Genomic DNA, 72,089 nt, shown 5'->3' with positions numbered 1-72,089 from the left:
AACTTGAAATTTTGCTGTTGGAAAATCTTTCAACTATCAAAGGTTTAAGACAATTGATACTACAAAATAGAACCAAAAGTTACTACAAACTAGTCATTCATTTAGCCAAAATGATACTACAAAAACAATTATCCTTTGATAGTGATGAGGCAAAGTTTCTCAAACAATGAAACCTAATAACGATAGCATGAGGTCAAATAAATTTGTCTCTCCCTATCCTTTTTCCCCTGCAGTTTAATCAAATGGTAAACAAAAATCTCCTATTATCCAGTACATGAAAATTTTCTCCAAAGAAGAAAACCAAATTTTACCTTTGTATGGTGTATTATTAATGTTAAAGCTAATTTTAATAAAATTTAATAAAACCTTAAAAACAAATCTATCTAATTTTAATCAGTTTGACCATAAGATAAAATTTCTGTTAAATCTTTTATAACTCTATTAAAGAGCAGATCAATGCTCCAAGAAAACCCTGTTATTTTTACACACAGGCCTAGATGTTGGCTTTACATCACTGTGCTTTTAATATTAATGTTTAATTTATATAAAAAAAACTCTGAACAAATTTTATCTCACAAAATTGGCCCTTAAAATTTCATGTGCCCACCTGTTTCATGATAGTCCCTGAGTCTAGAGAGATTGAATGGTTCAAACTTCTTGTTCTGTGTTTCACAAAAGCATTCATTCTGATTTTCACTTTCTCTGTGGTCTCAAGACACAGCTTAGACTGTTGTCAGTGCTCAAAATTTAGCAGAAGTGTGTGCCTTTTCAGATTCAAAGGCACTTTGTGCTGTTAAGTTCCAGGATTCAAAGCCCTATAACTTAACAGCACAAGGATGGGTTAATAAGATATTTATACCACAGAAAGTGCTATCATTTTCTCTATCGTGTCACAAATTAAAACACTGTGATTTGGTGTTTAGAGGCTACTGCCTGCTGCACTTGAAACCACTGTGTATTAAGTTAGTTAGATTACTTATTGCATGTCTAGTTGCTAGCATTCTAGTGACAAAACTGTGATCAAAAGCATCCAAACTTTTGTTTGGATAGTTCCTACTATCCAAACTTTTGTGATAGTTCCTGCTCCAAACTTATCAAAGTAAGATGACTAAGGTTTCTCTTCATCATTTAAAAAATTGTAAATGCAGTTATCAGTTTTGGAAATTCAGTGTGAGGAAAAATAATCTCCTTTCATTTAAATACTATACAACAAAACTGGCAGCCTTTCAGGTCACTCAATAAATGGGCTGGAGTAACACACCCAACTGAGGAATCTGTTACCTCCAAAATCCAAATAGGCCCACTCAGCTTTGTATCTTTTTTGGTTGTAGGAGGGGCCAAATACAGCAACTTATCCTTCACCTTAGAAATAATATCTTGACAGGCCCCACACTTCTGGACCCCTAGATATTTTACTGAGGTTGAAGGTCCCTGAAATTTAGTCAAATCTGTTTCCCATTCTCTTCCACGCAAATATCTCACCAATAAGTCCACTGTGCTAGCTACTTCTTGTGCACTGGACCCAATCAGCATAATGTCATCAATATAAGGTACCAGTGTGATATCTTGTGAAAGTGAAAAGCAATGAAGGTCTCTCCAAAGAAGATTATGACACAAAGTCAGAGAGTTTTTATACCTGTGAGGTAGGACAGTAAAGGTATATTGCTGGCCTTGCCAGCTGAAGGTAAATTGCTTCTGGTGGGACTTACAGACAGGCATGGAGAAAAACACATTTGTCAAGTCAATGGCTGCATAGCAGGTACCAGGAGATGGATTAATTTGCTCAAACAATGAAACCACATCTGGTACAGCAACTGCAATTGAAGTCAGCACTTGGTTAAGCTTATGATAATTCACTGTCATTCTCCAAGATCCATCTGTCTTCTGCACAAACCAAATGGGAGAGTTGAACAGGGATGTGGTGGGAATCACCACCCCTGCGTCTTCCAAGTCCTTGATGGTGGTACTTATCTCCACAATCCCTCTGGGGATGAAATATTGTTTTTGATTTACTATTTTTGTGAGGTAGAGGCAGCTCTAATGGCTTCCATTTGACCTTTCCCACTATAATAGCCCTCACCTTACCAGTCAGGGAGCCAATGTGGGGGTTCTGACAGCTGCTAAGTATGTCTATTCCAATTATGCATTCTGGCACTGGGGAAATGACCACAGGATGAGTCTGGGTATCTACTGGACCTACTGTAAGTCGAACCTGAGCTAAAACTCCATTAACTACCTGACATCCATAAGCCCTTACTTTAACTGAAGGACCACAATGATGTTTTGGGTCTCCTGGAATTTATGTTAGCTCAGAGCCAGTGTCCAGTAGTCCCTGAAATGTCTGATCATTTTCCTTTCCCCAGTGCACAGTTATCCTGGTAAAAGGCCAGAGGTCTCCTTGGGGAAAGATGGGAGAAACATTAACAGCATAAATTGTCGGTAGTGTAGTGGGGTCCTTCCTCAAGGGGACCTGGCTTCTCCTTCATTCAGGGGGTTCTGGGTCTGTAAACTGGCTCAAGTCTGGAAATTCATTGAGGGGCCATGAATCTTTTTTATAATTCAAGTCAGTCTTTTGTGTATTTGACCTAGATGTTTTCTGCTTATATAAGTTAACTACGAATGCAGTAGGCTTCCTATCAATTTCACTTCTAGGAACACCGTGATTAATTAGCCAATCCCAGAGCTCTACACGAGTAAGACTATTCTAATTGCTGCTTTGCCTCTGCTGTCCATTACGGTAGCTACACCCACCTTGCCTTTGATGGTTGAGTGCTGCCGCTTTGTCCCTGCAGCCTTGGCATCCAATTATTTCCATTGTGTTTAAATTTTTTAGTTGAGTTACTATTCTTCTCGTTGTTAGATCTGACATACAGAGAGGAATGATTACATGCCCTTTGGTGACGCAGGTGCTGCCCTCACAAATCTATTTTGCAAGGCATTGGTCAAGGGTACATCTTCTGGACCCTCCCTATTGGAATGAGTAGGTCTAAAGTGACTAATCCACCATCCCAATCTCCCTAAGCCTTTGGATCCCTTCCTCTACATTAAACCAAGGGAGAAAATCAGGCATTTTCAGCTCACTCACAGTGGGCTACCTTTAAATCCACATTTCAGCTAACCAAGCAAATAAACTATTAGAACCTTTTTCAACTCCTTGAGCTGTAAAATTAAATGCAGAATCCCTACTTAGTGGGCCCAAATCAAGAAATTCAGCCTGATTCAACTCTATGTTCCTTCTACCATTATCCCACACCCTCAATGTCTATTCCCATGCCTGTTCTCCAGATTTCTGTTTATATAAATTAGAAAACTCAAGCAATTCTTTTTGAGTGCAGTGCACCTCCTCATGGGTAACACTCTGAACCTCACCTTTAGGGGCTTACCGGGACTTTAGTCTAGTTATAGGTCTAGAAGCAAACAGGGGTGTTGGGGGTGGCTCCTGAGGAGAATCAACATTATCTGGTCTGGCCACTGGCTCAGGGGAGACCATCACCGCTGCTTCAGGCAGTTCAGGGTTTATCTCCTCAAAGTTGGAAACACTGATGACAGCATGGATGGGGTGGGGGCGGGGGTGGATGTTGCCACTACTGCGGATGGGTAAGCTGTTCCTTCTGGCAAAAAAGCTTCATGAAAGTTTACAAACTCGGTGTCCGCCGCTTCGTCAGTGTCCTCCCACACGTTCCCATTCCATGTTGCAGGGTCCCATTCTTTTTCAGTCAATGCCCTCAATTTAACAGTAGACACGTGGCAAGGTTTTGCATGCACCTTTTGCTGCAGGTCAGCCACTCGCATGATAAGAGCTTGTGTCTGTTTTTCCACAATTTCAGCTCTTTCTCTACAGGAGTTAAGACTCTCACTCAGGGTAATCTTAGCAGATTTGAGGCTAAGTATCGGCTTCTGAAGCCAGGAGTTAGAAATTCTGAGCTCATCATTTTCTTTCATCATTTTGTACACTGAATTTAGGAGCAATTAACCAGTTTCATTATGTTCTTTTGTTCTCCACATACGGTCAAAGATATTATGTATAGAGTCACTAAACTCTTTGCTTCTCATGAGCAGTGAATCAGGAGTGCCAAATGCATTTATTTTGCATAACTCTCTAAACAGTTCACATCAAGGACTATCAGTGTTCTCCATACTATGAGAAATACAGTCCTTAGTATTTTGGGGTCTAATCATCTTAAGCAGCCAACTCTAGGAACCCCAAAACCAATGAAAGAAGTCCATACTTAATATTCTGTTCCTCTAGAACCACTCCTGGTACCAAAATCTGTAATTAGGGTTCTCTAGAGGGACAGAGCTAATAGGTTATATATATATATACATATATGGGAGTTTATTAAGTATTAACTCACACAATCACAATCACAATCCCACAATACGCCAACTGCAAGCTGAGGAGCAAGGAAGGTCAGCCTGAGTCTCAAAACTGAATAACTTGGAGTCTGATGTTTGAGGGCAGGAAGGGTCCAGAACTGGAGAAAGATGTAGATTGGGAGGATAGGCCAGTCTAGTCTTTTCACGTTTTTCTGCCTGCTTTATATTCTAGCCACGCTGGCAGCTGATTAGAGGGTGCCCACCCGGATTAAGAGTTGGTGTGCCTTCCCGGCCTGCTGACTCAAATGTTAATTTCCTTTGGCAATACCCTCACAGACCCACCCAAGATCAATACTTTTCATCCTTCAATCCAATCAAGTTGACACTCAGTATTAACCATCACAAGTTTCAACTCTCTACTTGATGTTGATAAGCATCCTTGTCATCAAGAGTCTGATTTTTTTTTTTTTTTTTTTGAGATGGAGTCTCGCTCTGTCGCCCAGGCTGGAGTACAGTGGTGCGATCTCGGCTCACTGCAAGTTCCACCTCCTGGGTTCACGCCATTCTCCTGCCTCAGCCTCCCAAGTAGCTGGGACTACAGGTGCCCGCCACCACGTCCAGCTAATTTTTGTATTTTTAGTAGAGACGGGGTTTCACCATGTTGGCCAGGCTGGTCTCGAACTCCTGACCTCGTGATCCACCCGCCTCAGCCTCCCAAAGTGCTGGGATTACAGGCGTGAGCCACTGTGCCTGACCCAACAGTCTGATTTTTATGTCTATCATTTCAGACAATTTAGACTAGTTAATAAACATTGCTCTGGATCTAGTGGGCTTATTTGGAGGTAAGGGGACAACCTGTTTGTTTGTTTGTTTGTTTGTTTGTTTGTTTTTTGCCAGAGTTCTTGCATTGCTTTTTCTCATCGGGCAGGGTAGTATTGCCTTAATTGTGGTGTAAATTGAGTATACTCGGTTGGTTTCATTTCTGGAAGTTTTCACAGAGCTAAGACTCTACAGGGTCTTTGTTATTGAATTTTTGCTCTCGGTTTCACAGTGTGTGATAATTATTAGTAATTTTTGATGTTCTAGTTTTGGCAGCAATCCAGCGTATGGCTCTTGGGAGCAATGGGAAATAGATAAGCTCTTACCCAGCCATGATGTTTCATTGCGTATCTTTATATTTTCAGCTCTGTTATGTGGTGTAAGGGCTAGAGAGTTGACCCCTCACCAGGTTTCCTTGTGGGCCTTTGGAAAGCCGTCTCAAATCACAGGCACTGTGCTTGCAATTTTATTGTTGTTATGTTTTCAGGACACGGGACTTTCTTGGGGGAGAGGTGTGGTAGGAAAATAAGCCACACTCTTACCAGAATAGCCCTGTGGAGAGTGGCATGTAAAGATCTCATGCCAGGTCATAAATTTGTGCAACTCAGCATTCAGTTTTCTGGGAGTGTGTCAAGCACAGTGGGGGCGGGGAGGTGGGGAGCAGGGTGGAGTCTCCCTGTTGCCCAGGCTAGAGTGCAGTGGCACAATCTCGACTCACTGCAACCTCTGCCTCCCGGGCTCAAGCGATTCTCCAACCTCAGTCTCCCTGGCAGCTGGGCTTGCAGGCGCGTGCCACCATGCCCAGCTAATTTTTGTATTTTTAGTAGAGACAGGGTTTCCCCAGGCTGGCCAGGCTGGTCTCACACTCCTGACTTCACTTGATCCACCCGCCTTGGCCTCCCAAAGTGCTGGGATTATAGGCATGAACCACCGCGCCTGGCCCTAACTCAGCACGTTTGAGCTGCAGGCCACAGCCCTGGGGTGTCAGGACCTGCTTGCAACTTACTCCCCCATATGCTTGGAGTTAGATTCTAAATGCAGTGGGGAGATCCAAAGGGCTCCCAGGCTACCAGAATGCACTCGGGTGGAGAAAGCAACCAGGCTGAGCAGTGGAGTCTCTATTGCATACACACCCCAATGGGGCAGCAAGACAGAATTCCTGGGAGGGTCTAGTGAGAGGATGGGCCTAAAGGACAGATGTTCCCCAGTCCTGTGTGGAAACAGGCCCTGCTTTTTCCTAGGCAGTTTTAGCTGTGCCCAGGACCTCTCAGAGTAAGATGCGCAGCCCTGGGGTGTGGGAGCTTATGGCGAACCTCCGCCAGAGCTGACCCAAACTCAAACATCTCTGGCTTCTCACCTGCTGCAGCTCCACCTCAATATAATCTCTGGGGAGATCCGCTGTAAACTTGTCTATAGGGCTGTGGGTTCCCCTGCACTGAGTATCCCAGAGGTACAAAGTGAGGATGAGGAGCCCCCATTCCCTTCACTCATCCCTTCCCAGGCATCATTTGGGACTGGGAACAAGTCATAGCACTCAGACACCCCATGCGGGGTTCCCAACTTCCTTCTTCTTCAGCCTCAGCGTCCACACCTTTTCTCCATCCACATTTGACATTTTCAGTTCAAGATCTGTTCAAATTGTGTTGGTGTAATAAAAATTGTGGTCTCTCTCTGTGGGATTGGCACTTCCAAGCTGCATCTAGTTAGCTGTCTTTCCCGGATCCTCTAGAATTCGTGATACAAAAATAATTTGTATTAAGATATAGAATGTATGCAGGGAGGAAAAGAGGAGTGAATAACTATCAAGAAATTTCCAAGAGAATGCTAAAATTAAAATCAAAACAAAATACACAAAATTATGCTCATAATATCATTGAATTTGGTATATGTCATGTTAAATTTGGACTCCATTAATTTTTAAAATACTAAAACGTCTAAAATATAAGGCCCATTATTCTGATAGATAAGTTTTTTGGCAGTGATCATGAGAAGATATAAGTGAAATGATATTATAAGCCTACTTCTTCTCAGATATTTCCAAACTTATAAATGGTCAGAATCTAAATGTACTCACTTTAAACATCATATTCATATACAGATATTCCTTAATTTATGATGAGGTTATGTCCTAATAAACTCATCATAAGATGAAAATATCAGAGGTCAAACATGCATTTAATACCCTGATAAACCCATCATAAAATGAAAAAATTATAAATTGAACCATTATAAGTTTAGAACCATGTGTGAGTTAATCAGGGTTCTCAAGAGGGACAGAAACAATAATACATATATATTATAAAAGGAAGTTTATTAGGGAGAATTGGCTTACACAATAGGCTCTCTGCAAACTAGGGAAATAGGGAAGCTGGTAGTGGCTCAGTCCAAATCCAAAAGCTTCAAAACTAGGGAAGCTAACAGTGTATATCTCAGTCTGAGAGTCCCTGGGAGGCCACTGGTGCAAATTTTGGAGTTCAAAACCTGAAGAACGAGGAGTCTGATGTACAAGAGCAGGAGGAAAGAAAGCAAAGCATCCATCAAAGGCAAAGAGAGAGTTTGAGAAGACTCAGCATGCTCTTTATCCCATTTTCACCATCTGCTTTGTTCTATTTGCACTGGATGCTTCCCACCCACATTGAGGGTGTCTTCCTCTCCCAGGTGTCAGTCAATCTACTCTGGCAACACCCAGACACACCCGGAAAGATTACTTTGTCAACCATATAGGCATCCTTCAATCCAGTCAAGTTAACAACCAATAATAACCATCACAATCTGTGTATACTGATATTCTCAAATCTCAATATTTACATAAAAATTATAAATTCAATCATCCATGTGTCAAATGGATCTTGAAACATATGAATCATTGTGAAAATATTTTCTATAATGAATGTTTTTCAATGTGACATTGCCATTTTTTTCCATTGAGAACAAGAGTCTATTTTATCCTTTCCTAAAATAATGTGACATTTGCATTCCTCCCATTAAGAAGTGGTGTCTACTTATTCTTCTCCTTAAAACTGGGTTGCTCCTATGACTTACTTTGCCTGATGGATTGTTAGGGAAGTGATGTCGTGCCTATTCTGAGTCTATACTTCATAAGACCTTAACACTTCTGTTTTAAACATTTTGTGACTCTGAGACAAAAGGCTATAAAAATCTTAGGATAGTAGGCCACATGTAATGAGATGTCAAGACATCCCAATTATACCAGGTATCCCAGTTGAGTCTATAGACATATGAGGGAGGTCATCTTAAATCATCTGGCAATAGATAATCTGCCATCCGACTGTATCCATGAGAATGAGGCCAGGCAACTCTAGAAGAACCACTCAGTCAACATGTGAAACCTTGAGAAATAATAAGTGATTGTTGCATTAAAATACTAAGTTTTGGGGTACTTTGTTATTGAGTAATAGATAATTTATACTAATTGCCACCTAAGACTTCATGTAAGTCTAAGTCTGTAAAATAATATTTTTCTTAAATAAAATCTAAGATAATTGATCAGGTTGCTTTTATGGCCTGGCTATGAGAATATAACATATGCACTTAACTTGGTATAAAGAATAGCCATAAAAACATACTTTTTTTAGTATATTATTATTGACATGTATAATTTGGTCTAAATGTCCATTTAAGCTTCCTTCTAGTATGCTGAGGCTAGACAACTAATGACTCTATATCCAGACCCCTTTTACACTAAAGTTATAGAAGTAAATTTGATACTGACTGTTACGTGTTGCCTGAAAAATTTAGAAGAGGAAGATGAATCAGGGGACATTTACATACTGCTTTGGTGATTGCTGCTGGCAATCAAATTCTTGAAGTGTTAAATCTCTCTGTCTCTCTCTCTCTCTCTCTCCGTGTGTGTGTGTGTGTGTGTGTGTGTGTGTGTTCTGCCATCCAGTTTCTACTCAACAGCTCATGAGTGTTGAGAGACAGTTATGGTGGGTAGTGATAGCTGTTCACTTCCTGCATTAGTGCTGAATGAGTATTATAATGAAGTTAACCATTCTATAAAGAGCTTCTTGACTCCCCCACTTTCATGACACACATGAGTGTGTCAGAGGTAGCAGCTCCCTGAAAGACAGTTGGTGCTTTTGTTCTTGGCATTATTTTTTTGTAAAGCCCACTGTTGAATCTCCTGCAGAACGTTTGTAGGTACCTAGATTCCACATAGGAGATTAATTGGTATTTGTCTTTATGTGCATGGCTTCTTTCACTTAGGATCGTATCCTCTGTGTCCACCCGCATTGTTGCAAATGAAAGAATTTTCTTTTTAATGGCTAATAATATTCCACCCTGTATATACATCACATTTTTTTTTATCTATTAGTTTACTGATAGCAACTTGGGTTGATTTTATATTTTGGATATTGTGAATCATGTTGCAATAAACATGGGAGTGTAGGTGTTTCTTCAACATGTTAATTTCAATTCTTTTGGCTATATATCCAGTAGTGTGATTGCTGGATCATATGGTAATACTATTTTTTTGTTTTTTTGAAGAACATCTGTACTATTTTTCATAAAGGCTGTATAATTTGCATTCCTAAAAGCAGTGTACAGAGTTATCTTTCCTCTGATACTCACCAACACTGGTTATCTTTTACTTTTTTTTTATAATAGCCATTCTAACAGGTATGAAGTAATACCTCATTATGGTTTTAATTTTCTTTTCCTAATAACTAATGATATCAAGCAATTTCTCATATGTCTGTTAGCTGGATGTGGCTTCTCTTGATTGCTTATAGTAAAATGTGTGAAGAGAGGAATGATTGGATGAGATTTGTAATCAATAAGAAAGCATAGCTTAAAATATTTGGAAAATTTTCAACCTCTCCATGTTGTAAAAAATGAGAAATCATGTTTTGGAGAGACCCCCCCCAAGGCTATAACCAAGTTCCCGTTTTATAAGGTGACTAATGTGGATGAGTTGAAGCTGGGTGTTATTCAACAAGGCAATGGAAGAATGGCCTTGAAGGCATTTTCAAGATCACTGATTGCCATTTCCATCACAGTTTCAGAGTGCCAAGGCCGACGGACAGAACTATGTCAAAAGAGGAGCTTCAGTAGGACCTCAGCACTAGTTGTTCAATACTGCATCAAGTCCCTTCTCCCCACATGCTGGCTCAGCACTCTACCCCAAGTATGACTCCAGTGGGCTTTGGTGTGGTATAAGCCATAGCAGCCCCTCCTCTCGAGGGTAAAATGGTTAACTTTGGTGACATCCATCCAATGTTATCTCCACCAGAATGTAGAGTTGCAGGAGCTGTAAGGTCATGGTTGCCTCCACCTAGATTTCAAAAGATGCCCCAGAGAGTCTTGTGGCCCAAGCAGAGAACTGTCACAGGGGTGGTGCCACTATACAGAAGCCCCAATAAGACAATTCTAAGTACAGTCTTGGGGGTGGGGCTACCAGAGAACCTCCTGCTATAGAAATGCCTAGTGGAGCTGTGGCTGCCTGTGAGATCTCAGACTAGTAGTGACACTAACATGCAACCCCAGCCTAGAAGAGCTACAGGCACACAACTCCAACCCATGAGTACTGCCATGGGGAGCTGCTATGACAGCCTTTGGGGCCCAATCCCTACCCCAGTGTGTCCAGAAGGAAGGACATAAAGTAAAAAAGGTAATTCTCAATAATTAATATTTAATATTGTTTTACTTTGTGATTTTGGACTTAAGTCCTGTTGCCACCTTACTTATTTTCTATTTCTCCCTTTTGGAATGAGAATGTCTATCCTGTGCCTTTTCCGTATGAAATTTTGGAAGCACATAACCTGTTTGAGTTCACAGGCTCACAGGTGGATGGGGCTTTGCCTCAGGATGTCTGGAGGGTAATTGTATCTTGGGTCTCAACCCTATCCAATTTAGATGGATTTAGGCAAGACTATGAACTTTGGAATTTTGAGTTGATGCTAGAATGAGCTAAAACTTTTGTAATTTGGGGGATAACAATGAATGTAATTTGCATGTGAGTAGGGCACAAATTTTGTGGGGCCAGAGCCAGAATGCTATGGTCTGAATGTTTGTGTTCCTCCCAAATTTATACATTGGAACATAATTCCCAATGTTATAGTATTAATAGGTAAGACCTTTGGTGGGTGATTAGGTCAGCAGGGCTCTGTTCTTATAAATGTGATTAGTACCTTTATTAAAAAGTACTGATGGAGATTGTTTGCTCCTTCCATGTGAAGATGTAGTAAGAATGCACCATCTATGAAGCAGAGATTATGCTCTCACCAGATACCAAATCTGCCTTGATCTTAAACTTCCCAACCTCCAGAACTGTGAGTAATACATTTCTATGGCTTATAAATTACCCACGCTAAAATATATTGTTATAGCACCCAGACAGACTAAGAGAATACCATATTTTGTTTATCCATTCATCTGTCAAACACTTGGGTTGCTTCCGCATTTTGGTTATTGTGAATGATGCTGCTATAAACATGGGTGTACAAATGTCTCTTTGAGAACCTGCTTTCAATTGTTATGGGTATTTATTTGGAAGTGAAATTGCAGGATTATATGGTAATTTTATTTTTAATTTTTTGAAGCACCACCATACAGTTTTCCATAGCAGATGTACAATTTTACGTTACTACCAAGAGTGCACAAAGGCTCCAATGTCTCCACATAATTTCCAACAATTGTAATTTTTTTAGAGTAAAAATCCTAAGGGGTGTGAAGTGACATTACATTGTGGTTTTAATTTGCATTTCTCTAATGATTAGAAACCATTTCACGTACTTACTATTGAGTGTGGCAACACATATATCCTGGATATTAACCCATTATCAGATATATAATCTTCAAATATTTTCTCATATTTGTGGGTTGATTTTTTCACTCTGTTGATTGTGTCCTTTGCTGTGTAGACCTCGATTTTGACGTAGTCTCATTTGTTTATTTTTGCTTTTGTTGCATATAATTTTAGTATCATATCCAAGAGATTATCACCAAGTCCAATGTCATGAAGACTTGCCCTTATGTTTTTCTGTAAGAGTTTTACAGTTTTAGCTCTTATGTTTAGTGCCTTAAACCTTAATTTTTGTATAGGTATAAGGTAAGGGTACAACTTTATTGCTTTGAATGTGTATATCCTATTTTCACAGCACCTTTTGATGACAAGAATGTACTTTTCCCAACAAACAGTCTTGACATGCTTGTCAAAAATTATTTTACAATATATGTGAAGGTTATTTCTGGGCTCTGTATTCTGTTACATTTGCCTATATGTCTGTCTTTACACAAGTACCATAAACTGTTATAATTAGTGTAGTCTTATAATTGTTTTTAAAATCAGAATATGTAAGACTCCCCAACAGTTTTTTTGGAATATTATTTTGGCTATTCAGTGTCCCTTGAGAATACATATTAATTTTAGAATGTATTTTTCCACATTTGCAAATAATACTATTGGTTTTTGACAGGGATTACATTTTATCTGTAGGTTGCTTTGGGTAGTATTGACATCTGTCTTACTCATCTTTGTTTTCTAGAATGAAAATACATTACACTTGGCTGAATAAACAGCAAAATTTTATTTCTCACAGTTCTGGGCACTAAAAAGTTCAAGATCAAGATGCCAGCAGATTCAGTGTCTAATGAGAGCCTTCTTCTTGGTTTAGATAATGGTCTTCCAGCTGTGTCCTTACATGGTGAAAGGAACAAGGGAGCTCTCTGGGGTCTCTTGCAAAAATATTAATACCTTTTATCAGGGCTCCATTCTCATGACTTAATCACCTACCAAAGGCCCCAACTTCTAGTACCATCACTTAGGGGGTTTAATATTTCCACATATAAATTTTGTGTGCATACATTCAGTCCATGATAACATTTGAACAAAATTAAATGTTCCAATCCATGAACATAGGATATATATTTATTTGTGTCTCTTTTAATTTATTACAGCCATGTTTTATAATTTTTAATGTACAAGTCTTTAAACTCCTCAGTTGGATTTATTTACAAGTATTTATTTTGATGCTATTGATTGTAGAATTTTTTTCTCAGTTTCCTTTTTTGATTATTAATTGTTAGCATATAGAAATGCAATTAGGCTGGGCACGGTGGCTCATGCCTGTAATCCCAGCACTTTGGGAGGCTGAGGCCGGTGGATCATCTGAGGTCAGGAGTTCGAGACCAGCCTGGCCAACATGGTGAAACTCCATCTCTACTAAAAATACAAAAATTAGCTGGGCGTGGTGGCAGGCACCTGTAATCCCAGCTACTCAGGAGGCTGAGGCAGGAGAATCACTTGAACCCGGGAGGCAGAGGAGGCAGTGAGCAGAGATCTCACCATCACACTCCAGCCTGTGGGACAAGAGCAAGACTCGTCTCAAAAAAAAAAAAAAAAAAAAAAGCAATTAATGTTTTGTATGTTTATTTTGCATCCTGAAATCTTTTGAATACATTTTAGTGGTTTTTTTTTTTATGGAATCTTCTGTGTTGTCTTTCTTTTTCTTTTCTTTTTTCTTTTTTTTTTTTTTTTTTTTGAGACAGAGTCTTATTCTCTTGCCCAGGCTGGAGTGCAGTGTTGCGATCTCAGCTCCCTGCAACTTCTGCCTCCCATGTTCAAGCAATTCTCCTGCCTCAGCCACCTGAATAGTTGAGATTACAGGTGAACACCACCATGACGCCCGTCTAATTTTTGTATTTTTAGTAGAGACAGGGTTTTGCCATGTTAGCCAGGCTGTTTTTGAACTCCTGACCTCATGATCCACCCACCTTGGCCTCCCAAAGTGCTGGGATTACAGGCGTGAGCCACTGTGTCCAGCTCTTCTGTGTTATCTACATAAAAGATCGATAAACCGAGATATTTTTACTTCTTTCTGTCTAATTTGAGTGACTTTTTTTTTCTTGCATAATTGTTAGATCTTCCAGTACTGCATTGAATAGAGGTGGTGAAAGCAGGCATTTTTTTCTTGTAACTAATCATTAAGCATAATCTTCAGTACTTTACCATTGAGTATATTTTTAACTGTTGGCTTTTCATATATGGCCTTTATTATGTAGAGGTAGTTTATTTTTCCATTCCTACTTTGTTGGTTGTGTTTATCATAAAAAATATTGAATTTTGTCAAGTAATTTTTCCACATATATTGACAAAATTATGTGATTTAAAAATCTCAGTGTGTTAATGTGACATATTACATTGATTCATTTTATATGTTGAACCATGTATGCATCCCAAGAATAAATCTCATTAGATCATGGTGTGCAGCCATTTTAATGTGCTGTTGAATTCTCTCTGCTAGTGTCTTATTGAAAATGTTTGCATCTATGTTAATCAAAGACCTTAGCTTGTAGGTTTTTTTTTTTTTTCTTGTGGTATCTTTGTCTGGCTTTAGTGTCAGAGTACTGTTGGCCTCATAGAATGAATTTGAAAGTCTTCTGTATTCAATTTTTTGAAATAATTTTAAAAGAATTGTCTTAATACTTCTACACATGTTTGGTAGAATTCACCAATGAAACCATCAGGTCCTAGGCTTTTCTTGGTTGGGCAGTTTTAATTATTGATTCAATCTTCTTACCAGTAATAGGATTGTCCAGATTTTCTATTTTTGTTTCATTATGCTGTCCTGTAGGTTGTGTGATATAGAAATGTTTTTATTTCATCGAGGTTATCAAATTTGTTGTCGTTCAATTGTTCATAGTATTCTCTCGTAATCCCTCATGTTCCTGAAAAATTGGTTGTAATTTTCCCTTTTCTTTCTCATATTAGTTGAGTCTTCTTTCTTCCTTTCTAATTAAATTTAGCTAAAAGTTTGTCAATTTTGTTATTTTCAAATAATCTACTCATGATTTTATTTATCTATTGTTTTACTATACATTGTTTTATTTATCCCTGCTGTAATCTTTCTTTTCTTCTGCTAGTTTGGGTTTGGTTTGCTCTGCTATTACCAGTCACATAAGGTGTAAATTTAGACTGTTAGTTTGATGTTGTTGATTTGTGGTCTCTCTTTTCTTAAGCTGCAAGCATTTACAGCTATAAATTTTTCTTTTACTATTTTTCCTGTATCCCATGCATTTTGGTTTTCTGTGTTTTCATTTTCATTTATTTCAAGATATTTCCAAACAATTGTAGATATTTTAGTTTTTCTCCTGCTATTAATTTCTAGTTTCATTCCATTGTGACTAGAAAATATATTTTGCAGGATTTTAATCTTAAAAATTATTTAAAACTTGTTTTGTGGCTTGACATATGGTCTACGCAGGACAGTGTTCTATGTTTACCTGACAAAAATGTGTATTCTGCTATTCTTGGCCAGAGTGTTCTACGTATGTCTGTTAAGTTTAATTGGTCTGTAGTGTTGTCCAATATTGTACTTCCTTTATTGATCTTACTACATGGCTGTTTATTTATTTTTAAAATTAAGATTTTGAAGTAATCTATGTTATTATAGAACTCTCAATTTCTCTCTTTAATTCTGGTTATGTTTTTTTCATATAGTTAGGTGCCCTGATGTTTTGTTAGAAAGCACATGGGTAAGGTTAGTTCCATAAATAAAAATGATTTTGGCTATGATACTATTAGAAGTTAATGTGACAAGAAAATGTGTAGTTTACATAGTTTGGGTTTGTTTTAGAGTAAAGAAAAATGTACTTTTATTGTATCAATTCAGAGACATTTGCCATGTGAAACCACCTTAAAAAGATATTGGAAAACATTATTGATTGACTTCAATTCTGACTTTGTAAAAGGTACAATAAAATTGTTCAAAGAGCTCTTTGCTTTACTGACACAGTAAAAGTTGAGAAAAGATTTATCTCTAATAACTGACACTTGATCCTAGGAAGACAGAGGGGAAATCTTCTAAGATTTATGAAAATGTAAATTGAAGAGAGGAATAAGCTCTCCCCCTCTTCATCCCTAAAAACGGATGTTACAATCTAAATCACTGCTCTACCAATAGGCTTTTCTAAAATTTCTCATAAATAAAATCAAATAAACTTTCTCCTTTTTGTTTTCTATAGATCACACATCTAATTCATTCGAGAGACTCATCAAGTTATTTAGGTATAAATTTAAAAAGAAGGCAACAAAAAAAGATTTACTTCACACAATTTAAAATTGGAATGCCATAAGGCATCTCTTTCTTATTCTAATATCGGTAGGCATTATTAAAATACAGAAATTTCAAAGTAACAGATACATAGGATGGACAAGTCTAGAGATTTTATGTACAACATGAGAACTATGGCTCACAATAGTATTGTATTTGAGATTCCTGGTAGATAAGTATATTTTTAAACTCTTTATTGTCTATATTATACATATTGCATAACATCATGTTGATATCTTAATTATACACAGTAAAATTTATTTCTGAAGAGGATATTTAAAAAATACAGAAATTGATATCAAGATAATAAAATTGGTTGCCTATGAAATTTATATTTATGAAGTAAAAGATGAATTAGTCCTATAAATAGCTTTTTACTGCTTTTAGATTTACTGTGTAAGTAAGCATCTTATAACCTATATTAAGTCTTTGTATTTTTACACTAGACTTTTTTTTTTAAACACACATTATATGACTAATTCCTCTTTTCTTTTACAGTTATGAACATTACAAATTTCACAGAAATACTCAACATAATCTTAGAGAAGATCATTTCTAGAAATATTTTTAAGTGATAAGGATTTAATTTTATTTCTATGACCTGTATTTATATTTAATAATTTTGTACCTTATAGTTTCTAAGTAATAAGGCTTGCCAGCCTTTTATATTTCAATAGTAAAATTTCTTAGAAAGCTGAATTAATGAAGAATCACTGTTTTTCTGGAATTAGTACTGGTTCATTTGCCCATATAGTAGTGAGAGGTGACAACGTGCTAGCAGCCCTCGCTCGCTCTGGGCGCCTCCTCAGCCTTGGCATCTTCCCTGGCCATGCTTGAGGAACCCTTAGCCCACCACTGCACTGTGTGGGAGCCCCTCTCTGGGCTGGCTGAGGCCAGAACAGGCTCCCTCTGCTTGCAGGGAGGTATGGAGGGAGAGGGGCAGGCAGGAACCGGGGCTACGGACGGCACTCGCGGGTCAGCATGAGTTCCGGGTGGGTGCGGGCTTGGCGGGCCCGTGCTCAGAGTGGCCAGCTGGCACCACCAGCCCTGGGCAGTGAGGGGCTTAGCACCCGGGCCCGCAGCTGTGGAGGGTGCTCTGGGTCCCTCAACACTGCCGGCCTGCCTGCGCCACACTCGAATTCTCACTGGGCCTCAACCACCTCCCTGCAGGACAGGGCTCAGGAACTGCAGCCCACCATGCCCAAGCCCTCCCCTGCCCAACCGTGGGCTTACATGCGGACTGAGCCACCCCAATGGGTGCTGCCCCCATCCGTGGCGTCTGGTCCCATCAACCTCCCAAGGGCTGAGAACTGTGGGCACGTGGTGCAGGACTGGCTGACAGCTCCACCCGCGGCCCTGGCGCAGTATCCACTAGGTGATGCCAGCTGGGCTTCTGAGTCCGGTGGGGACTTGGAGAACTTTTATGTCTAGCCAGAGGATTGCAAATGCACCAATCAGCACTCTGTGTCTAGCTCAGGGATTGTAAATGCACCAATCAGCACGCTGTCAAAACAGACCAATCAGCTCTCTGTAAAACAGACCAATCAGCTCTCAGTAAAATGGACCAATCAGCAGGATGTAGCTGGGGCCTGATAAGGAAATACTAATCTCAGTGCTCAGAACTTGAGTTTCAGCAAGCCTTGCCGCTGTGGCATAAAGTGCACTGGGGCCTAAAGTAAACTTGAAAGGCAATCTAGGGCACAAGGACAGAGACTCCTAGGTGAGTCCTAGTGCTGAACTTTGGTTCAGAGCCAGTGCACTTGGAGGACACATGGTCTACTAAGACACCAGCCAGAGTGGCAAATGGAGTGCTTGCACCACCTCTATCACAACCCCAGGCTTCAAAGCTCACAGCTCCAAAAGAGACCTTTATCTTCTGCTTGAGGAGAGGAGAGGGAAGAGTAAAGAATTAATCTGCACTATACACCAAATGGGCCTAATAGATAGTTGTAGAACACTTTATCCAATGGCTGCAGAATATGCATTTTTTTCTTCAGTACATGGATAATTCTCAAGGATATACCATAAATCAGGTTTATAAACAAGTCTTAAAACACTCAAGAACTTTGAAATGATATCAAGCATCTTTTCTGACAACAATGGAATAAAAAATAAAGCTAGAAGTCAATAACAAGAGAAGTTTTGGAAACTATACAAATGTGAAAATTAGATAATATGTTCCTGAATAACCAGCAGGTCAATGAACAAGCTAACAATGCATCTTAAAGAACTAGAGAAGAAAAGAAAAACAAACCCAAAATTAGTAGAAGAAAATGAGAGAAATAAAGATCAGAGCAGAAATAAATGAAATTAAAATGAAGAAAACAATATAAAAGATCAACGAAACAAAATGTTGGTTTTTGAAGATAATCAAAATTAATTAAACTTTAGAATAAGAAAATATATAGAAAACCCAAATTTAAAAAATCAGAGACAGGAGATATTACAACTGATACTGGAGAAATCCAAAAGATTATTAGTAGCTACTGTGAGCAATTATATGACAATAAATTGGAAAATCTAGAAGAAATGGCTAAGTTATTTGACACATATAAACTAGCAAGATTGAATCACGAAGAAATCACAAATCTGAACAAATCAATAAGAAGGAACAAGATAGAAGCCATAATAGAAAGTTTCCCAGCAGATAAACGGCCAGGATTCAATGACTTCACTGCTAATTTCTACCACACACTTAAAAAAGAACTAACACCAATTATACTCAAACAATTCAAAAAATTGACGAGGAAGAAATACCTCCAAACTCATTCTACAAGGCCAGTTATACCTTGATACCAAAGCTAGATAAAGAAACATAGGAGAAAAAAAAAAAAAAAACCACCAGAAACTGCAGGCCATTATTTCTGATGAATATTGATGCATATACTCTCAACAAAATACTAGCAAACCGAATTCAACTATACATTAGAAAGATCATTCATCATGACCAAATGGGATTAATCCTTTGGATGCAAGGATGACTCAACATACACAAATCAATCAATGTCATACATCAAATCAACAAAAAGAAAGGCAAAAAACATATGACCATTTCAGTTGATGCTGAAAAAGCATGTGCTAAAATTAAACATTCCTTTAGGATAATATCCCGCAGAAACTTTGGTTTAGAAGGAACATACCTCCACCTAGTAAAAGCCATATGTGAAAAACCCTTAGCTAGTATCATACTAAATTGGAAAAAAGGAAGCTTTTCCTCTGAGATCTGGATCATTACAAGGTTGCCCATTTTCACCACTCTTATTCAACATAGTACTGGAAGTCCTATCTACAGCAATCAGACAAAAGAAAGAAATAAAAGGCATTTAATCTGGAAAGGAAAAAGTTAAATTATCTTTATATGCAGACAATATAATATTAGGCTTGGAAAAAACCTAAAAAGTCCACCAAAAAATATTAGAGCTTATAAACAAATTCAGTAAAGTTACAGGATACAAAATCAACATACAAAAATCAGTAGCATTTCTATATGTTGACAGTAAGCAATCTGAAAAAAAAAATCAAGAAAGTAATTCCATTTACAATAGTTACAAATAAAATACCTAGGAATTAAACAAAAAAGTGGAAGATCTCTACAAAAAAACTATAAAACATTGATGCAAGAAGTTGAAGAGGACACAAAATATGGAAAGATATTCCATGTTTCCACATGGAAATATGAAAACCATAAAACACCCAGAATATCCTAAGCAAAAAGAACAAAACAAGAGGAGTCACATTACCTGACTTCAAATTATACTACAGAACTAAAGTAACCAAAATGACATGGTCCTGGCATAAAAACAGACGTATACTTCAGTAGAACAGAATAGAGAACCCAGAGATAATTCATACATCTACAGTGAACTCAATTTTGACAAGTTTTCCAAGATGAGAAAAAGATGATCTCTTCAATAAATGGTGCTATGAAAACTAGATATCCATATGCAAAAGAATGAAACTAGATGCGTATATACAAAAATCAAACCAAAATGGATCAAAGACTTAACTCTAAGACCTCACACTACGTAACTACTAGAAGAAAACATTGGGAAATATCTCCAGGACATTTATCTTGTTAACAATTTCTTGAGTAATACAGCAGAAGCACAGGCACCCAAAGCAGAAATGGATAAAAATGCACATGTACCCTAAAACTTAAAGTATAATAATAATAAAATAAAATAAAATAAAAATGGGATCACATCAAGTAAAAACCTTCTGCATAGCAAAGGAAACAATCAACAAAGTGAAAAGGGGTAGAAATATTTACAAACTACCCATCTGACAAGGGATTTATAACCAGTACATAAAAGGAGGTAAAACAAATATATAGTAAAAAATCTAATAATCTTATTTAAAAAATAGGCAAAAAGATTTGAATAGACATTTCTTAAAAGAAGACACACAAATGGCAAACAGGTATATGACAAGGTACTCAACATCACTGATCATCGGAGAAATGGAAATCAAAACTACAGTGAAGTATTATCTCACCTCAGTTAAAATGGCTTACATCCAAAAGACAGGCAATAACAAATGCTGGCCAGGATGTGGAGAAAAGGGAACCCATAAAGACTGTTGATGGGAAGGTAAATTAATACAACCACTATGGAGAACAGGTTGGAGGTTCCTCAAAATTCTAAAAATAGAACTACCATATGATCTACCAATCCTACTGCTGGGTATGTACCCAAAAGTAAGAAAATCAGTATATCAAAGAGATATCTATACTGCCATGTTTATTTCAGCAATCATCACAGTAACTAAGATCTGGAAGCAATTTCAGTGTCCATCAACAGATGACTGCGTAAAGAAAATGTAGTACTTACGCAAAATGTAGTACTATTTAGCCATGAAACATGAGATTCTGTCATTTGCAACAACGTGGGTGTAACTGGAGGTTATTATGTTAAGTAAAATAAACAAGGGACAGAAAGACAAATTCATGCTTTCTCACTTATTTGTGGGAGCTGAAAATTAAATAATTTAACTCATGGAAGTAGACAGTAGATGGATGATTACCAGAGCCTGGGAAGTTAGTGGGGGTGAAGGGGCAAGTGAGTATTATTAATGGCTCCAAAATATAGTTAGAAAAATGAATAAGACCTAGTGTTTCCTATCACAAATAATACGTTTTTGCTAGAATATCATATGAGAAAAGAATATAGAAGGGTTTTAACTGAAGTTCTTAAGAGATCATACAAGGTATAATCATACAGCAAGAACTTGTTGACTAAGACACTAAAGGATTTATTCTGTGTCCTAACTATAGAAAGAAGAAAGAGGAAAACATTCAATAAATTATTAACTTCAACTATAGAGACTGAAAAATCTTGCTTCATTTGCAACCATTATAAAGGATAAAAAACTTCAGAATAAATTATGGTTTTAACTGTTACTGTTGTATCAAATCACTCTTACTGAGGCTTGGTTATTGATTGGTTGTGTGGTATTGAAAAATCATGTTTTTCTCCCATTATGTTAAATGTAGTCAGATCTATTATTTGCCATGAAATTTGTTGATTTTCAAGTGCATTATTTTTCCACATACAGCTGTAGCTTATTCCTTAGTATTCGTCTTCATCCTCAAGTATTAAGAATCAAGACTAATAGTTTAAGTAAACAGATTATTGGTAAGGTAGAGAAAATAGGTAGTCAAGGTATCTGTAACCTCAGGAGAGCAAATGAAATATGGCCTAACACACTGTAAAATAAACAAACTTGCCTAAACTTAAGCTTCCCCTGGGGATCTTGTTAATAATAAAAATTCCCACCCAATTTATTCCCTAAAGATTTTGATTCTGCTGGTCTAGGGTTTGGCTAAAAAAAAATCAATGTTTTCAATAAATGTTACCGGTGATTTTAAAATCAGGCACATTTGAGGAATACTCCTTTAGCAAACTGAGCATTGCACTATAAAAAAATAGCCTGAGGCTTTGAAGTCTCCTGGCAAACAGGGTTTCCAGTCTCAGATCTATTACTCGCTAGCTAGATAACTGGACAAGTTCTTTGAATACTTTAATCCTTGATTTCCACATTTATAAAATGAGGATAAAAGCACTTATTGCATAAAATATGAATGTGTGTTTATGTGTGTGAAGATTAAATGAATTAATATATAGAATATCCTAGCACATGTAAGAATGTTAACAATCACTAGTCTACTCAACCTCATACTTTATTCAAACATGTATATTAACCTTAATGAATGATAGTGTTTTATTTCTTAACTTTAAGGAGTATCTTCACACTTTTCACTTGCTTTGTTAAAAAAAAATATATATATATCATCGGTCACTTCATGCATCTATGTACCAAGTAACCAAGATGCAGGTGAAAATGTCACAGATCCTGCCTGAGGCAACAATTTGGTAGAAAAGAAAATAAGATAACAAGAAAAAAATAAAATGCAGTGTGAGAGGTTGTATAGTACAGTACAAATGAATTCAGTAGCATAGGGAAAGGTAAACTTTTTAAAAATTCAGTGAAAAGGGGAGGAAGTAGGAATAGAAATAAGAATGATAATTTAGTAACTAAGAAAGTCAGGAAAAAAGGCTGGGCGTGGTGGCTCATGCCTGTAATCCCAGCACTTTGGGAGGCCAAGGAGGGCGGATCACGAGGTCAAGAGATTGACACCATCCTGGCCAACATGGTGAAACCCCATCTCTAATAAAAATACAAAAACTAGCTGGGCATGGTGGTTCATGCCTGTAGTTCCAGCTACTTGGGAGGCTGAGGCAGGAGAATCACTTGAACCCGGGAGGAGGAGGTTGCAGTGAGCCAAGATCACGCCACTGCACTCCAGCCTGGCAACAGAGTGAGATTCCATCTCAAAAAATAAATAAATTAAATAAATAAATAAAAATAAAGAAAGTCAGGAAAAAAGAAAGAGGTCCAATTTTTTGGTTCATGTACATTTTACTCTCAAATACTGCTTTCCAAAAGCATGAACATTGATCACTAAGCTTATATCACTGGATTAACCACATGAAAATTAAAAAATGAAATATTTTTAGAGGCGTTGAATGGAAAACACCTGAATATTCCTTATTCACTCATTTAATAAATATGTGGGAAGCATCTACAATGTAAAGATCAAGAACTCAGTTTATTTATCTTTAATTTTCAATCCATGTCATTTTTTGTCCTCTAACCAATAAAATATGTCTCTAAGTGAAGTTAACAGAAGGGTACAGATTTTTTTTATCATTGTGAAGCATTACATTAACAATAAGTATAATGTAAATGTCATTACTTAAAACATACCTTTGTAGTGTGTTTTTATTTTAATTTTATGGTCATTGGCAGATTCCCCATTTTTAGGCATGTCAGCTTTTTCTTTTTTCTAACATTACAACTTCCAGTGAAACTGAGAACTACTGTGTCTTAAAATTAGTGTTGTCTTAATTGCCTTTTCAAAATCATTTTTGTTAATTGCCACCAGAACTAGAGTGTACTTTATTTTTAATTATTCTTTCTTTTATTTTTAATTATTCTTTCTTTCTAACCCTCCACAGAGTCCCCAAAGTCAGCTTGAAACTTAAATGAAAAACTCAGATTGGTTACATTTTATCAACAACCTTACTGATATAGTTTGGATATTTGTTCCTGCCCAAATATCATGTTGAATTGTAATCCCCGGTGCTGGCGATGGGGTCTGGTGGGAGGTGGGTGGATCGCTCAAGTCTTGGCGCTGACTTCAGGACAGTGAGTGAGTTCTTCAGAGAGCTGGTTGTTTAAAAGTGTGTGACACCACCCTACTCTCTTTCTCCCTCTCTCTCTGTCTCACTCCTGCTCTGACCATGTGATGTGCCTGCTGCCCCTTCACCTTCTGCCATGAACGTAAACTTCCTGAGGCCTCATCAGAAGCCAAGCAGATGTGTGGTGACATGCTTCCTGTACAGCCTGCAGAACCTTGAGTCAATTAAGCCCTTTTTCTTTATGAATTACCCAGTCTCAGTTATTTCTTTGTAGAAATACAAGAATGGCCTAATACACTCACTTATTGCAGAGTCACTCTATTAGTCCACAGATGTCGAGGCAACATAAGACATTATCCGTCATAGTAACTCTCCATAACCACATGTTATTTGCATGCAAAACATGCTTCCCTGTTGAGACCATGAAACTAAACACTTTTTTTTTTTAGAAAAAACACTGTTTTAAGCAATGACAGAACTATTCCTTTTTATATTTTCTTCTCACAAATTACTAAATTTTCCTTTATGTAGTAATAATAGGAGGGACTATCCGAAGTTGTAGAACAATTAGTAAGAAAACAGTTTTGCAGAACACAGTGTTAAAATACAGTAATCTCAGTTTTTTTTTTTTTACCAATAAGACATTTGACACAACAATAATATTATTAGTTTTGCATAATGTCCTTTAAAGAATAGAAAGAGCTTATGTCAAGTGTGTTAAAGCCGTTATTTTAATATGTAGCATAGAAAACCCTTTCATTGTCCTTATTTAAAGGTTTAGATATTTTCATTATTGCCTGAAAACCCTTTCATAATAGATACCCACACTCTCATAATAGTTCAAACCCATTGTTTCTCTATAGGTGTATCTATTCATATAACCAGAGAAGCAATTGTTAATAATATTTATACCATTTTAAAGATCAATTTCACTACAATGAACTGAAATCTAAGAAGTTGATCTAAAACCATTGTCTTAACTCACTTGCTATATTTTTGAAATATTTCTGAAAACAATTAAGACTGTTTAGTTACAAACTACTATTTTTTTCAGTGACCCTATTGAATTGAGGTTATCCAATCATGCTCTCAAGAGATTCTCTCTAGAAGTGCATTTCCATTACACTAGTGGAATAGAAATTGAAGTTATATGTATGCATGTGCGTGTATGTGTGAGAAGATGTGACAGAGACAAAGAAGGAGAGAGAACAATAGAGAAGAATAAATTAGAAAAGGCTCTTATGTATATCATGCATTAATAAAATGAATGTGTTATCTAAGTTTATATTTTATATTGTGATAAGTAGAAACGCATAAACTCTACTTACATGGATATATTGATACAAAATAAATGCATAAGAGAATTAAGACAGATAAAAATCAATAAATTACACTTATCCTTACGATTTGACATTGAAAAAATATATGCTTATCTTACTTTAACAGTAAAGAATATGTAAGTTGTTACACAAATCTTCCTCAAAAAATTTGTTCACAACTTCTATGATTAATGTAAAATGAACTACAGTATCTTGTACTTGATAGGTGAGAGAAATTTTAATTTTCTGATGGCAGTCTTACATCATCTGAGTGACTGAACTAGCAAAAACAGTAGCAACAGCAATACTCACCACTAAATCAAGGTAAGTGGAGTGCTGCTTAGAAACCACACAGAAAACATATGCATTTTGAAACATTACATATACTTACTCTCAGATCGATTTGCTTGTTTTATCTGTTGTGTTAAACAGAAATATTTCAAATAGTTCCTAACAAGATAATTGTACTTTCCACTTTCAGCATGTTTAAAATGAGAACACATGGACACAGGAAAGGGAACATCACACACCTGGGACTGTTGTGGGGTTGGGGGAGTGGGGAGGGATAGCATTAGGAGATATACCTAATGCTAAATGACGAGTTAATGGGTGCAGCACACCACCATGGCACATGTATACATATGTAACAAACCTGCACGTTGTGCACATGTACCCTAAAACTTTAAGTATAATAATAATACAATTTTTAAAAAAATGAAAATTCCAAGTGTTTTACAAATATAAACACATTAATGTTCTTGTGTTCCTGTTAAGTTAATGAAAAAATGGAAGGTACACTTTTTCCCTCCAGAACATAAAATTTAGGCACCTTCCCCTGGCTTGTACTAGAATATAAATGGTAAATTTCTTTTCAAGAAAAGTAATTATATTTCTCCTCTTTGGTCTCTTTTTTTGGAGTCCTTTTAAATTATATTCAATGATTTTCATCTAGTTCTTTCCTTATGATAAAAAATTAATTACAAGTGATAGGAGTATGGAAAAGTGATAAATATATTTTATAAGTTTTTCTTGTTTCTACAAAAGAAAATGCATCCCAATGATACATAATCTCTGCAGATCCCTTCTCATATCACTTAAACCTTTGACAGACCATCACATATTTTCATATAATTTTGCTCTCAGTGAGCTGAAAGTAAATAATTATTTATAAGATCTTTATAAAGCAGTTACAGTGAATCGTTCTATTTTCACTAGACAAATAATAATGCAACAGGTGTGGTGCGTTATCAACTATAAGGTTGGAATCCAACAACCCATGCTCCGATTGTGTTTTACAAAACAGTGTTCTATTATCTCTTGATCATGTGGCCCCACGTTAGTCTGTTTCCTCAGTTTTTCTGAAAACATTTAAAATATTAAGTCAAAAATGTCACAGTCTTCATGTTACTTGATAAAATTACTAGTTTTGTGTAGATAGCTTAACTATTTCTGGCCTTAAGGGCTTTCTTTTATACACCATAGCTTCTTTTTTAAAATTTAAATGAAAATAAAATAGAAAAGAATTCCAAGCAGATAATCTGATTCAACACTGACAGAAATGTTGGGGGAGAAAGTGCCATGGGTGGATTTTGTCTGGATACCTATGTCTATTCTCAGCCTTGGCCAAACCACTTGAACATCTTCAGGTCTCAGTATCGATGTGATGCTATAGCAAATCAATGTGCTGCTATAGCAAAGAGCCCTTGCATCTTCTGCTAGGTATTTGTTTTAATTCAAGTTCTTTGTGGTTAGAGGAAGCCCCACTAGGAGACATAGAAGTCCAGATCTCACTTAGGTCAAAGGTGTAAGAGTAGGCAGCAGAGTTTGCAGAGTAGAGAATGGTGAATTAAGTAGAGTTGAGAGGTACTCAATGAAATTGAGAATGTAGAAATTCAACCAATATTTTTGAACACTTAGAAAGTGTACAAAATCCTGTGTTGAGTGCAATAAGAATATAATGATGAATCAGGCTGGTTCCTGACATTCAGATCCATGTTTGTAATTAGGAGACACAACAAAAAATCTACTGAAATAATAACAAGGTAGAACAATATTAATGTCATAGCGTGAAAAATTAAATTGAAACAGTAGTTCAGGAGAAAAGAGATTTTATTCTTGCTGGAAGGGCAAAGGAGGATTTCAATAAAGAAACTGATTTTAGCTACACCTTAAAAGATAACTAAAATATTGTGAGTTGTTCAAGAGAGTTGGAAAAATTATGGGCATTCCAGATATAGAGAAGTGTATTAGGAAAGAAAGTTGGCAGGCTGTGAAGAACCTGTAAAAGTTGGAACTAAATTGAAAACATTAAGCCAAATTCAGAAAACATGATGTTAATGAAAATATACTATAGGATTTCTGTGTATGTGTCACAGAGCATAAGAGGAAGTTAAGTTCGATAAGAAATAGGAGAGATAATCAGTCCCCCATAAATGAAATAAATGTCTTTGAGCTGAGTGGCTTTTTGGCAAGCTTTCCAAAATAATCTATTTTGTATACCCATAACTTTATCTCTGGAATGGATACATATTAGAGAAAAGATGGATGTGAGACTGGAGTAGGTTCAGCATCTAGCCAAGAAAACCAGGAGGCAAAAGAAGGGCTAACACATAGTGAGCTCCAACTTGTTTCAACCCCATCCATAGTAATTCCTGTTTTGTGCTTGGACTACAAAGTCCTGCCTCCCCTACAACACACTCAGAGTTCTCATGAACCATGCTACAAAGTATTTCAATAGGGCTTTGGAGAAGAATAAAGCTTCGTGTAATAATAAAGTTATTACATGGATTGGCCTTTGTATCTAAAATTTTGATTTTGCGCAAGTGCAACTTTTTTTCTAAATGATACCAAAGCCTAAACTTCCATAGCAAGTATATTTACTGGGTTTGGTGTCATTCCACAGTGAGTAAAACATGATCAGTGGTGGTGTTTGGAAACCAATAGGGATAATTTTTATACCTTGGGAGAGAATCTCAAGAAGACAATTTAGTCAGCCCAAAAGAGTCCCTACAAGGACAACGCAGAGTGGCTTTAATATTTTTCAGAACACCGTAAGAGTACAACCACTAAGATTCTCTAGTGATTTCACAAATACTTTGTTACTAACTCTACCAGCTACTAAAATGTGTGTTATTCTTCAAACAAGGCTTGGATTTTTCTTTTAAAATACTCTACAATATTTAGACCAGAAATACAACAAAAATACTGATATAATCCACAGGCAATACTACACTTCCCCCTTATCCATGGTTTTGCTTTCCATAGATTCAGCTATCTGCCATCAACTGTGGTCCAAAAATACAAAATGCAAAATTCCATAAACAATTCATAAGTTTTAAATTGTCATGCCATTCTGAGTAGCATGATAACATTGATGGTGTTTCACTCTCTCGTGCCCAGAGATTATTCCTTTGTCCAACATATCCATGGTGGCTATGCTAGAGCCCATTAGTCACTTAATAGCAGCCTTGGTTATCATAAAAATAAAACAGTGTAACAGGCTTTGATGCTATCTGCTGTTTCAGGCATCCATCAGGGGTTCTTGGAACATATCCCCTGTAGGTAAGGGGGAAATACTGTATATGATGTGTTACAAGGGCTTTCCGGCAGTGCTGCAGGGTGGTAGAGTGTACTAGGGTTGTGAAGTGGAATTAACTTTGATTTGTAGCCCAATGTGACCACTAACAACTAAAGTAATTAAATTTGATTATTATTTCACTTTTCTTACTGTCATTTTTCCTGTCTAAAAAAATTGAAATAATTTTTTATTTCCTCTGGTTTTTTGCAAGACTTAAGTGAGATAATATGTGTGAATTACCTGGCACAATGCCTGGCACAGAGTATGTATTCATTTGGAAAACTGTGTCTGTATATTGAAATGAAGGCATTAAGAAGTGTCTCTGAGCAGCCAGTCCAATAAACAGAATTCAAATAAAAAATATTTTATGGCATCTAACCATGTTTTTGAGCCTATGTGTTATTATTATTATTCCAGGAAATATTCTTTTACATATGGGGAAGGAAACTTTTTTATGGCCAAAGCTGCCAGAACGTAAACTCTATAATAAGCACAGACATAAACTGTCTTGCTTGCTGTTGTATCCTGGAGCCCTAAGAGAGTATCTGGGACTTCAACCAATATTTACTCAATGAAAGGAATTGACATCCATTTAGGAAAACCACTAACCCAGAGATGTTAAATACATTTTAAACATGTGGTTCCTTGAGGTCATTTCCTTTGCAGGACATGGAAGGAACGTCAGGCCATTATCCTTAACATTATCCTTAACAACTAACACAGGAACAGAAAACCAAATACCACATGTTCTCTCTCATAAGTGGGAGCTAAATGATGAGAACTCACAGACACATTGAGGGGAACAACACACACTGGGGCCTGTCGGAGGGTGGAAGGTGGGAGGAGGGATAGGATCAGGAAAAATAACTAATGGATACCAGACTCAATACCTGGGTGATGAAATACCCTGTACAACAAACCCCATGACACACATTTACCTATGTAACAAACCTGCACATTCTGCACACATACCCCTGAACTTAAAAGTTAAAAACAAAAATATGGTTCTTCAAAAAACAGTCTTGATTCCTTGTGAGATAGTCGAAAAAATGCATTCTTAAGTATGAAAGTCTCCCTTCTCAAAAGCCAAGCTTCAATCCAGTCCCCAAAGAACCCGAGAGAAGCAATCTGTCAACAACCTGAAGTTAACTTTGGAATAACTTTAGATATGTGTACACATCAGAAAGTCATTGTCATTATGATGTTGTGTGTGTGCAGAAAGAACAAAACAAATTCTTAAGAAAGAATAGTGCATATATGATCTTAAACATTTATATTACTAAAACATAAATCAAAACTGTATTTTCAGTAGTTGTCCCAGGGCATTAAGCTGATTACAATATGGAGACCTCTAAATTAAACTGTAACACACATTTCATTTTATTTTTCAGTACATCGCTGCCCATATTCAAATTTTCATATAATAAATCTAATGAGGAAATCTATGTATGAAGCACTAGCATTTTATGTTTTATGTCAGAACTTTATTTCACCGCAGTAAAAGTTACACAGATTTGAACTTGATGTTTCCTACATTAAAACAATCAAATATTTTAATGTGATTCATGTACATGTGTAAATCACACACACTCTCTCTTGCCAACATATTTTCCTGGAAACGCCCCAACTGTGATTAAAGCCATCTTTCCCTCTAATTTATGCCTACATATATGAGCAGATAAACAGAAAAAAGCTCAAACCACCCAGACTCGACTCACTTTAAATTTATGGCTGTAAGCTTAAAAAAAAAATACTAATTTAAATATTGGTTCAGAACCATAAAGTAGTTAATTTCCTAACAGGATTTAACTTGAACAGATAAAATTTTAGCTAAATGTTTCTTCTCTTCATGAAATTTCATAATTCCAATATACATATTGTTTACGTTAATCACTTTTGCAATATTCATACAAGCAGCAAATCCCAATAAGATTTTCTTTTCTTATACAAACATAAGACATGTAAAGGAACTTCTAACATAATAAAAATGACAACTGAGGCCTTTCTTTAATTTAAGGAGCCTAGGAGATTGGATATGTTTTACACACAGGAATATTAGGAATTCTGCTGTTCTTATTAAGCTACGAGCCAGGTTCAGGATGGGAGTCTATAATCTTACAGATCTCCAGGTATCATGAAGTTATATTCTGCACCGTGCAGTCTATGCTATTATTTTTTAATCCTTACTTATATTTTATTACATTATATTTGCATTATAATATTTAAATTGTTAAATTATAATATTAAATTATTAAATTATAATATTAAATTATAATATTTAAATTATTGCATTATATTTACATTATAAAATTACACTTTTAATTATAAAATTTAAATTTAAAAAGTACACTTATAGGCTGGGTGCAGTGGCTCACGCCTGTAATCCCAGCACTTTGAGAGGCCAAGGTGGGTGGATTATGATGTCAGGAGATCGAGACCATCCTGGTTGACATGGTGAAACCCCATCTCTACTAAAAATACAAAAAAATTAGCCAGGCGTGTTGGCGGGCACCTGTAGTCCCAGCTACTTGGGAGACTGAGGCAGGAGAATGGCATGAACCCAGAAGGCGGAGCTTGCAGTGAGCAGAGATCGTGCCACTGCACTCCAGCCTGGACGACAGAGCGAGACTCCATCTCAAAAAAAAAAAGTACACTTATATACTTATATTTTCTTATGTTATTATGATATAATTCAGGCATACCAAAAATATAGACAAATAATATAATTAAGACACACTTCTATTTAAGCCAGGTTAAAGTATAAAGGAGACCATTACATTATATTTGAATTGTAACATACTTTGAGCCTATGAATGTTGTTTTGTGTGAGATTGGTCTCTTGAAGACAGCAGTTGGATTGGTCTTGTTTTTTTTTTTTTTTAATTCAACTTGCCCCTCTCTGCTTTTGAAGTTGGCTATTTAGACCATTTGCATTCAAGGTTAATATTGATATGTGAGGTTTTGATCCTATCGTAAAGTAGTTAGCTGATTTCTTTGTAGTTTCTATTGTGTGGTTGCTTTAGAGGGTCTATGGGCTATGTACTTAAATGTGTTATTGTGGTCACAGGCATCATTCTTTCATTTCCATATTTAGAAATCCCTTAATAATCTCTTCTAATGTTGGTCTAGGGGTAATAAATTCCCTTAGAACTTGTTTATCTGAAAAGGTTTTATTTCTCCTTCATTTTTGAAGCTTAGTTTGCTGGGATATTAAATTCTTCGTAGGAATTTCTTTACTTGAATATTGCTAGAAATAGATCCCCAGTCTCTCCTGGCTTATAAGATTTCTGCTGAGAACTTCACATGTAACCTGATGGAGATGCCTTTGTACATGATCTGATCTTTTTCTTTAGTTGGCCTTAATATTTTTTCTGTAGCATTTATTTTGGACAGTCTGGTGACTATGTGCCTTGGCCATGTTCATTTTTATAGTATCTCACAGGTGTTCTCTAGATTTCTTTTTTATTTGGATGTCTGCCCCTCTAGCAAGATTAGGGAGATTTGCTTGAATTATTTCCTCAAATATGTTTTCCAGGTGGTTTCCTTTTTTTCCTTCTCTCAGGAATGCCATTAATTCATAGGTTTGGTCACTTTATATAATCCTGTATTTCTTGAAGAAATTTTTATTTCTTAAAATTCTTTTTTCTTTATTTCCGTGTAACTGGGTTAATTTGAAGGACCAGTCATCCAGCTCTGAAATTCTTTCTTTTGTTCTTCTAGATTATTGATAAAGCTTTCAATTGCATTTTAAATTCTTAGGAGAGGTTTTTCTATTCCAGAAGCTCTGATTGATTTTTAAGATGTCTATCTCTTTCTTCATTTCATGGATTGTTTTAGAAGTTTCTTTGTGTTGATTTTTAACCTTGTCTTGGATCTCATTGAGCTTTCTTGCAATCCATGCTTTGAATTATTTATCTGTAATTTGTGAATTTCCCTTTTTGTTAGATTCCATTGCCAGAGATCTAGTGTGATCCTTTGATGGTGTCGCCACATTCAGACTTTTTATGGTGTTAGAATTTTTGTGCTGGTTCCTTCTCATCTGGAGATGGTGGCACATTAAATTTTTGTAATTATTTTAATGCTGGTAGGATTTTTTCTTTTTATTTCTTCCCCTATAACAATATTTTTCCCATTCCCTTTTCTCCCCTCCCTAGGGGTACAACTGTAGAGAATGCTGGGTAGTGTCCTTTGGCTTTGCCTCTATAGCCCCATGCACTTCTTTTGGCAGGTTTTATATTGGTCTGTGCAGTTCATTGTACAAGCCAGCAGAGAGTGCTTATAGGGGTAAGAGCTGGCTGCAGCCAACGCAGCTCTGTATACATTATTGTTTACTGGCAGAAGCTCTCTGTTGCCTCAGGCAATTGGCTGATTCCTAGAATGTTTAGTGAACTGAGCTCTCTGCAGAACCCTGCATTGTTGTGGACAGTGATAAATGGGGCAGACTGGGCAGTTCTGCCTACAGGTCCCCTGATGGCAGCCACAAGCACTTTCAGTGAGGGAAAATCCCATGGGTCACCACCAAGCACTCAGAGGTGTTCCTAGGCATGGAGCTGAGGAACCTCCTCAGCCCCAAAATCTCTGCACAGTAATGAGAGGTGGCCTAATCTCGTAATACAGGAAAGTGGGTTTTTCAGATGCCAAGAAGTCTTCCTTGGCTTGAAGTAGAGTGGGTCCCCTGCACCAAGATGTCTGCACAGGAGAGGTGGGGCAACTCAGGCTGCTGAACCAGACTAGCAGGTTCTCTGAATTCCTGAAAATCTGCCTGAGCTTGTAAAAGTGAGCTCCACTCCCACAACCCCCACCTGCACAAGGATCTCTGCACAGGAAGGGTGGGGAAGTTCGGGCTGCTCATCCAGCTGAGCTGATGTTCCAAATACCTGAATATCTGCTTTGGTAGTGGAGCAGACAGGTCCTTGCTGCTCCACAATCTATGTTCAGAAAGAGTAGGGACTAAGAGCAGGATGCCACTTGGCTGCTGAACCAGACAAGAGGGTGCTCCAAATGCCTAGATTTCTGTCTGGAGTTGGAGCAAAGAGGGCCTTGCTACACAAGATGTCAGGAGTGCAGGCTGGGGCACCCAGCAATAGCACATATGGACCAGTTCTAGGTCACCAAGCTGGCCCTGACTGCAGTCCTTGCCATCCAGGAGAAACTGCAGCTGTAGCAGCTCTCCTCTTGCCCCAGGATTGTGACTGGGGAGAGCATAATCCCAGCATCTACTGCTGAGCTGCTTTCCATAGCTCTGGCTATAGAGGCCCTTACCCCACTCCAGAGAGAGAACTCCAGTCTTTGGCCTGAGACTGAAATGCCTGCATGGCTATGTTCGTGGGTCATCAAAGAATGGCTATTTATGCACCTTGATTAAAAGTGGCATCCTGCTCTCAGTCCCACGTTTGAGAAAATACCTGTAGCTTTTCCTGGTGTCTTTTCCTGACAGTATCTCCAAGCCTATCCTCAAGTTGCTGCCAGGGCTTGGGAGAAACAAAGTGTTCTCCTTCAGCCTTGGTTGCTCAAATGTCTAGGGAAAAGGTGAGTCACCGAGGGAGGCTCTCTCTCTCTCTCACATACTGGGGCTTCACTCACTTGTATCAGCCAGATACCATCACAGGGGCTGTTTACTAGCGTTCTTCTTGGGATCTGTGGTGTCCTTTATGATTCTAGTGGATTCCAATTTTTTTCTTCTCAAAGAAGAGTTCAACTTTATGCACTATCTTGCTATCTCCAAGTGGCTAAGGCATGCTAAAAGCCTCTAATTAGTTGTCTAGAGAAAAAAGAGTTATATTTTAAATTTGATCTTTTTGTTCTTTTAAAGTTATACATGTACAAAATTTGAACATAAAGCAAATTTTATAAACCTTATAATGAGAATTAGCAGTTGCTTGGCCCAATCCCTTCTGACCCTGGAATTCTTCTCCCTAGATTCAACCATACACAATTCTTCTAAGATTTTTGTGGTATTTTTTAATATTTCTAAGTAATGTTTATTCTATTATTTATTTATTTTTCAATTTGGGGGAATATAAGGAATGACTATAAAGTAATGGTTAAATACATATATAGGCATACAAGCTTATATACATATATGTCTCAAATTTGCATAAATGTAAACATGCTTTAGGTACTTACTACATTGTGAACTATAAAATCTGATATTATTATTTTCCTTTGGGAATTTTAATGTTTAGTATCCATTTAATATGTCATAATATTATTTTTTAATATTCTGTAATATTCTGATTGTTTTCTGTCTTTTTTAGATAGGCTCAGATTTTTTAGTCTTACCCTAAAGGTATGTATTTTTAATTATTAACAAATTATCCCTGGAGGTTCCTGCACTTTATTCTACTTAACAATTTATATTTGGTATTATCTAGTCTTTTTTCATGGCTTATATAACAATGACTTTATTTTCTTACCTCTGACAAGTCTCTTACATTAAAATAATCCTGCAGAATTCAAAATCAACTATCAGAATTCTAAGTGGATGCTTGAATTTTTTTAGAGTAATGTTGTAACATAGAATTGCAGCTTGAACTATAGAATATTATGAAAGCTTTGTATGAAATTAAATTTGTTGTTTAAGGTTCATAATACACAAAATCACAAAATTTAACAAAACCAAAACGATTGTACTTAATAAAATAACAGTTAAATCATAGAAACAATTATAATACTTTTGTGGAAAAGTACACATCTCAATTAACTTACTAAGTCTTTAAAAATTAAATAATAGAGAAATATATATTATGAGGATATCCTCCATAAAATTACAAAGTTAGCATGAAATTTTTAGTTTACTCAGTTGAATTTTTAATGTTGTTTCCAGTATTTGAATATGTTCACCACTTACATGACTGTCATTTCCTGTTTCCACAATCTTTGCAAGATTGAAAAATGAATACAAATGAAATTATACTGATACACAGAAAGAGCTATTTGGATTTTTATACTTTGCTCCTATTGTTGGTATTCCAAGCAACTACTGTAAAAAATCTTTCAAATACATATAGTTTTGACTAATGTTTTGATTAATGCCTTGTTTTTTTCTCACCTAATATCAGAATTTTCACTATATTCAGTGTAACCTTTTGAAGAACACGACCCTGGAACGCTTTGTTTACTTAGTCCCATGAAAGTTATAAATATGGTATGTCCCACTTTATACTGAAATAACTTAAAAAGGAGATGATGTAGCGTAATGGCTAAAAGCTAAATCTCTAGAGTCAAAAAATCTAGGATTGAACTATGGTTCTACCATTTACTAGGTTTTCAATCATTTTAGGTCTCAGATTTTTCGTTAGTAAATGGAGGATAATAATACCTACCTCCCGGAATTGTTGTAAGGATTAAATGTAATTATGTTTTTATGAGGCACTTAAAATAATGCCTTGCATACAATAATTACTCAATATAAAATGTTAGCTATAATTATCACTGGAATAAAAGTTTTCTAGCTACTTCTATTGCATGCGTCATATGAAGTGTAGTTTTGGATCCAGGCTACACAATGGCTGCTGTGGATGCTAAATAATAAGATATTTGGAACACATTGCACTTCTTTTCAGGGCCAGGGCAAGAGTTCAACCATTATCAGCAGTGAATAAACTAATAAAGAATTTTTTTTTCCACCCGGTACAGAATTGAAAACATGGGCCAGGATAAGCAGGCATGAGAAATCCGTAGTGGTAATAAATGTGGTTTCATCAGTTACAGCCAATGGTCCAAATGGGTTCTCACTATGTAAGGAATGAATTTAAAAAGATGCCTAAATTAGATCAAAACTTCCTTAGTCTGGGTGGTATATGTGGATTTTACTCTGGCTCACCATAATTATTAGGTTAATTATAGAATGTTTATTTTATCTTCAAACTTTATTATAATTTGTACTTTATTTTCCTTTAAAGCGTTGTTCTTTTTCTCTGTTTTTCATTCCCCAAGAATATACAAAATAGGAAACTTTTTTAGAAAATGGCATTTTAATAAGAGCACAAAATATAAGATTAAGATACTTGGAATGGCATTCCTTCTCTGATATTAATCAAGCCTGTTCACCTTGAAATATCACATAATGCCTATTCTTCTCTGATTTTTTTAATAAGCTGGTATAATGATCAAATAAAAATAATGTGGCTTCTATGTTTTTTGGTTGGATTGTTTTATGGTGTTAATATTATTTTATCAACCCTATTAAAATTATATTAATATTTCCTGCACTGAAGGACAAATGTAAAATATGATAGATTTAATGTAGATAAATTTTAGGTCATTGAGAAAAGTAAAAATAATGTTCTATTAGAAACCTTATATGTGGAAATTACTCATAATAAAGATAAACATAACAAAATTTGAGGCTTCCTTGCCTGTCCATTTCTTAAATGTTTCTACATTTTTAATTCTTCTATATCTTAAACATTTCAATGTCTTAAAATAAAGGGAGAAATTACAGAGAAAGAGGACTGATTTGCAAGTAAACAGATGGTAGTAGTAGATAATTTCTGGAAACTACACAGAAACACAGTGGCATAATATTAATTACGCAGTTTCTTTTCTCTAAAATGATAAAGAAAAAACATTTGAAAATGACACATAAAAGTGTAATTTGTTTTGAGAAAGAAGCTTTCAAAATTCACAGTGGTCCTGCCTACAGTGAATAGGAGTCAGTGAGATAAATTGTGAAGAAAATGGATGGTGGAGTCAGTTTGTATCATAATGGAAATGTTATTTAATTACTCTGTTCTCTAATTTCCTCCTATGAGAAGGCAGGAAAATAAAAAATGAAAAACCATGGTAAGTTTGCCTTTAAGCTTAGATTGGACAATATATGTAAAGGATAGTATCTAGAAATACTTGGTGTTTGTAAATATTTAATTTCTTATTTTCTTTTCTGTGAAATAGAGAAATTATTAATTATGAATTTTTTTCATGTTTAAATTAACATTACAACTGTAGCAATATCTAAGCATCATGCTTTCCATTGGTCAATAAGTTGGCCAAACTAAACAAACATGTCTGTATGAACCAAAGTTACACGTATTTATCAATACAATGATAAGTTAATTCTTAGGGTACAGCAAATGTATCTGTGTTATGACATATTTAAGTTTCTGTTAAGAATAAATAAAAGGTGCTCATTTCAGAAGCACATATACTAAAATTAGAACAATACAGAGAAGATTAGAATGCCCCCTGGCAAAGATGACATGCAAATTTATGAAGCATTCTGTATTTGTACTATCTAAGGTCAATGCTAAAGAAAAACAATCTTAAAAACAGCTAGAGAAAAGCGTCAAATTACCTATAAAGGAAATCAAAACAGAGTTAAGAGCAGACTTCCCAGGAGAAACTTTACAAGCCAGATGAGATTGGGGGCCTATATTTAGACTTCTTAAGAAAAATAAATGTCAACCAAGAATTGCATATCCTGCCAAACTAAGGCTCATAAAGAAGAAGTTAAAAATTTCCCAGATAAGCAAATGCTAAGGGAATTCATCACCACCAGACCAATCATGTAAGAAATGCTCAAAGGAGTTTTAAACGTGGAAAAAAAAGACAATACTTACTACCATAAAAGCACACTTACAGACAAAATCCACAGGTCCTCTAAAGCAGTTACACAATTAAGACTACACTGTACCTAGTCAAAAACACTATGACAGGAACAAAACCTCACATATCAATATCAACTTTTAACATAAATGGCCTAAATACTTCACTTAAAAGATGTAGATTGGCAAATTGGATTTAAAGATGACCCAACCATCTGCTGCCTTCAAAAACCCACCAAACATGTAATGACCCCCACAACCTCAGAATAATGGAGTAGAAAAAGATATATCACACAAATGAAAACCAAAAAAGAAGCAGGGGTTGATATTCTTGTATCAGATAAAATAGACTTTAAAACAACAGTAAAATAAAAAAAGACAAAGAAAGGCATCATATAATGCTAAAGGGCTCAATTAAACAAGAAAATTTAATTATTCTAAACATATATACACCCAACACCAGAGAACACAGAGTAATAAAACAAATATTACTAGACCCAGTAAAGAGACAGGCATTCATATAATACTAGTAGGGAGCTTTAAAACCCTACTAGAAGCACTAGACAGATCACTGAGGCAGAAAACTAACAAATAAACTCTGGAATTAAATTGGACTCCTGAACAGTAGACCCAATACACATCTACACAAAATTACGCTAAAAAGATATATAATTTTTTCTCATCTGTGCATGGAACATTTTCTAAAATTGATCATATGCTTGGTCATAAATAAAGTCACAATCATTTTTTAAAAATCTCAATCATATCCAGCACCTTTTCAGATCACAGTGAAATAAAATTAGAAATCAATACTGAGAGAAACTCTCAAAACCACACAAGAACATAGAAACTAACTTCATTCTGAATAATTTTTGTGTAAGCAATAAAAGGCAGAAATTTAAAAAATGAAGTAAATGGAAACAGAAATAACATACTGAAACTTCTGTGATACAGAAAGTGTTAAGGGGAAAGTTTATAGCACTAAATGCCTACATAAAAAAAAATAAAGATCTTAACAACTTTCACATTGTGAATAATATTACAGAAATACAAAAGCTTCTTAGAGACTGCTATGAACATAAGTATGCACACAAACTAGAAAACCTAGGGGAAATGGAAAAATTCCTGGAAATATACAATCTCTCAATATTGAACTAGGAAGAAGTTGAAATTCTGTACAGGAAAATAATGAGGTATGAAAATGAATTAGTAATAAAGTTTCTACCAAAAGAGAAAATAGAACCAAGCAGATTCACAGTCAAATTCTATCAGGTAAAGAAGAGCTGGTACCAATCTTACTGAAACTGTTCCAAAAAGTCAAGAAAGAAGAATTTCTTCCTAACTAATTTTGCAAAACCAGTATCATCCTGATAGCAAGATTCAATAAAGACACAAACGACAATGACAACAAATTACAGGCCAATATCTCTGATGAACACGTAGACAAAAATCCTCCACAAAATACTAGCCAAATGAATCCAGCAATAAAACAAAACGTAATTAACCATGATCAAGTGTGTTTCATTGCAGAGATGAAAGGTTAGTTCAAAATACACAAATCAATAAATCTGATTAACCACATAAACAGAATTAAAAAAAACCATATGGTCATCTCAATAGAGGCAGATAAAGCATTTGATAATACCCAACATCCCTTTATAATTAAAGCCCTCAACAAACTAGGCATTTAAGGAACATACTTCAAAATAATAAGAGCCATATATGATAAACCCACAGCCAGTGTTATACCACATGTGGAAAAGTTGAAAATATTTCCCCTAGGAACTGAAGCAAGACAAGGATGTCCACTTTCACCACTGCTATTCAACATAATACTGGAAGCCGTAGCCAGAGAAATCAGGCAAAAGAAAGAAAAAAAAAAGGCGTCTAAATTGGAAAAAAAAGAAGCCAAATTATCTCTGACTGCTGATGACATAATCTTATACATAGAAAATCCTAAACAGTCCTCCAAAATACTCCGAGACTTGATAAAGAAGTTTAGTAAAGGTCCAGGATGCAAAATTTTAACATACACAAATTAGTTGTATTTCTATGCACCAACACTCAAACTGAAACCAAATCAGGAACTAAATCCCAATTACAATAGCTGTATAAACAAAAAATACCTGGCAATGCATTTAACCAAGGCAATGAAAGACTGCTACAGGAGAACTACAAAACACTGATGAAAGAAATTATAGATAAACAGACAAATGTCAAAACATCCCAATCTCATGGATAAGAAAAATCAATATCATTTACATGACTATACTGCCCAAATCAATCTACAGATGCAACACAATTTCTATCAATTTACCAATGTTATTTTTTACAGAATTAGAAAAAAACTATTCTAAAATTCATAGAAAACCAAAAATATCCTGAAGAGCCAAAGCAATCCTAAGTAAACAAGCAAAACAACAACAACAAAAAAACTGGAAGCATCTTGTTACCTGACTTCAAACTATATTACAGTGCTATAGTAACCAAGGAAGCATGGTACTGGTATAAAAATACACACATAGATCAATGGAATAGAATAAGGAACCCATAAATAAAGCCACATACATAAAAGAAACTGATCTTTGACAAAGTTGTCAAAAATAAACAATGGGGAAAGGATATTCTATTCGATAAATGGTGCTAGGAAAACTGGGTAGGCATATGCAGAAGAATGAAACTGGACCACTAGCTCTCATTACGTACAAAAATTAACTCAAAATGGATTAAAGACTTAAATGTAATACCTGAAAGTATAAAAATACTAAAAGAAAATCTAAGAAAAATTATTCTGGACACTGGCTTAGGCTAAGAATTTATGATTAAGACTTCAAAAGCAAATGCAATAAAAACAAAAAATATGTCCAGTGGGACTTAAACTAAAGAGCTTCTGCACAGCAAAAGAAATGATCAGAAAAGTAAACAGTCAACCTACAAAATGGCAGAAAGTGTTTTCTAACTATGCATCTGACAAGGGACTAATATTCAGATTATATAAAGAACTTAAGTAAATCAACAACAAAAAAACAAATAAATCCATCAAAAAGTGGGCAAAGAACCTAAACAGAGATTTCTCAAAAGAAGACATACACGTGGTCAATAAACGTGTATAAGTGACCAACATCACTAATTATCAAAGAAATGCAAATTAAAACCACAATGAGATATCATCTCACACCAGTCAGAATGACTATTATAAAAAGTCAAAAACTAACAAATGTTGGCAAGGATGCAGAGAAAATAGAATGTTCATACACTGTTGGTGGGAATGTAAATTAGTTTAGTCATACGGAAAACAGTATGTAGACTTTTCAAAGGACTAAACATAGAACAGCCACTACCATTTGACCCAGCAATCCTATTACTGGGTATTTACCCAAAGAAAAAGAAATTGTTTCATCAAAAAGATACCTGCACTTGTGTGTTTATTGCAGCACTATTCACAATAGCAAAGTCATGGAACTAACCTAAATATCCATCAGTGGTTGACTAGATTAAAAAATGTGGCTTGTATGCACCACAGAATACCATGCAGCCATAAAAAAGAATGAAATCATGCCCTTTGCTGGAGGGCATGGATGAAGCTGGAGACTATTCCTAAGTAAAATAACTGAGAAGCAGAAAATCAAATATTATATGTTCTCACTGATAAGTGGAAGATAAAAAATGGGATGGGCATGCGTAGACACAAAGATGGAAATAATAGACACTGGTGACTACAAAAGGCAAGAGAGAGGGAGGGGAAAGGATTCAAAAACCTCCCTATCATGTACTATGTTCACTATTTGGGTGACGGGTTCACTAGGAGGAAACCTCATCATTACACAATAAACCCATGTAGCAGACCTGCACACGTATCTTCTGAACTTAAAATTTTTTTAATTAATTAAATAAAAAATAAAAATAATGAGCAAAAGAAAAAAGTAAGAATACCAAAAAACAATGTTGAGAACATATTCTTATCCAAAGTACTTAACAAGATAAGACATATTTTCATTAGTTAGTTTATGTAAGTGTTGGTATTATGAACCACAAAGTGTAAACTAGACAGTAAATGTTTCTTTACAACCAGATTACATGTTGTATAAAATAGAGCTAAATAAAGAATATCTTTATCACTTCCTTTTAAAACACTTATACTCTAGCAGCATGTAGTTAACTATTTTTGGCTTATGCAAAGAAGATTTTCAGTTGGTATTTTTAAAATTATTATGTTAATGCTCTTCACTATCTGTAGGTGGTTGCACCATTATGCTTCACATTACTCTCAATATGTTCCATATATAGATATATAGGTTTTCTGTGGTTTGAAACACTATAGAAAAAAATACCCTTGGAAAAATAGAATTCTGATGGATACTAATTTTTAAATAAACTATATTTTCTAGAGATAATTTATACTATCCTAGAGGACAGAAATAGAGATAATTAAGATCTGTAGGTAGACTACAAGCTAGTATCAGCAATTTAAACCATTGTTCTTGCCAGATATTTTATCTCTTTTATCAACAAAAAGCAAAATTAACTAATTTATTGTTGAGAATCATCCTCTTCTTCATTATGATCAACTATTTATTAGTAGTATTATTAATCTTCACAAACTAAATCTATTATAGTTATATAGTTTTACTCCCTTTAATAAAAATGGGCTACCCTGGCTATTCTGAGTTGCCTATACAACTCTTTTGTTGTGGGTTGTCTATACAACCCTTTTGGGTTGGCTAACTGGAATGAATTAAGTGTTGTCCTTATGACGTTAATTGGACTGAATTTTCTGGGTATCCATTTGCGTTGGTAAATTCAAATGATCAGAAGACATTTTTCATTATGCTGAAATTAGGCATAAAATCTGCCCAAATATAAATTTCCTACAATTTAAACAACAACAACAACAACAAAAAAACTAGCAAACAAATGAGCTGGTCCAGATATAGATAGGGGTACCTTCTTTGGTAACGTCTACCAAATATTTAAGAAAGGAAACTCAATATTACATAAACAAATCAAGAATATTAAAGGTGAAAAAAAGGCTTTCTGAATAGTTTTGTGAACATAGGATGACTTTGATATCAAATCATGACAAAGACCTAATAAGAAAAACAATTCAGGCCAATGGCTATTATTGAACATTGATATCAAGATTCTAAATATATTATTAGCTATATGAATATATTAAGGAATAAAGGGAATTATAAATCAAAACAAATTATGCTTATTCTGGGAACACAATATTTTTCATGATTTCAAGGATGTACACTTATCTGCAAACTCATGAATTAGTTTATGTTAAATATGTACAGGTTTTCATTTGTCCATCATACCTCAAAAGATATTTTAAAACATTTAATTAACAATAAAAATGAATTCATGCAAATTTATACATTACAGGAGAAAATATATACAAAAAAGGGTAATTATAAATGAAAGATTGAGAATTTTATTACATTCAAATTATTAACCTAATGTTTATCAAATAAACCATCAGGGTAGTAAAACTTATATTTCTTAAAAAATTTTAATTGTTTCCTAAAAATTTGAAATATACTTGTACAATGAATTTAGCTCTACTTTTATTAGCACTATACTATTACATGTGTAGTGCAAGTTAACTTGGAATATTATTAACTTGTCTCACAACTCTTACAGTGTTTTGCCATTCATTTTACTTATCCATGAAACATAATCACGTTGTTATGATGATTTTGGTTAAGTTATGTATAAGAAATATAATTGATATTCTAATAAGGACATAAAATGAAATATAAAATGTTCAGTTAAAACTACAAAAGGCAGAAAAAGAGTGGAACTAACAGAAACAGAGGGCAAAACCAATAAGTAGAAAAAAGTAACAAATATGGTAGATATTAATCCAACTATATCAATATTCACTTTAAATGTCAGTGGTCTGAATACTCCAATTAAAAGAAAGATGCTAACATAGTGGATTTAAAATAATCATAAACATATGTTCTCTTCAATACACCCATTTTAATATAAAAAATAGATTAAAGGTAAGAATTGGGAAATATTCTATCATGTTAACACTAATAACAAGAAATATTGAGTAGTTATATTAATTTTAGATACAGCCCACTTTGGAGCAAAAAATAAAATGACTAGAGACAAAGAAGTATATTACATAATTAGGAAGGAGTCCATTTTTAAGAAGATATAACAATTCTCAGTGTGTATGGGCCTAATAACAGAGTGTCGAAATAGGTAAGACAAAAACGGTAAGAAATGCAAGAATAAATGGATTAATACTCCATTGTAGTTGGAGACTTCAATACTCCTCTATCAGTAACTAAAAGATCCAGTAACAGAAAATCACTAAGGACATAATTGAACTCACCAACTTCATCAACCAACTGGATGTAATTTACATGCATAGAGTATTTTATTCAACAACAGAAGAATACACATTTTTTCCAAGCCCAGATTAAACATTCAACAGGATAGAACGTATTTTGGGACATGAAACACATCTTAACAATTTTTAAAAATATTAATCACACAAAATATACTGTCTTTGTTCTCAGATAACATGATTGTCTATGCATAAAATTCCAAGCAATCAACAACAAAATACTTGAACTAATAAGCAATTAAAATAAGGTTGCAAGATGCAAGACTAACATACCCAAGTCAACAGAGAATAATTAAAATTTGAAATTAAAATCAAAATTGTATTTACATTAACACCTAAAAATGAAATACTTAGTTAAAAATCTAGTAGAATATGTACAAAATATACATAGGAAAATCATAATACTCAGATGAAAGAAATCAGAGAAGATACAAATAAATGGAAATATGTTTTATATAAATAGAATATTATCCATAGAGGCAACACAATCTCAATCAAAATCTTAGCAAATAATTTTATGAATGTTGAGAAATAGATCATAAAGTTTATATATGAAGGCAAAACACACAACCTGGCCAACACAATATTGAAAGACAAGACAAACTTGGAAAGCTGACACTACCTGACTTTAAGACTTAGTATAAAGCTAAAGCAATCAAGAAAGTGTGGTATTGGCAAAATATTATACAAGTATATATTGGAGTAGAATAGAGTCCAGAAATAGACCTTCACAAATATAGTCAACTGATTTTTGAGTAAGGAGAAAAGGCAATATATGAATTAAGGATTTTTTCCAGCAAATAGTGCAGGAACAACTGGATAACTTCATTCACAAAATACATAAACAAAAACAAACCAGACACAGATGTTGTACTTTTCAAAAATTAATTTTAAAAATCCAGGTTAAAAATGCAAAACTATAGAACTCCTATAAGATATCATAGAAAAAATTTCAGGTGACCTTGGATTTGGCAGTGACATTTTAGATACAAGAACAAAGGCATGATCTATTTAAAGAAAATAATAAGCTGGTCTTCATTAAAACTTAAAAACTTTGCTCTTCAAAAGACACTGTCAAGACAGTGAGAAGACAAGCTACAGAATAGAAGAAGAATTTTGCAAAAGACATATAGAATAAAAGGACTGTAATCCAAAATATGACAAGAACACAAAGTTTAACAATGTAAAAAACAAAGAACTCAAAAACGGGCTAGTGATCTAAACAGATACCTCATCAAAGAAGGTATACAAATGGCAAATAAGCTTATAAAAAGATGTTCTTCTTTCTCTTTAAGGAGTTGCAAATTAAAACAACAATGAAATACAATTACCCACCTATTAGGAGGGTAAAAATTCAAAACATTGACAAAACCAAACACCAGAGAAAATGTACAGGAACGGGAGCTCTCATTCATTGTTGACCATAATGCAAAATGGTATAAACATTTTAGAAGATATTTGGCAGTTTTTTATTTTTTCTTTTTCAATTCGTATTTTAGAATCGTGGGTACATGTGCAGACTTGTTCCAAAGGTATGTTGTGTGATGCTGAGGTTTGGGGACTGAATCCATCACTGAGGTAGTGAGCATAGTACTCAATAGGTAGTCTTTCCAGCCTTGCCCCACTCCCTTCCTCTCCTCTCTAGTGGCCCTCAATGCCTACTATTCCCATCTTTATGTCCATGTGTCCCCAGAATTTAGCCTCTAAATAAGGTGAGAGGATGCAGTATTTGATTTGTTGTTTCTGCATTAGCTTGCTTAGGATAATGGCCTCCAGCTGCACCTATGTTGCTGCAGAGCACGTGATTTCATTCTTTTACATTATTGCATAGTATTCCCTGGTGTATATGTATCACATTATCTTTATCCAACCCACCATTGATGGGCATTTGAGTTGATTCCATGTTTTTGCTATTGTGAATAGCACTGTGATGAATACACAGGGATGCATGTCCTTTTGATAGAAATATTTATTTTTCTTTTGGGTATATGCCCACTAATGGGATTGTTGGATTGAATGGTAGTTCAACTCTTACTTCTTTGAAAAATCTCCAAACTGCTCTGCCAATTGGCTGGACTAATTTACATTCTCAACAACAGTGTATAAGTGTCTTATTTTATCTGCAGCCTTGCCAACATCTGTAATTTTTTGGCTTTTTAACAAAATTCATTCTGACTGGTGTTAGAAGGTAATTCATTGTGGCTTTGATTTGCATTTATCTGATGATTGGAGATGCTGCACTTTTTTCATGTTTGTTGCCTGCTTGTGTGTCTTTTCAGAAGTATCCGTTCATGTCCTTTGCCTACTTTTTAATAGAGTTCTTTGCTTTTTGCTTTTTTATTTGATTAAGTTCCTTACAGATTATGGAGGTTACACCTTTGTCAGATGCATAGTTTGGGAATGTTTTCTCCCCTTATGTAGTTTGACTGTTTACTGCCTTAGTTTCTCTTGTTGTGCAGAAGCTCTTTAGTTTAATTAGGCCTCACTTGTCAATTTTTGTTTCTGTTGCAGTTGCTTTTGAGGAAATAGATATAAATTCCTTGCCAAGGCCAATATTAAGACAGCTATTGCCTAGGTTTTCTTCTAGTACTTTGATACTTTGAGGTCTTAGACTTAAGTTTTAATCCATCTTGACTTAATTTTTGCATATGGTGACAGGTAGGGGTCCAATTTTATTCTTATTCTTATGTATAGCCAATTATCTCAGCACCATTTTTTGAACGAGGAATCTTTTCCCCTTTGCTTATTTTTGTCAAATTTTCAAAGATCAGATGGTTGTAGGTGTGTGGCTTTATGTTTGTGCTCTCTATTCTGTTCCATTGGACTATGTGTGTTTTTGTACCAGTACCATGCTGTTTCAGTTACTGTAGTTTTGTAGTATGGTTTGAGGACAGGCAATGTGATGCTTCCAGCTTTTTTTCTATTGGATTAGGATTGCTTTCACTATTCAAGCTTCTTTTTCATTTCATATGAATTTTAGAATAGTGTTTTCTTAATTCTGTGAAAAATGATTTTGGTAGTTTGATAGGAATAGTGTTGAATCTGCAGATTGCTTTGGGTAGTATGGCCATTTTAACAATATGATTCTTTTGATCCATGAGCACGGGATTTGTTTCCATTTATTTGTGTCATCTATGATTTCTTTCAGCAGTGTTTTGTAGTTCTTCTTGTAGAGATCTTTCACCTCCTTTGCTAGATGCATTCCTAGGTATTTTATTTTTTGTGTGTGTGGCTATTGTAAATGGGATTGTGTTCTTGATTTGGCTCTGAGATAGAACATTATTGGTGTATAGAAATGCTACTAATTTTTGTACATTGATTTTGTATCCAGAAACTTTACTGAAGTTTTTCTTCAAGTTCTATGAGGCTTTTGGCAGAGTCTTTAGTGTTTTCTAGGTATATAGAATCATATAAATGACAAGGAGACATAGTTTGACTTTTTTTTCCTATTTGGACACCTTTAATTTATTTTTCTTGCCTGATTGCTCTGGCTTCAATTTTCAGTACTATGTTGAATAGGAGTGATGGGAGTGGGCATTCTTCCCTTGTTGTGGGTCTCAAGAGAAATGTTTTCAGGTTTTGCCAATTCCGTATAATGTTGACTGTGGGTTTGTCATAGATGGCTCTTATTATTTTGAAGTATGTTCCTTCAATGACTAGTTTTTTGAGGGATTTTACCATGAAGGGATTTAGGATTTTATCTAAAGCTTTTTCCACATCTATCGAGATGTTCATTTAAATATTGTTATTAATTATTTTCATATGGCAAATCATATTTATTGATTTGCAGGTGTTAAAACAACTTTTCATGCCAGTAATAAGGCCTACTTGATCACAGTGAATTTACTTTTTGTTGTGTTTCTGGATTCAGTTTGCTAGTATTTTGTTAAGAATTTTTGCATCAAGGTTCATTAGGGATATTAGCCTGAAGTTTCACTTTTTTGCTGTGTCTCTATATTTGGCAATTTTGTATAAAACTAAACATATACTTGATTACAATCCAGCAATTGTACTCTCTTTTGTATTTCACCTAATTATTTGAAAATTGTGTCTACACAATAACCTGCATACACATGTTTACAGAAGTTTTATTTGTAATTACCTCAACTTGAAAGCAACCAAGATGTTTTTCATAGGGGAATGAATAAACTGTGGTACATCTATACAATGGAATATTATTCAGTAAAAAATAAATAAATGAAAATAAAATGACCTATCAAGCCATAAATAAACAAGCAGGAACCCAAAATGCGTAATTCTAAGTGACACAGGTCAATGTCAAAATATTACATACTCTATGATTCCAACTATATAACACTCTGGAAAGGGCAAAATTATGGAGATAGTAAAAGATCAGTGATTGCCACGTTTCAGAAGGTGGGAATAAATAGGTGGAGTACAGGATTTCAAGGGCAGTGAGACTATTCTGTGTTATAGTATAATGGTGGATATACATTATATATTTGTCAAAACCCATAGTATGTACAATACTAAAAGTGAAACTTGATATAAAACATGGAATTTAGCTAATAATAATGAATCTATATTGGCTCATCAATTGTAACTAATGTATCACATTAATGCAATATAATAATAAGGGAAGCTGTGTGTGATTGAGTATATGGGAACTCTTTGTACTTTCCATTTAATTTTTTTTTTTTTTGAGATGGAGTTTTGCTCTGTCACCCAGGCTGGAGTGCAGTGGCGCGATCTCGGCTCACCGCAAGCTCCGCCTCCTGGGTTCAAGCAATTCTCCTGCCTCAGCCTCCCAAGTAGCTGGGACTACAGGTGCCCGCCACCACGCCCGGCTAATTTTTTTTTTTTTTTTGTATTTTTAGTAGAGATGGGGTTTCACCGTGTTAGCCAGGATGGTGTCCATCTCCTGACCTTGTGATCTGCCCACTTTGGCCTCCCAAAGTGCTGGGATTACAGGCGTGAGTCACCGCACCCGGCCCCATTTAAATTTTATAAATCTAAAATTTCCCTAGTAACTAGTCTACTGATAAAAAAAAAATAAGTTGGACTATTCTTACATGTGTATTCTTCTTGGTCTCATTTCACTGTGCTTCATGTAATAATAAATAGCTTATTTTGCTTTGAAATCAGATAAATAAAAGTTCGAATTCAGGCTCTGTGACATCTTTTATATTATATTGGAAAAGTTACTTTGTCATTGTCTCACTTTTCTCATCTGTAAATTGTTCTTAACATTGCATTCTCTGCTGGCACAATGTGGACTTTTTCTATTTTTTTTTAGTTTTTATATACAGAAATATATTATGTGTGTTGTCCTGTTTGGGTCAATTAGATCCACTCTCATACCCCTTTCTCTCTTTCACTCATATTAAGAGATCAGATCATTTAATCTCTTACTGGTATAATCACCATGGGCTTATGTGGAGATCAACGGAAGATATTTCCCCACTAGAGAATCGCTAAGGGACTGTCCCTAGGACAGAGGCATTGGCCAGACATGTTTATTAGAACACATTATCATCATCTCTGTTCTTCTTTCAAAGCCAGGCTAACCTGTGTCTTAGAGACTGCTTAGTGCAAAGAAAAAAAAAATCTAAGAATTGAACAGAGAGCAATAAATTTCTCCACCGTGTTCTGGAGTTTTGTTTGTTTGTTTTTTGCACTATCCTATATTGGAATGCGAGACTCTCTGAATATTGAAAAGATAATGTCTATAATACATGTATGGAACATTTTGCTGTTTATGAAGTACTTGTACATTTCTCATTTCATTTGATTTTTGCAACAATGCTGTGAGGTCTTTGTGGCCAAAGTCTGAACTATGATTAACATGATTAGGCAACATACATTTCTTCAGGTTTTTGATAGAGACCTGACATTTCTATGTAGTTTAAAATAAAGAATAGATATTCTTACTTCATTTCCTTCCTAACCTTGTGACTTTCATGATTCATTCTTAATGTAACTAATAACTCCACTTTACATTAAGTAATTATGTTGTGTGTGCAAACATGTATGTTCTTTATTGCTGCTGTTATTTTTAGCAGATGTGTCTTTTTTCATTGCCACCATGCTGTATTATTTCTCTCTTTGGCCAACTTATTTCGACCTTTATTTTTATATGCACATTTGTGTTTGCAATAAACATTTTTAACTTATGCAAAAAGATATTAATATATAAATCTTATGGTACAAGGTAATGTTTTATCTAATCGTAAGAAATAAGAAGCTCTGTTATCTAATTCTGTTTGCTCTAAGAAGCACTAGACCAGCACCTTTGCAATGGACATTTCTTAGAATCGCAATTACAGTAGCATTCATTTTTCAGTATGCCTTATAATCTGTAACTTTTAAATGCTTTTTGATGCTATATTTTAAGATGATTGTATTCATTCAATTAAAAATGAAAAATTAGATATACATGCAATTTAGTTAAATGGCCAGAATTTAATTCCCTTCCCATTTTGCAGTTTCTTGTATTTTGGAAATGTCTCTGCTCATTAAGCTCACTTCAGACATGCATCTCCATTCTGTAAGTCCTCTCAAGTGGGCAACTATTCTTATTCAAAAGATAAATATGCAGGGTACTGAAATGTGCAGGCTTGTCACATAGATCAAATTAGTGATTAAACCAGCAAGAAGATTTAAAATTTGGCCTTTCCTTTCCTTTAATCATCTGACATATTTTCTTCCATTAAAATCCATACTTTGACCACTCTATGGCACTTTTTAAAAGCAAATTTTATATTTTTCAAAAATAAAATTTTATAATTGATCGTGGGCTCACAAGGTTACTTGGAGTCAATTTATTGAAACGACATTTCTTTCAGAAGCATATTTCAGAATAAGTGTGGAGAACAGTTTTATACCTGCAAGGTGTAAACTTCAGTCAAAAGGGAGGCCAGAGAGCATAATTATTAAAAGAGTGTTGTGGCATTGATCTAGTGGAGACACTGATTTGCCATTGCCCTTTTTTAGACAACAGAACATTTTTACTTTAACATAATTTTTATTTTGCTACTTTTTGATTATTTTCTGCTAAAATTAGGCAACCAAGTATACAACATTACATTTTGGAGAAAGATTTCTTTACAAAGAGTTTCTGCTAAGCGAAATAGAATTTAGAATGTGTTAGTCTTGGAATTTTTATCATAGACTATTATATATGCTATCATAATTAAAATATTTGGAATTGAAATAGTTCAAAGGCCATCATAATTGAAATAATTGGGCTACAGAAATATAACATAACAGAATTTTAGTTTCATATTTGTTTGTGCCTAAGGGATTGAATTTCCATCCAGAAACCATAACCAGAAGCTTTAATAAAGCAGGTTTTTTGTATTTAAGCATGTGTAAGATTAATTTGTGATTCAAGATACTGCATTAATTAATCCTTTGAATGGAAATTACCTTAACTCCTTGCTATTTCTTGATTTTAATCAAATGTACTTGCTGTTTTGGTTATAATAAATACTAATTTGCCTTCTATTTCTAATTTATGGTAACTTAAATATGAGTTTAATTTATTTATATTTTATAAATAAATTGTCTAAGAAATTATTTAACCAAAATAAGTGGTGAGTAGTGAAAAAAAATTTTGAAACATTTTTACAGTGCACAATTATATGTGCAAATCTAATTTTATTACAGATAGTTTGTACCTATCCATCAAATCTTATTTTATTTGACCTGTGATATAGACTTAATAGAGTTAACAGAGAATACTCTGTTCAATACTTTTCATGTTAACAAGTATTCATTATCTATGTGCAAAATACAAGAGAAGACAACGTGGAAATACATGAAAAGAGTAAGATGTGATTATTATTCTTAGGGAATTTACAGGAGTGAGGGGATGATAGAAGTTTATCTATTAGAGAATTAGAAAATAATACTAGTGATTTGGATAATTACAAGCAGTAATGAGGGAGACAGAACTGATCTCAATTCAGCTTAACTGCCTGAATCATTTTGAACATATTCAATGTAAGATAAAATTGCACAAATAGGTAAAATAATGAAGGTCTGTGAAAACCAATCATAATGGAATGAAAGACAGATATTATAGGTGTTTTCTGTAGGAGATATTACTTAGATTCTCATTGGGTATATTGCACAGTAGTGAAAGAAAATTGTAAATTATGATAAATATTTTCATAGACTGATAATATTTTTATTAACATGAAGGAGGTCATACATAGAGATATTCAAAGTACAAATTTCAGAAGATTATTAATTTAGTTTGGAATATGTTTACTACAATAATAATTGGTAAATCACTTACACCTGCATAATTAACAAGTATTCTGGATTCTCTATACTGTGTGTTAGTGTTAGACAACAGAGACTCATTTCTTCCTGCTTTGTTTTGAGTGTGATCTGATATGTACAGATCTGTTGTTAAATGTCTGATCTTTCTACAACTACTCAAATCATTTCTTTAAGTTGCCATGAGTTCTTGACATTGTTACAATAGTTACTGTCTTAGTCCATTTCTTGCTGCTATAGCAGAATACCCGCGACTCAGCAATTTACAAATAACAGAAATTTCTCATAGCACTGAAGGCTGAGAAGTCCAAAATTAGAAATCTGGCAAGTTTGACATCTGGTAACAGATCTGTCTCTGCTTTCAGGATGGTGCCTTGCATGCTGCATTATTTGAAGGAGAGAAATACTGTTTCTCAAATGGCAGAGAAACAGAAGAGAGCGAACTTATTTCCATAAGCACTTTTCATAGGGGCTTTAATCCATTCATGAGGGTGGAGCCCTTAAGACTTAAACATCTCCCATTAGGCCCCATCACCCAACACTGATGCATTGAAGATTAAGTTTTCAACATATGAATTTGGAAGGGACAAAAACGTACAAACCATTGTACTTGCCTATACTACCAAGCATCAAAATGAGTTATGCTGTCCCTGTCTGACAATGTGGCTTTTGATTTTCTACTGTTTCCTAAGGCTTCAGTGGCCATGTCATGTCACCTTTACTAGTACAAAGTTCTAAGTGTCATGAAGAAGTTCGCCGTCATACTTGGTGGATGTTTTGAAATGAATTTTATCAGTTTCTCCCAATAAGTTTTGTTAGAATAAAATTTACCCACATTAGTTTCAAATTGGAAGTGGCATACCAGCAATTTTTGGTCTGCCTTGGACACATTTTGGGTTTTAAATTATTGGACAGCTTACTCAGAACACCTTCTACCACTAATGAGTATAGTGGGGCAATGTATGACGTGGAGACACAGTCTCAGATGTTACATTCTCCATTCTTCACAAAATACAAAATGATCACTTCAGTTTATACTTCCTCTTTCTATTAAAAGAAATATCACAAGAAAAAAATGGAGTAAAAGAAAAGATACATTAAATAAATAAAATAAATGGCTGAGAACTGTACTTCATTTAATGGTGAAATTGATAACTGTCTTAACATTGTAAACCAGAAGAATTTGTTATCTCATCCTAATTTACTGCTGGTATTTATCATCATTGAAACAAACAATTAACTGTCCATCTTTCTTCAGAAAGCACCTTAGCTCAGTATTTTTCAATGATAAAATAATTTAATAATCCATGAGATACTAAATAAGGTGTGCATCTCTAAGAAAATGATTGATCTTTTACTAGTTTACCAGTCAGCAAGTATTATATTTATTGAGTATCCGTAATATAATAGGCACTGTGTGGTAAAATAAAGAAGTATAATTAGCTTACTCATTAATCAAATATTGAGCGCTTGAGTGACAGATCTTGCCCTTGAGCAAAAAGATACAATACAGATGAAGATATTAACATATGAACCAATTAAGAAATAATATAAAGAAATATCGGCAGGGCATGGAGGCTCACACCTGTAATCTCAGCACTTTGGGAGGCCAAGGCGGGTGGATCGCCTGAGGTCAAGAGTTCAACACCAGCCTGCCCAACGTGGCTAAAAATACAAAAAATTAGCCGAGTGTGGTGGCTGTAATCCCAGCTACTTGGGAGGCTGAGACAGGAGAATTGCTTGAACCTGGGAGGTGGAGGTTGCAGTGAGCTGAAATCGCGCCACTGCACTACAGCCTGGGTGACAAGAGCAAAATTCCATCTCAAAAAAAAAAAAAAATCTAATCATATTCTAAGAGATATAATGCAGATTTTGACACAAAATGAATTATAATCTTTGCATGGCTGAAAAAAAGGTAATGAGGAGAAGCTAATGCACAAAGTATAAAATGATAAATTTAAAAATTCTCAGAATCCTAAACATTAATATGGAATACACATATTAGAAGAAATTTCTTAGCCTAAAACTTTAACAGAATTGTGAGTGGTAGTTTTAATATTTCATTAAAAATTCTATAAGAAATTAATTTAAAAATGTACTTTGATTCTTACTTATCTTTACAGAAATAATAGTTTTTATAAATCCTAGACCTTCAAGCATCTTAGAATTCATATTATCCAACTTTTTAATTTTATCAATGAGAAAAGCATAGCACACAGTAATCCTATACTTCTATATGTAAATTTTTCATTTTTATTTTTAAGACATCAAACTGAAGATTAATCTTCTGTGAAAATAAAGATATTACTTTGAAGGATATTTTCTCTTATAGTCAAACCAACTAGAATAAATATATTATGAATTTTACGTTACATTTCAGATGAGAGATAAGAGTTTAGGACAGAGAAGCTTAGGTTTAATAGTTCTTGACTTCACATTTTACAAAATACCCAGGTCAAAATTGGTGAAGATGATGTATATACACTAACTATGGATTTGGTATATGAAAATCATCAAGCAAGTGTTTCAGTTTTTGAGTAAAAATGAACAGCTTAATACATCTGGAAGGCAGAACAGAATATGTTTCAGCATACAAAAGTAAAACTCTCCGTGATGATTAGCAAAACAAAACATCCAAAATCCAAAGCAATCAGAGAGGCTAACAAGACAGACAGAATTGAAAATCCCAGGCATTCTCATTGCACAGTAGAATATATTTATCTTAATCAAAATCTACTTTCATCTCTCGTTCCTACATACAGTGTGCAAACATGACAACAATGTAAAATGAGGCTATGACTGTTGTGACAGGAAAACTGCCCATGTCTGTTTGCCAAGAAATCAGCCAAAACAGAGAGAATGAATGGAAATTTTCCAGGAATGTAAAAGTGAATTGAGCAGCAGTTTGTCCCTAGGCTAGTTCCAAGTTGAATATATGTGCTGCCAAACTGAGTACATGTTGTTTTCTCTTTTTTACATTTTAATTTGTTTGTATTTGCCATATTAGTGTTGAAAGTAGCTAATATTAATCAAATTCAAACACTAACATTTAGAATTTTACACAAAATGTAACCCTTTCCTCATAAATTTACATATTTCTAGTTTTCTACATTTTATTAGTTTATATTGTCATCGATAATATTATTAACAATGATAATGATAGTCACTTTGTTTTATTTGTTGTGGCTTGGCTTAAGCTAAAACAATCAACATTTTAAATAGTTTTCCTTTTGTGTTTTTGTGTTTGTTTGTTTTTTCCATTGTCTTTGGTTTACATTTCTTTTCTCACTTTGCTTATATCACTGTATTGTCTCTATTTAGTGTAAGGTCAAAAGGGAGAGCTTCCGCTTATATCACTGTATTGTCTCTATTTAGTGTAAGGTCAAAAGGGAGAGCTTCCCTTTTACCCTCTGAAGATTTGCTGAAAATGAACTGACTAAAGGCAGATTAATCGGAGAAAAAGGTATATAAAATTTATTTAATAGGCATAAACATAGGGGAACTAGTGTAGGATTATGCAATAACCCAAACAGATCAAGATGCTTATTTACCTGTCTTCATAGGGGAAGGGGAGATGGAGGTTGTGGGATTAAATGATTTTCAGGGGAAAAGAACGAGGTCCAAAAGCAATGGCATGGTACAAAGATTTTCTGAGCTCTGAGGGAGATGGTGGAAAGGCGAGGGCTGGGGCTTTACAGTGAGTAAATGTTTTATTATGCAAATAAAATCTCAGAACTGTCATTAGAATAGATGCAAAGTCTATCTGGACTTTCTGATGAATCCTAGTCTCTTTCTTCCTTCTGTGGTTAATCTTTCTCATTATTTGATGATATTTCTAGGGAGGGAATTTTAAAACTATTACATTTCTTTGGAAAGAAGTTTTCTTAGTTAAGAAAATTTTAAAGACAGTCCCTTCTGGTTATCACCAAAGAAAAAAGATCATCTTTAACAATAACATGGATAATTGATTTCTTACTTAAAAAATAGAAAAAGGAACACAGAGATAAGGGACAAGGGAAGGTAAGAGAGAGACAGTGGTTGGGAAGCTTATTATTGAGGCCTTTCAATTTTCTTTAATTCAAAACACTTAGCATACCACAGTGCCATATTTTGGAGTACCATTTTCCATTTCCTGTAAACCAACATGAGAAATGGTAGTCCAACAGAATTTTGTTAAGATGAATGTTTACAATTTTAAATTTAGAATGATAGATACTCTGAGAATAGATAAAAACTCATTAGTTTTCTAGATCAGAGCATTTATAAAAAGGATTAAGAAATGAGATATTAGAAAAATCTTGCACATAATACCCAAAAGGGTAGGAAATGAAATATTTAATTATTTTGTTTAAATTAGAAATCTAGAACTATCTTTTTTGTTTTTTACTGAATTGTATTTTATATATTACAACCATATTCTGTTGTCAATTTTTAAATAATTATACAAAATAATAAGTAATCAAATTGGGCTTACTTTTATTATCCTTAATTTTTTATACTGAACATTTTATATCTTTTTTATTGCTAAATATAAATATCAAATCTATATAGATGGAAAATATTATAAATATGATTTCTCTTGACTATTATTTCATGTAAAAACTGATTTAGAATTCATTTGCTGTAGATTCTTCTGTAACATGAAATACTTTTCAAAGGTAAAATCACATTTGGTTTTCTAAGCAACTTCCAATATTATTTTGTATGTAGATATTCATAAAATGATAGTTCTAAAAATCATTGAGAATTCCACGAAAAATCAGAAATGAATTATAGATGAAATATTTAAAAGTTTCCATTTGAACACATAGACAAGTATGAGGGCCTTTCTTAGGGTGATTTTCCTCTAGATTATATAAAGAAAACACAGTGAAATTTTTGTAAAGTTGTTTAGAACTTATCAGCTATAGTTTGAAAAAAATTATAAAGTGGCTTTTGTTTGGCAATGCTACATAGCTTTAGAAGCTGATGAAGTGTATAATTTTTTTTAAGTGAGAATTAAATTTAGGTCACTTTTAAAAAATGCCCACGTGTTCAAGTTGGCTGATATTTGTGGTTTTATGTGACAGATTCTGAGTAGTTTATGGTTTCAGCTACTTTTTTTTATAAGTATGATTTTGAGTAATTTTTCTGTCACTGTAGATCTTTAACTCAGGCTTTTAAAAAATTATGCATTTATATTATCTTTTATATGGTTTGTAGTTTATTCTATGTAATAGGCCACTAGAAAACCAGCCTTATATATTTATTTTTGAAATTGCATTAAGTATACTATTTCAAATTATCAAAAATTGAATAGTTCCTGGCACTTTATTAAATTTACATTTTATATTATAATGAATAATACAATAAGCTTTACACATTAAATACATATCATTTTACGTAGTCATTACAACAGTTCCTTAAAGAAGGCATTATTAGCATTTTACAGATAATATAGAACGGAACCCGAGTCCATTTGTTACAGTAGTCAGATAGGCATGAGCAGGGCAGGAGAGGGCTCCGCCTCACCACGAACATCAGGCAACCATCAGGTAAGGGTCAGGTGGTTGTTACCTGTCTCTCTAAAATAATAATTGATCACAGCTGGCACCAGCAGAAGGCAATCTCCCTATAGAGAGAAAAAAAACTGAAACTGGTGATCAGCAGCTTTCTGATAACATCTCGGGAATTGGGGGAGTGAGCTCAAACATGTGAAGTGAGAGGCAGAAAGTTGGAGTTTAACTGGTAAATGGCCTTTCTAGGAGCATTCGGCTGGTAAGGGAAGAATGCCTCAAGTGAGCATGTGTATAACTTCAGTAAACACACTGCATATGCTCAGCTTCCAAGTACTGGCAGGCCACTGCACATGCAGACACCCAACCCCAAGAGAAGAATCAAGGGAGAAGGGACGCAAGACCGCAGAAGTATGCCAACATATAAAACATATAAGTCAGGCCAGGCGTGGTGGCTCACGCCTGTAATCCCAGCACTTTGGGAGACTGAGGCGGGTGGATCACGATGTCAGGAGATGGAGAACATACTGGTCAACATGGTGAAACCCCATCTCTACTAAAAATACAAAAATTAGCTGGGCGTGATGACACGAGCCTGTAGTCCCAGCTACTCGGGAGGCTGAGGCAGAAGAATCTCTTGAATCCGGGAGGTGGAGGTTGCAGTGAGCCGAGATCGGGCCACTGCACTCCAGCCTGGCGACAGAGTGAGACTCCGTCAAAAAAAAAAAAAGAAAGAAAAGAAAAGAAAAAAAAAAACCACCCAAGTCAAAAGGTCATACCGCACACTTGTCTTTTAAGTGGCCTGCTTGACTCTCTTCCAAGTGTACTTTACTTCCTTTCATTTTTGCCCTAAAGCATTTTGATAAATTTTTCTCCTGCTCTAAAGTTTGCCTTGGTCTCTTTTTCTACCTTATGCCCCTCAGTTGAATTCTTTCTTTTGAGGCGGCAGGAATTGACTTTGCTGATATATTTCGGTGCGCTGTGACTCGGATAAGTTTCACCGCTAACATACATTGGCACTGCTTGACTAGGATCCATGCCCTAATGGTAAGAGATCTCTATGCCTCGCCTTCTTTGGCTGGAGGTGTTCAACACCCATACATGGTTTTCTTCTCCCTTTCTCTCTTCTGCTTACTAACTAACACCCAGAACAATTCCTCTCAGACATTAGTGACCCTGCTCCTCCTGGCTGATCTCTCAGCTCACCCTGATGGATGGCTCATCATGGTGGAAAGGACGTTGGGGTTCACATGGAGTAGGACTGAAGCACTAATGGCCCTCCTGGACAGGAAGCTCACGAGAATGCTAGAGCTAAAGTCTAAAACCGTGCAATGTCTGGGTTTCCTCTGCTTTTTCATCTCAAATTGGCTCTTTCCCAAGAATTCACAATGCTTATTCTCCTGTTTTCTCTGTGTGTGTTCTGAAATGGCCTTGCACACCTGCCAGACCATCTGCCTTGGGGGTAAGTCTGCTCTTTGCTTTCACTTTGCAGGTCACGTGACTTCTTAAATATACACTCCCTGCTATTCATGTGCCCACAGCTGTTTTACTGGGTTTGTGAGGCAGCAAAGACATGGGCTCCCTTGGGGATATCTCCTGAGATTTATATTTGCTTTTACTCTACCATCTTGGATGAACTCCAACCCTTCCCCTTTCTGCTGGCACATTGCTGGGACAGACACTAATCGGAACTCTGGCTCTGCCAGGTCTTTATGACTTACCATATGATTTTCATTTCTGTTACTCCCCAGGGCCAAGTTTTCCCCTATGCAGGTGGACAAACTGCTTCAAAAGCCACTGGTTTCAAAAGCCACTGCTTTTGAAGCAGTTTGTGAGCCTGCATAGGGCCCCACGCAGGCCCTTTAAGGATCGCACCTACTTGCTTTTTTTTTTGGTTAGCACCACTTTGGGAAGAGAGGAAATTCTTCCTTTGCCATTTGTGAATTCTTTAAGTTCCGGGATACATGTGCAGGACGTGCAGTTTTGTTACATAAGTAATCATGTGCCATGGTGGTTTGCTGCACCTATCAACCCAACACCTAGGTATTAAGTCCCGTGTGCATTACCTATTTATCCTGATGCTCTCCCTCCCCCCAACTCCCTGTCCCAAAAGGGCCCAGTGTGTGTCATTCCCCTTCCTGTGTCCACGTGTTCTCATTGTTCAGCTTCCACTTATAAGTCAGAACTTGGTGTTCGGTTTTCTGTTCCTGTGTGAGGATAATGGCTTTGGATTTGCTGAGGATAATGGCTTCCAGCTCCATCCATGTCCCTGCAAAGGACATGATCTCTTTCTTTTTTATGGCTGGATAGTATTCCATGGTGTATATATACTACGTTTGCTTTTTTTCAGTCTACCATTGATGGGCATTTGGGTTGATTCCATGTCTTTGCTATTGTAAATAGTGCTGCAATGAACATACATGTGCATGTATCTTTATAATAGAATAACTTATATTACTTTGGGTATATACCCAGTAAAGGGATTGCTGGGTCAAATGGTATTTCTGGTTCTACGTCTTCAAAGAATAGCCACACTGTCTTCCACAATGATTGAACAAATGTATATTCCCACCAACAGTATCAAAGCATTCCTATTTATCCACAGCCTCACCAGCATCTGTTGTTTCTTGACTTTTAATAATCACCATTCTGAGTGGCGTGATATGGTATCTCAATATAGTTTTGATTTGCATTTATCTAATGATCAGTGATGTTGATTTTTCATATGTTTGATGGCCGCACAAATGTCTTCTTTTGAGAAGTGTTTGTTCATGTTCTTTGCCCACATTTTTTTTTTTTTTTTTTGAGACAAAGTCTCACTCTGCCACCCAGGCTGGAGTGTAGTGATGCAATCTCAGCTCACTACAACCTCCATTTCTCAGGCTCAAGCAATTATTTAGCCTCAGCCTCCTGAGTAGCTGGGACTATAGGCACCCACTGCCACACCCAGCTAATTAGCTTTTTTTTTTCTTTTTTTTTTTTTTTAATAGTGGAGACACTTTCACCATGTGGCCAAGTTGGTCTTGAACTCCTGACCTCAAGTGATCCACCTGCCTTAGACTCCCAAATTCTTTGCCCATGTTTTCTTGTAAATTTAAGTTCCTTTTAGATTCTGGATATTAGATCTTTGTCAGATGGATAGACTGCAAACATTTTCTCTTCCATTCTGTAGGTTCTCTGTTCACTCTGATGATAGTTCTTTTGCTGTGCAGGTGATCTTTAGTTTAATTAGATCCCATTTGTCAATTTTTGCTTTTGTTGCAATTACTGTTGATGTTTTCATCATGAAATTTCTGTCCATGCCTATATCCTGAATAGTATTGCCTAGGTTGTCTTCTAGGGTTTTCATAGCTTTGTTTTTTACATTTAAGTCTTTAATCCACATTGAGTTAATTTTTGTATTAGGTGTAAAGAACGGGTCCAGTTTCAATTTTCTGCATTTGGATAGCCAGTTTTCCCAGCACTATTAATTAAATAGGGAATCTTTTTCCTATTGCTCGTATTTTTCATGTTTTTGAAAGATCAGATGGTTGTAGATGTGGTCTTATTTCTATTCTCTATTCTGTCCCATTGGTCTATGTGTCTGTTTTTGTACCAGTACCATGCTGTTTTGGTTACTGTAGCCTTGTAGCATAGTTTAAAGTCAGGTAGCGTGATACCTCCAGCTTTTTTCTTTTTGCTTAGGATTGTCGCGGCTACATGGGCTTCTGTTTTGATTCCATATGAATTTTGAAGTAGTTTTTTTCTAATTCTGTGAAGAATGTCAATGGTAGTTTAATGAGAATAGCATTGAATCTATAAATTGCTTTGGGCAGTATGGCCATTTTTATGATATTGATTCTTCCTATCCATGAGCATGCAAAGTTTTTCTGTTTGTGTCAAATCTGATTTCCTTGAGCAGTGGTTTGTAGTTCTACTTGTAGAGGTCCTTCATTTTCTTTTTTAGCTGTATTCCTAGGTATTTTATTCTCTTTGTAGCAATTGTGAATTTGGAGTTAATTCATGATTTGGCTCTCTGCTTGTCTGTTGTTGGTGTATTGGAATGCCTATGATTTTTGCACATTGATTTTGTATCCTGAGACTGCTGAACCTGCTTATCAGCTTAAGAAACTTTTGGGCTAAAACAAAGGAGTTTTCTAGATAAAAGATCATGTCATCTGCAAACAGAGACAGTTTGAATTCCTCTCTTTTTATTTGAACGCCCTTTATTTCTTTCTCTTGCCTGATTGCCCTGGACAGAATTTCCAATACAATGTTGAATAGGAGTGGTGAGAGAGGGCATCCTTGTCTTGTGCCAGTTTTTAAGGGGAACGCTTCCAGCTTCTGCCCATTCAGTATGATATTGGCTGTGGGTTTGTCATAAATGGCTCTTATTATTTTGAGGTGTATTCCATCAATACCTAGTTTATTGAGAGTTTTTAAATTAAAGGGATGTTGAATTTTATCGAGGACCTTTTCTGCATCTATTCAGATAATCATGTGGTTTTTGTCTTTAGTTCTGTTTATGTGATGAATTACGTTTATTGATCTGTGTATGTTGAACCAGCCTTGCATCCTGTGGATGAAGCTGACTTGATTCTAGTGGATAAGCTTTTTGATGTGCTGCTGGATTCAGTTTTCCAGTATTTTCTTTAGAATTTTTGTGTTGATGTACATCAGGGATATTGGCCTGAAGTTTCCTTTTTTTGTTGTATCTCTGCCAGGTTTTGTTATCAGGATGGTGATGGTCTCATAAAATGAGTTAGGCGGAAGTCCCTTCTTTTCAATTGTTTGGAATATTTTCGGAAGAAATGGTAGCAGGTCCTTTTTGTACCTCTAATAGAATTTGGCTGTAAATTTGTCTGGTCCTGGGCTTTTATTGGTTGGTAGGCTATTTATTACTGCCTCAATTTCAGAAATTGTTATTGGTCTACTCAGGAATTCACCTTCTTCCTGGTTCAAGCTTGGGAGGCTGTATGTGTCCAGGAATTTATTTATTCTAGATTTTCTAGTTTATTTGCATAGAGGTGTTTATAGTACTCTCTGGTGGTTGTTTGTATTTCTGTGGGGTCAATGGCAACATCCCCTTTATCATTCTTTATTGTGCCTATGTGATTATTCTCTCTTTTCTTCTTATTAGTCTAGCTAACAGTCTATTTTATTAATTTTTTCAGAAAACCAGTTCCTGGACTCATGGGTTTTTAAAGGGTATTTTGTGTATCTATCTCCTTCAGTTCTGCTCTGATCTTGGTTATTTCTTCTCTTCTGCCAGCTTTGGGGTTTGTTTCTTCTTGGTTCTCCCCAAAAGGGGAAACTTGGGAACTGATGGGACTATAGCCACCCAAACTTTTGATTCAGTGTAGCTGCAATGGCTGGGTCTTTCTCTGGTCTCCCTGAGCTCCTCACCTTTCCCACCCCACCACAGACAATGCTTTTCTTTCTTTTTATTTTTCTTCTTCTTTTTTTATTTTTATTTTCTCTCTTCTGTTACGCAGGGCGACTATGTTGTCCAGAGACCACATGTTGAAACTCCTGGTTGGAATCTTTCCACTGCACTTTCAATGGATTAAAGATGGCAGGGCCCAACTGGGGGCAAGTTTGAGTCTTGCCAGTTTGATATTGGGTGCTAAGCCAAGTAGCTAATGTCTGTTTTGTCATGCATATTTTGCTCTTGCTGAAATGGAAAATGTTATTTTGGTTACGCTCCGCAGCCGCTTGCGTGGCATCTTACAATATTGAGAGGCTTTTGGCCTGTGGTTTCATGAAATGGGAAAAGATAACTTTCCTTTGTGTTGCAGTTATGATTCAGCAAACAGGATCATGAGGGCCACTCAGAGAAAGGGAACCCAGAAACCTGGAATGCCAGCAAAAGGGTAAAAAATTTTCACCAGTCAGATTTCTGGCCACTCTCTCTCTGTGCAAATGAGTTGTGGGAGTGGTAAAAAGCACTGTCTCCTCTGCAAAGTTTTCGTTAGTGAGGAAAAGGATTCATGAGGCCACTCTTAAGCTGCAACAAACCTGGTTTGCTTTCTGCTATGAATTTTTCTTTCTGTTTCATTCTTTCATAAAGAGGGGTACCTTAGGGTAGAATGTGAACCTAGGATGCCTGTAAGCCCACTGTTCAAGCCAGCCTGGCAAACTGGTCAGTTACAAAATTTGCTGCAGTTCTGTGATACCAAAACAAAACAACAAAATTAAAAAGTGGATGAAGATTTTCTCTCGTCTTGTTTTACGTCCTTGAGAGCTTGATTTTGTAACCAGGTGGCAGTACTTTTTCTTCATCTTCAGTATCCAAATGGCAGAAATTTTGGAGTTCATGCCATAGTTAGCTCTAAGAATTATCTTGAGCAAGCCAAAAACCATCACAAGCTCCAAACTGACTGCTCTAGGCTCTTTCTGGGAAGAGCAATAAAAACTGCCAAATGCTGTAGCGTGGTAGCTAAGGCTTTGTCTTTTCCCAATGGTGACATGAGTTCAGGGTTCAATTCCTGGCTTAGGAAAGAGTACTTTCTGGTTGACATTTGTGTGACATTTGCCATTTGTTGATTCTCTGCCCCTCCAGGAACAACTTGTGAGTTCCCTTCTTGAATTGTATTTCCTCTGAGCTAACTTCGGAGATTCTAGGTATTATAAAAACTGTTAACTGCCTCTTTGAAAATACCTTGTACACTCATGGTTAAGTCATAACTTTAGTTAAGGCCTATTGGTTTCACCTATGAGGTTTATTTTGGTAAAGTTTAAAAGCCAGGAATATTCGCTGTTTGGCCTAGCTAAAGTAGGGTGATAAGAGATTTAGAAATATTTTTTTTAAGAGCACTGTGGTTAAAAGTCAGCTTAAATAAAAGCAGATATCCAAGTCCAAGCTATGCATATATTTAAAAGGCCTTTACATTTTTTTTTTCTCTTCTTGAATCATGTTTTCCTGAAAAAAAAAAAAGGTTTTTTTTTTTCTTGTCAGTTGACTGAATAGTTGTTCTCCATTTTGTCTTCTTGCCACTCTTGATGTACACATAAGAGAACCTAAGATAATTCCTAAGACAGTTTCTCCTTGGGATAAAGAGAGGAGGCAATACAGACCCCATTTTGGGAAAAACTTCCTTTTTCCCTCATGAAGCCCCAGGAATCAAAAGCAGATAAAATTCCTCTCAGAATCTAAAGCTCTGTTCCACTTTGAATGATGTTATCTGATATTTTTTTTAACTTTTGGGGGTATCAGAAATTACTTTGAATTATGAGAGAGCTTTGGTGTGTAATAACTGGGTAAGAAATATACTTTTAGGGATGGCTAATGGCAGTTATGGTGAGATACTCAGTGCTTTACACATTTGGATCAGAGAAGCATGCTCTTGGCCACCTAGAAAGTCTGGAAATGTTTCCACCCCTCACTGAGAGATAAGAATCCCATGGGAAATGGGCCGATTTTTCTCTTTTTTTGGGATCTAGGATCTGGTATAAAAATGGTACCCTTAACTTTTGGGGATCTGTTTTTCATCCAGCTATGACTGCTTATTAGACCCTAGAAACTGCATGCTTTCCTGGCATTGTATTTCAAAGTGCTCCACCCTGAAGCCAGTAATCCAATTAAGAAACTTAAAAACTGGCAAATGGAAAACCTTACATTACTGGATTTTCTGTCTTTCTGTGTATTTATATGTGTTGTGTGTGTGATGCTTATACATGAAAGAGCTCCGATTAATTGGCTTAAAAATAATAAGTGCTTCAATCAAGTATTTTGCCAGAAAAATAAAAACTATAATGCCTTTTCATTCATGTGACTTAAGTAATGTTTGGGAAATAAAGACGGGTTTAAATATTAATGGTAAAATAAAAATATATTCAAAAATTTAGACATATTGTATAAATTATGCAGGTCAGATACTAGGTTTGCTAAATGCTGTAAGGTCATAAACTTATTCTTTGACTTTTGAAAATTGTCCAACTTACCTATTTTGGAGCCATCATAATCTATGTAAGGCCTGAGGACATGTGAAGTTAGCCATGCTCCCCTGGTTATGCTGCAAAGAATCAGACCTTATTCACACTTTCATTTGGTTTCCTAGGCTCCACACCTAGTAAATAATTAAAATCACTTACTTACCAGGTTTTTCACCAAAAATAAAAGTTGCTAAGAGTTAACATTGTAACATTTAATTAAAACTACTAAAGAAAAAGTTTTACATGTAAGGTGTGCAAGGAAAGTGAAATGTGTTTTTTGTAAAAGATTATAACAAGCCAAGGTAATGTGTCTATTTTTGCCTAGATTAAAGAATTCAAGTTTTGTTTTTCATTAGATGGAAAAAACCTGAAAGTTTGAACAAGTCATGGAAGGTTTGTGAAAAATTAATCTTGTAAAAAAAAATTTGTGTGTGAAATTATTGGGTAAAGATAAAGGAGTATTATCCAGTTTTTCTGTAAATTAAATATTGGAATAAAACCACAACAGGGTTTTCTTAGAGCATTGTTATGCTCTTTAACAAATAAAATTGTAAAGTGTTGTAAAAGGTTTATGAGAATCTTACCATAGAGTCAGACTGATTAAAATTGAATAGATTTGTCTATAAAGTTTTAAGAACTAAGTTTGACATCAACAGTACACCCGTGCGAAAGTAATATTTGGCTTTCTTTGGGCTGTATTTGTATAAATGTGTTATGAGCATTTATTCCAATTTGTTCTATAATTCTGATATTAATTACTGTATGTTATTAATCATTATAATTGTTAGGTAAAATTGTTATAATATGCCAAAGAAGTAACCAAAATTCCGAGTCAATTGTGGCTTTAATAGAGGCTGCCCTAAGATGTCTTGTCATCCAAGGAAATTATTGTTTTCTTTTGGTCCTCTTTAGAAGGTGGTTTTATAACCAGCTATAAAAATCTAAGAGGTGTTCTTGAATGCAGCATTCTGAGGACTTTGGAGACTGTGACATTAGAATTAGGGAAAGACTTTTAGGACTCTCATGGAGAGCTGAAATGTTTATGAATATCAAGCAGAACAAAAGTTAACTGTACACATGGCCTGACCTAATAAAAAACTAAATTAATTATTTCATGACTTTTTGCTTAAAATGTTGCTGGTATTTTGTTTTTCAAAGCCAGGAAAACTTTTCTTTTGAGCTATTTACATCTTTTAACAATTCAGTAAAATATACTCCTATAAATAATCTTTGGAGCATATTTCTCCTTACTGGATTTATTCAAAATTTGAAAGCTATTTGCGAGTATTCTTAACTAATGGCAATATAGTTATTTGCATAAATGCAATAAGAATCTGGTTTCTTTTACAACAGAACACAGTTGGAGGATCCGGTTATTTTACAAAGGCTTTGACTGGAATGGCATGCTTTCCCTTAAGGAATCAAATTTTACTTATAGAGCCAATAAAACCCCTTGGGTAAACTGTCCTCATACTTTGTCTACGCAGTTCCTGTACAGGGTTGCTGACCTTTGGTAAGTAAAGAATGTCACTTTCTAATGGGCCCAGGAGCTTCAAGTTATCTTAGGACCTAAAGAGGAGAAGAATTTACCCAATCATACAGGTATTTGATGGCACCAATTCATGGCTGGGCTTAAGGCTTTAAGAAAACTCTTGCATGAGATTCATTATGGAATGAAGATCCATCAAAGCCAATTTTAAAAGGAGCCTATATAGAAAATAAACTTTCTGTGCTTTATGCCAATAATTTGCCAAGTATAATAAAACTAAACTTTATTTTGCAAACAAATAATTACTTTAATGTTTTTTTTAAATAAAAATGAGAACTGGAGGGATAAAAATCATGTTTTGAGCACTATGGTACATTTATTATTAGATTCTAGTCTCATCAGTTCTTTTTGAGTTTTTGTCTGCAATTTAGACTAACTCTGCTTATTCCTGTGAGCCAACTAGTGATTACTGTTTGTACCTCAGAAGAAACAAAAGGGATAGGCTATCAATCTCCAGATAATCCTCAGTGAGGGATATCATCTTTTCAATATTCAGAGTCACTCTTCTACAGGGGACCCCTAGACTGCCCGTCAGTGAGACATAACAGAGGCAAAATCCTGCCCCTGTCTCCCTAGACCCTGGCTGGATACCACATTCAAACACCCATGGAGCCACCTTCCTGCCCTGACAGCTAGCAATAGGCCAAGACCCACAGAGCGATCCACTGCCTCTTTGTCAGCAGTGAAGAGTTACAGAAGACTGACCTTTGTCCATTTTCTCCAAATAATTGGGGTCTTAGGATCATGAGTGGGAAAATGCTACAATAGGTAGCTGGCCAGGCATGAGCAGAGCAGGAGAGGGCTCCATCTGACCAGGAATATCAGGAGACCATCAGGTGATGGTCAGGTGATTGTTAACTATCTCTCTCTAAAATAATAATTGGCCACAGCCAGCACCAGGGAAAGGCAGTCTTCCTAGAGATAGAAAAAAACCTGAAACTGGTGATCATCTGCTTCCTGATAAGATCTCAGGAGTTGGATGGCTGAGTTCAACCATGTACATGTAGAGGAAAAGTGACAGGGTTTAAATGGTAAATGACCTTCTAGGAGTATTTGTCTGGTAAGGGAAGAACACCTCAAGTGAGCATGCTTACAACTTCAGTAAACACACTGTGCATGATCAAATTCCAAGTACTGGTAAGCTGCTGTGCTTGTCAACAGCCCACCACAAGGGAGGAATCAGGGGAGAAAGGATGTGAGACCATGAATGTATGCCAGTATATAAAACCCCAAGTCAAAAGGTCAAACCATGAACCTGTCTTTCAGGTTGCCCATTTGGCCCTCTTCCAAGTGTACATTACTTCCTTTCATTCCTGCTCTAAAGCATTTTCACAAATTTTCACTCCTGCTCTAAAACTTGCCTCAGTCTCTTCTTCTGCCTTATGCCCCTCATTTGAATTTTTTCTTCTGAGGAGGCAAGAATTGAAGTTGCTGCAGAATCATACAGATTCGCTGCCACTAACAAATTTTCCCAGTGCAGTAAAACCACATATCCACAATGAGGTTTTTGCTGTGATAGAAAAGGTGGCATTTTTTTTTTGCAGGGTTTCAAGCAAGGAGGGACAAGAAGCTATTGCTCCAATCTGGACCTCTCAGATGTCTTGCAGGACAAGATTTTAAAAGGCAGGGGTAAATTTTACAAAAGCAGAAGCTACATGCAAAATACTAAATCAATAGATAGAGGTTACACATTGTTTTTGGCCTTAAAAAGTTGAGATAGCTTAAAGTAGAACCTTACGGGTTGTAGGTAGATTTAATGATTTTTGGATTTGCAATTGGTTAAGGAAGCAAAGCTTTGTTTAATAATTTGTGGTCAGCAGAAAAAAATCTTAACTGTCTCAGAAGTGTGAGTTCTTCCAAACCCCTCAAAAAAGAATATATTACAGAGAATGGTGGTCACAATCCAGTCTTCAATGCCCCCCTATCTGAGCATTACATGTCAGTGGATCCATTTGGTGGGGGTCCTCAGTGGGGGGTTTCCATACGGCCATAGTTTCCATAGGAAAACTAAACATCTCTGGACTCTAGCTTTCTTGGCTGTTGTTTAAATTACTGTCTCAGTCTATTTTCACACTGCTATAAAGCTACTACCTGAGACTGGGTAATTTATAAACAAAAGATGTTTAATTTACTTACAGTTCTGCATGGCTGGGGAGGCCTTAGGAAACTTAAAATTATTGTGAAAGGCAAAGGGGAAGCAAGGCACATCATATGTGGTGGAAAAAAAAGAGAGAACACAGAGGAGGCACTGCTACTTTTAAACCATCAGATCTCCTGAGAACTCTCTCACTGTCAAAAGAACAGCATGGGAGAAACCTCCTACATCATCCAATCACCTGTAACCAGGTCCCTGCCTGGACAAGTGGGGATTCGAGATGAAATTTGGGTGGGGACACAGAACCAAACCATGTTATGCTACTCTGGCCCCTCCTAAATCTCATGTCCTTTTCACATTGAAAAACCAATTATGCCTTCTCAACAGTCCCCCAAAGTCTTAACTCATTCCAGCATTAACTCAAAAGTCCAAGTCCAAAGTTTCATCGAAGACAAGGCAAGTCCCTTTCGCCTATGAGCCTGTAAAATAAAAAGTGAGTTAGTTCCTTCCAAGGTACAATGGGGGTTCAGTAATTGCATAAATATTCCCCTTCCAAATTGACCAAAGGTGTCACAGGCTCCATGCAAGTCTGAAACCCAGCAAGCAGCTATTAAATCTTAAAGCTCCAAAATAATCTATTTTAACTCCATGTCTTATACCCAGGTAATGCTGATGCAAGGGGTTGGCTCCCAAGGACTTGGGTAGCTCTGCCCTTGTGGCTCTGCATGGTACATCCCCTGCAGCTACTTTCATAGGCTGGCATTGAGTGCCTGTGTCTTTTCCAGGTGCATTGTGCAAGCTGTCAGTGGAACTACCATCCTGAGATCTAGAGGATGGTGGCTCTCTTCTCACAGCTCCACTAAGTGGTGCCCCAGTGGGGACTCTGTGTGGAAGCTCCAACCCCACATTTCCCCTCTGCATTGCCATAATAGAGGTGCTCCATGAAGTTTATGCCCCTGCAGCAGATTTCTGTCTGGACATCCAGGCCTTTCCATACATCCTCTCAAATCTAGGTTGAGGTTCCCAAACCTCAACTCTTGGCTTCAGTGCACCTACAGGCCCAACACCATGTGGAAGTTGCCAAGGCTTCGGGCTTTCACCCTCTGAAGTGATGGCCTGGGCTGCGTGTTTGTCCCTTTTATGCATGGGTGAAGCTGGAGTGGCTTGGATGTAGGGCATCAACTTCTGGGGCTGCACAGAGTAGCAGGGCCAAATGCCTGGGCCACAAAACCATTTTTCCCTCCTCAGCCTCCAGGCCTGTGATGGGAAGAGCTGCCATGAAGATCTCCGAAATGCCCTAGAGACCTTTGCCCCATTGTCTTGGTGGTTAACATTCGACTCCTCGCTACTTATGCGAATTTCTGCAGCCAGCTTGAATTCCTCCCAAGAACATGGGTTATTCTTTTCTACCACATGGTCAGCCTGCAAATTTTCCAAACTTTTATGCTCTGCTTCCTTTTTAAACATAAGTTCCCATTTCAAACCATCTCTTTGTGAATGCATATAAGTGAATGCTTTCAGAATAAGCCAGGTAACCTCTTGAATGTTTTACTGCTTAAAAATTTCTTCTGCCAGATACCCTAAATTATCTCTCTCAAGTTCAAAGTTGAATGGATCTCTAGGGAAGGGGCAAAATGCTACCAATCTCTTTGCTAAAGCATAGCATAGCAAGAGTGACCTTTGCTCCAGTTCCCAACAAATTCCTCATCTCTATCTGAGGCCACCTCAGCCTGGACTTTATTGTCCATATCACTATCAGCATCTCTAGGAAGTTCCAAATTTTTCCACATATTTCTGTCTTTTTCTGAGCCCTCAAAACTGTTCCAAACTCTGCCTGTTACCCAGTTCTAAAGTCGCTTCCACATTTTCAGGTCATCTTTATAACAGTACCCAACTCCTACTACCAATTCTCTATATTAGACCATTCTCACACTGCTATAAAGACACTACCTGAGACTGGGTAATTTATAAACAAAAGAGGTTTAATTAATTCACAGTTCCACATGGTTGGAGAGACCTCAACAATCTTACAATCATGGCAGGAGGCAAAGGAAAAGCAAGGCACGT

The 72,089-nt window shown here is 35.8% G+C and overlaps 1 non-coding gene across 1 annotated transcript; it reads left to right on the top strand.

Moving 5' to 3' along the window:
* Positions 1-37,934: 37,934 nt before the first annotated feature.
* LOC112207142 (U6 spliceosomal RNA) lies at positions 37,935-38,040 on the top strand. Its single transcript, XR_002941610.1, has one exon. It is a non-coding gene; the product is annotated as a U6 spliceosomal RNA (small nuclear RNA).
* Positions 38,041-72,089: the final 34,049 nt, after the last annotated feature.

The sequence above is a fragment of the Pan troglodytes genome, chromosome X (assembly GCF_028858775.2).
Source record: "Pan troglodytes isolate AG18354 chromosome X, NHGRI_mPanTro3-v2.0_pri, whole genome shotgun sequence".
Lineage (NCBI taxonomy): Eukaryota > Metazoa > Chordata > Mammalia > Primates > Hominidae > Pan > Pan troglodytes.
Note: the sequence above shows the minus strand (reverse complement) of the source record. Positions and strands in the feature narration are given on the sequence as shown.